The sequence below is a fragment of the Denticeps clupeoides genome, chromosome 16, assembly GCF_900700375.1.
Source record: "Denticeps clupeoides chromosome 16, fDenClu1.1, whole genome shotgun sequence".
Lineage (NCBI taxonomy): Eukaryota > Metazoa > Chordata > Actinopteri > Clupeiformes > Denticipitidae > Denticeps > Denticeps clupeoides.
Genome location: NC_041722.1, coordinates 8767430 through 8839518, shown reverse-complemented (window position 1 = coordinate 8839518; position 72089 = coordinate 8767430). Strand labels below are relative to the sequence as shown.

The window sequence follows — 72089 nt, the reverse complement described above, 5'->3', positions numbered from 1 at the left end:
TAAAAAAAAGGAAGAACAAGCAAGACAGACAGAGAAATCAATCTGGAGTACGATAACAAGTTTGCCAAATATATGTGTGATTCATAAATTTTGCTTAATGCAGGGGTCACGCATGAGAAGATGGGATATAACTAATAAAACTAACCTGAATAATTGCTACGGCTGTCAAAATGAACAGTTTAATTGCTTTGCGAAATAAATTACGCTGTGGGCAAGGTTTGTCCTTTGACACGGACGCAAAATTTATCCATCCTGAGACAATCCCAACAGAAAGATGGAGACAGACGGCCAATTCAGACATGTTTTGAGAGAGAGCCTTTATCAGGCATTATCACATTAAATTAAAAACATTTAAAAAATAATAACTGAACTACTGAGAAAATCTGAGTAATTAGCAGAAAATTTCCATTTTATTTACAAGCAGCGTGTTTTACTTAACAACAAGAAAAAAGACCAGGTCATATCCCTGTCACTCCCTCTCTGAGGCTCTCTTCCACACTGTTCATAAAATTTGCATTAAGTGTTAAGAATCATTCACAATTATTTCATGGTAAAATGTGTGATTAATTAGTTATTTAAATTGACTGACGTCCCTAGCAACTCTGGCAGATCCACAGGACATTGTTGTCACACCACGTTGAGCTGCTAGTAGTTTTGATTGCACGGGGCCTGCTCATTGGCGAGTCGCTCTCAGTACAAATGCACGGGAAGGAAACTAATTAGCCGCCCTGTCAGGAGAGGGCAGGGGGAACGTGATGGGAACTTGCCGGACAGCCGACAGGTAGCTCAGGCCAGAGCAATATCGCACCCGTCTGCGTTCTGCCCGAGTAAAGCTGCAGGTATAATTTCCAGCAGTCCCTGCCTATTGGATTAGCGTACCGATTGGGAGGGGGTGGCTGAATGCGGTCCGAGAGGCATGCAGCTGAAATGGAAAATGCCACTGGAGTGAGACCGGGAGCGGGAATGCATCTGTAACACGCGGGGAGGATGGCTGCTGCCGTTCTGTCATCGATTCGCTCCAAATTATTTCTGCTCCAGGGAAACTGCACCGGTCCGTGGGGTATCATGAGAGACAGCTGTAGGTGATGAAGGGATGTGCACCGCTGCCACAGTGCTGAATGCATAATACCGATGCATGCCCTCAAACTCACAAAAGGCAGGGCTTTTATTTTCTTAAACAAGCTGCTGCTGTGTCTCGGCACTGTTGGGAATCTCTACCTTGTTTGCCGCTCTTCGTTAATATTCCACATCATGTTTATTACAGAGACAGGCAAACTGCCTTTGTAATACTATACAACTGAATGGCATCCAATCAGTTCAGTGAGTCACTGCACGGAATTGATTTGGGTTGTTTCATCTAAACTAAAGGACATATTTTCCTATGTCTCTTCAATGTATGTTGGTAGGGTGCAAGGAGGTTTAATGGTTTAAATTGTGAGGATTTGCCTGTTGTTTCTGTTGAATTATGACACAAAATGAACTGTTAAAGCAGAGCATTGAAGCCTAATGAATATGAAACCAATGGATTTAGAGGTTTCGTCCACATGGTAAGTATTGGTATTGAAGCAGGGCATGAGGACTGGCACATCTGTGCACTCTCCCATCGTCCCTGTGGGCCATCAACACTTTAGAAAGACAATCTGCAGGAGGCACAACCCTGTGAGGTCCCAAGGCACACCAGCTCGTCCGTGTCCATCTGATTCCCCTCACAGCCATCTTGCCTCCTCCAGAGACGCCTAGGGCTCCCATAACATTCCCTCCATGTGAGCTCCAGCCATCTGTGCTACACTGAGGGCCCAGCGAGAAAGCTCTTCTGCAAGCCAATCTCCTCATCCAGACCCGTGTGATTCCCCTGACAGACCAAGGCATGGCTCACCATTCCAAGAGACTCCAGAGACCTAAGGCTCAGTCTGCAGGGATTTGAAGACGCTTGATTGGTACTGTCTTCAGCCCTCTCGGCTATGGAAGGACATCTGAAGGGGGGAAGGATAGGGATGAATAGGATTGGTTTGTAATTGGGGGAGCACAAAATAAGCCTTCACACTCTTGAGTGCAGCTGCCTTTCTCTTGCCTCTGATCTTCCTGCTCAGGAAAACAAGTTGATTTTTCCCACTCTCATTCAAAGGGAAATATTCATTAGCCGTTCCTTGATAGTGGGCGTGCAGATGGAAGATGTAGGCCATCCTGTACATTGCATGTCTTGCCCTACTTTTCATCATATGGGGAAGGAGTCCAGCATTAAGTGGAAATTATGAAAGGGGAGAGAGAGATTTATGAACAAATAGCCTGTGAATGTGGAGATTTATATTGGGCAATACGTCATGCTTGTCTTAAGTGCATTTTTTTCTAAAGGATGAATGTGAACTTGTTGCAACTATGATCATCAATATGTTATTCTGATGGGAAAATTCTTCTATTTGCTTTTGTCTTTGCAGGAATGTTGTGTAATTATTGGTCCTCCTATATTCAATTACCCCTATAAATCTTGCCATACTAAGATTCAAACCTAATTTGAATTTGAGTACGGCAATAGATTTGTCATTTGTATATAAACTGGGGAACGTGATGAACCATTACTGCCTACGATTCTAGGTCATTAGAAGGTCTGTGTTTCATCATGTTCTCCTTTATTCCAACACAGTGTATAGCTTGAAAAAATCTTACATTGTATTATATCCCTCTGTGCTCAGGCCAGGCTGTACTGTTAAATGAACTGGAAATCACCTGAGTCTTGTTACTGAGCATAATGTCCACATATCAATTCACAGCTTTTTTTTTCCTTAAGAGTTGCAGTCAAGTGAGAAATGATTCATGACAGTGTTTCATACCACTGGCCATAGAACGGTTCTTCTGCCATGTCCATCAATAATATGAATGTCTGGTGATACATGCACAGTGTATTTTTATTGGGAGGGTTGCATCAGGAAGGGCATCAGGCAGAAAACTTTTGCCAGGTCAATTGTACAGACAACCAGACCAGCTAATCAGCTGTGGCAGACGAGGGAAGAAGAAGATGATGCATGCATGTGTTTGTAGGTTGTATTATTACATTATTGCACAATAGAAGGTAAAATGAGGTAAAATTGCTTTGTGCCCATGATCACAGCACGCTAGTATGTCTTATGTTTTATAAGTAAAGCCTTCATGGTACATACTCAATGCAACTAGTTTTATCAAATATCATGCAGCTTCATTAAAATCCACTGCATTCTCAGTCTTAACATGCAAATTGCATAATCTCTATAAATATGACATCATGCTGTACATCATACAAAGTGCTTTGCTGTATGAAATCGCTGTTCAACTTACAGCTTTGTACAGTTTAAAAGAAGATGTGGTCTTGAGCTGGAGAACCTGTCCTCCAAGTAGACATTATAAACAAAAACCACTAGGTCTTTCAAGCTCACAGGCATGAAGTAGCTTTTTGTAATTTGCTTAGTAATTCAACTCATGTCCAACCCTAATTGGAAAGTGATACATCGTTCCTGGGAAGCTTTTAGAGGGCCACATAGCAGAAATTACTAAAGGATACTGGCTTCAATAATCAAGAAGCAGCTCGCCCTTCTGACAGGCCAGACTACTTTCCAACATCCCAAGAGGCTCGTGGTAAAGACAGGTCACCTCCAGGAAATGCGCCCCTTTGTCTCCCATCGATGCGCTCTCAGCGACGGCCATCACTCGTGCCTAGGACTGCACAGCAATTTCAGAATCGTCACCACTGCCACCCCCCACCACCACCTCCATTCCTTTCCATTCCACCCTTCAATCTTCATCCCTCTATTGATTTTCTATTTTGCTTTCCCCCCCCTCCCATCCTCCTCTCCCTCTGTCTATGTAGTAGATTTCTTCAAGGGGCAAGTGGCCAGGTTCTTTTTTCCCTGACAAGGTCGAAGCCTCAACAGTGCATGTCGGCCTTTAAACTGCACAAATGTAGATGTAATTTGATTGCGAGAGGGGTAATAGAATCTATGAAGAGAAGCCCTGATCTTGTTAGGAGTGCTGCTCTGGACAGAGTCCAACTGTAGATGGAAAATCACGGGGGTGGCTTTGGGTGACTGAAGGTAGGAGGCTTCGTTTAGTCCATCTCTCGCTCTCTTCGATGAATTGTATTCTCTCAGTCCACACATCCTCGATTGCCCACTCTGTCTTTTACTCATCTCTCTCTTATTCTGTACATTTCTTTCAACTTCTGAATGAAGTGGAATCGGATCTTGGCCTTCTTTGAAAATATCATTCACATTCGCTTTTTCTCTCCGGCTCTCTAACTGAATTATGTGGCCAATGCAGTGAGAGAAATGAGAAGAATCTCCGTCTGTTGGGCTCTCTTTGAAAAACAAAGATAACATACACTGAGAGTCCAAAACTGAAGACTCAGCAACAGGTCCCCTAAACAGTATTATGCTTCTAGGAAGTTATCATTAATTCCTTTTTTCACAATTTGCAACAGTTGAAACATGCAAAAATTAATGGAGATTCAAGAACAGTGACCCTCATAAATAAGCAAGACAACCAAGGTGAGGACAACCTACTCACAACTAGCGTAGATCTATGTTATATCTTGTTGATTACACACAACAGACTAAGGCACAGATATTATCACCGTGGCCACACATACGGTCATGGGTTCAACTCTGGGCTTACATGCTCTTCCAGTGTTGGTGTGGGTTACCTCTGGGTTCTCTGGTTTCCATTGAAGGTAATGCTCATTTGGATCTTTTACACTCTGGTATTTGTGCGTGACATCTAACATATGTCAAACAATGCCAGATATTCAATTTTTATTTTTACTTCCTGGAAGAAGCAGTAGAAAAACTAGAAGAGAATTAAAAATGCTAAAAAGTTGCTGACCTCTTCAGCGGTACTCTTACACATGCAGGTGTTTGGCGGTGAAGCACTTGTAGGATATGTAGCATGTCATTAGCTGAAAACATTACGCATTAACCAGGTTCAGAAAGGCCATGTCCAAACGCTATCCATCTCACCCCCTTTCTGCTACAAGCATGATTAGGGTTCTGTGGGCCCTCCAAGGCTGTCCCAACAGAGGATGGATCACCTCCAGGGTCTATCGGTGTTCTCGTCGCTGACCTTCACTGGGCTCTGCGCCCTGAAATCCCAAATACACCTTGCGTTTCGCGCCTTGCATGGCAAGGGCGTCGTCGCACCCAATCTATCAACCAAACAAACGGCAGCTTCCTCCGAAAGCGACGCCTGTATACATCAAACAGGAGCAGGGCAATGCGCTCTTATATTTACAGTCCCGGTTCTCATCCGGTTTTATTCGCCTGAACAGGCGCGCACACACACACAGATGCACAACACCCCCACTTCCTTCGGCGTGGCCCCTTACACCCGGTGCTTTTGATAAACTTCCCCCGACACCACGGATGATTAATGATAGTTAACAGAATTGAATCAAGGTTAAGAAAGACAGGGCCAAGCAGAAAGGCAGGTCGGTCAGAGGGGGGCTGAGCTCTACGCGCGGTAAATAACTTCTTTACAGAAATATACGACAGGCCCTCCCCTCCGCCATGCCCAGTAATTACTCGCCTAGGCCCTCTGTAATAATTCCTATTACAAGCAGAACGGAAAAGTCGGTAACTCACAGCGCCGGGACAAGGTGAAGGCAAGGCCACGGAGCAGCAGATCAATATTTCATTTACTCACCCCAGCTTCTACGCCCGGGTCTGTATCAAATTCTTTGCAGCAAGCCACGGACCCAAAGTGGGAGAGAAGAAATAAGCCTCAAAAAAAACAAAAAAAACAACACAGGCTTCTAATTTCCTTGGGGTGTTGGTAGGGGCTGTGAAGGAATCAAGAATCAAGGTGCATGTGTGTTTGTGTGTGTTTGTGTTTTCAAGGTCATTCATTATGGACCACTGTCACGAAAAAAGCCCCATTAGAACTCACCAAAGACACATCAATCAAACAGGTCTGCAACAAAAAATGCCCCAGCAGGGAAACAATCAGTTCCATGTCAACTCCTTCAGAACCTACCTAGAACCCGGACCCCAGTTTAATGTGGTTTAACTTTCGACTAACTAAAACGTCCCTGTTAATCTAGCTCGGCATGTTCTTCATTTTGGTGGCAAACCTTGTTTGATCGTGCTTGCTTCTGAAATCACAGAAGACATGCGGTGTGGGCACATGAAGGTCCCCCATCAGCTTGCTGTGTGTCTCACCATGCAACCCAAGAAACAAACTTTTTGTCATGTTTTGAAAGGTAAAATAACCACAAATAAAACCATTAAATGAAATAATTCACAAAACACAGAACGTCCAGATGAGAGAAAGGCTAAACTGTGAGTCCCTTTGTGCGGGATCAGTCCCAGTGCTATTCAGTCAGCACTTAACAGACCATTAAATTCAATATCGTGAATGGGCAGGGTCACAGCAGTAGAATGTAACACACTCACCCTCTAGCCTGCATCATCAACGATTTGCCCAACGGTGCTCAAGATGCCTTACTTTGATGCTCTAAAAGACATAAATCTCTAGTTGTGAAGGCTCAGTGGCAGAAGCTCCACAAGTGGGAAGTTGTCTGATTGTGAACCTGAAAGTAAGCTGTCAAGTGGGTGAGGTGTCATTGTATTCAGGGCCTAAAAGCTTTATATTGCTCCTAAAGCTATAATTGCAGACATTAGAAATGGTTCATTTGAATAATAAAAACAGTGCCTCAAACATGTAGCCAGAAAACATCAGCCAGTTAATCACGTTTAATTTTTAAGACAATTAAGAATTAGATCATTCTTCATTCGAAACACTGTAAATTGCATCACATGGTACTTAAACATTTTCATTTGGTCGCACCTGTTTTCCACTCTGGACACAGAAGCATCATGGACACTCAACAAGTGCTCCCCTGTTTTAGCCAAGCATCTCCAATTGAAAATAATGTGAATCTTCACCGCATGAGCTGGATCGGTCCAAAGTCCTTCATTTTGCATAGATTGTCTCTACAATAGGACAGACCCCACACAGGAAGTAAACAAAATGCAGTGGGATAAATTGCATGAATTTATTTTAACACCTTAAATATTTATTAATTAATCGCAGTGATTAACACAGTAGTTTTGACAGCCGTCAAAATCACTATTTCATCTCTACTGAGTAATAGACATAGACAGATTACAGGCTGATGGATGTATTTGATACCCTAGGCAAGCTTCTCCCCTGTTTGTAGTCTCTGTTGTCAATCAAATAAATACCAGCCCTGCCACAAAACAGCATAGCCTGCTGAAATGTATAATGCCAGGTATGATATGAAGTTGAGTGTAATATGTTTTTTTTTTTGTTTTTTTTTAGATATAATTAAATCCACTCATACTCACTATAATTTTTTTTGTAATGACAAATTTTAACATTCAGCAAGCAACCTGGTTCATTAACAGTCTGTTTCATATTCATAAAGGTGCCATGTGTCGCTATTTTATAATAGCTTCAAACTTGGCACTGACACTTTACAAAGATAAATCATGGAAACCTCAGTACATCAGGTACTGTACTGACCTCTCTTGTTAGGCGGTCAAGATCAGCGTGGTCAACACAGCACAGTATTGCTGATTCTTTCAGAGAATCGCAGCGAACGGTGAGAGGATTGATGTCTCCTGTATGAGACACGTGCTTCACCGCTCTGTAATATATCCAAGCCTGTCACCTACCGACACGATTTCCACGATGTAAGCATTTTTCACTTTAGAACCGTGAATTTCCCAGTATTTGTTTGGCTGTGTGGCTACACACCCGTATTAATGATATAGTAAGAAATGGTAGTTGTATATTATAATGAATTAAAACTGTAGTTTTGGGGCTGTGAAAATTATCACAGTGTGTGTGTCAATTTTTATATGAAACTATAAGACTATAAGTTATTTTGGTCATCTTATGTTTTGAACCTAACACATTTTTATATATTTGAAAGGTGTCATACGTAAATTGCTCTCTGTGTTAATTGTGATGGGGGAACAACAGTGTGGCCAGCATCATAAATGGGTGACAGGCTGATGCGTTTGAAAGATGTGGCAGTGCCCTGATTTAATGTGGATAAATCATTCATCCAAGAAGCGAGAGAGAAGTGATTGATAGGAATTTTAAAAAGAATGTGGGGAAATGCTATAACACACTGGTAACATTTCATTGTCCTATTTTCTGCCATGTCTTTGATGACTCTTGAGGTCTGTATAAAGTATCAGTCTACAACTCAATGCTCCATTTTTGCGTCATAACTCAATCACCGGTAAATTTACTGTGGTGAAAAATCGGCCAAAATGAGCGTCATAATTCTTTTCCCAGCTCTGTCAGGGCAATGATTTGGGTTCCCGCTCATAATCCATCCCACACAGGCCATGGGTGATTACCTAAAAACAACCGGCCCCCACCCACTGCACTTTCTCAGCAAGACACACCGATGCACTGCTTTAAAACAAACGTCGTCTTCAAGAATCCTTTCAGAGTAATAAGCAATTAGTATCAGGATTTTTGGTCCAGCCTTTTAATCACTGCCCCCTGGGTTCCTCCATGGCCTTTTCTTCATTGACCCAGACCTGCCTTCAACAGCGGATGGAAAAGTGGCAGAATTCCCTCGCCTGGTTGAACAATAGGGTTAGGTGTCCTCTCCAAAAAAAAAAAAGACGGATTGCCTTGAGTGGAGGTTGCACAGAATTCACTCGGTGTATTGGACAACAGAAAGGTGAAGCAGGGAGGTTGGACACGATTTAATAAATAACAAATTCTCTGCAGCTCGGGGGGAACTTTGCTTTGTGTTTAATTGCACCGTATTGATTTTTCCCCCCACTTTTTTTTTTTTTTATATATACGACTTTCAAGTCCCATTTTCAGTACAATCACTCTGTGGAACTTGGTACTTCATGGCCTTCTTCTTTCTTTTCTTTTTTCTCTCTTCTGCACCCTTTTCCTGTCTTTAAAGTAAAAGGAGATATTTCAAAGCATGTTGGTTGAATTCCTATTAAAACTTCTCTGCAGAAAGTTAAAACCACTTGACTTTGACCTCTTAAATCCCTCCTTTAACTGAGTAGAACCTTACAAAGACTTCAGAAACACATACATTAGGGGCTGCATGCAGCATGACTCTTTTTGATTTATTAACATTCACAATTTTTCATGTGAAATCCTCGAATAAGTGAATGTATTGTTAACGTGGAAAAAGGATCCAAGGTTACAGATAGATGTAAATGCAGAAAAAAAGAGCAGATCGAGTGCGCTTCAAACAAGCTATCCAGTCAATGTGCGATTGTAGACAATTGTACACAAAATGTTCCTGGCCCAGTTGACCTCTACAAAAAAACCTCAGAAACACAAAGATATTCATGTTCAAAAACCATTTAAATAGCCAAATAAAGGACAAGGTTGACATCTTGGCAAGCACTGGCTTCCTATGAGAGACCTGGAATACAGAAGCAAATGTTCATTCACAGGAGAAAATCTAAAATTTTATCACGCCTCCCACTGATCCCAAGAATTTGCATTCATCTACAATCCAAATATAGCAAGTCAGGCAAAAAGTCAGCAGCAATAGCCTTATTTCTACAGGCATTTGTTTTTAAATACTGTTAAAACAAGAAGTAAATGTAAGTTTCCAGAAAAGTTGGACGTGGCATCACTTTTGGCTTCTGTGCAGAACTTTGTGGTAGACATTTAACTGGAGCCGTGTCAGCAACCTTTAAATTGAGGCGGCTGAGGAAATGATGTGCTTTGATTTGACCTCCTGTACCACAGAGCCGGTAAAATGCTATGGAGACACCTGGAAAGGTCCCGCAAATCGTGGCGGCGCGTCCCCGTGGCACTCAGACGGAGGAACGCAAGCACATATTTTCATTTGAAAGGCGAGCCTGTATGCAGACGGAGGCTTGACATTTCTCATCATTACTGACACACTGCACTCCATTTGAGAATGAAGACCAATTACATACAATGAAAAATGTCAGGAGAATTATGCCTCGCCGGCCTCTCATGCTCAAAGTCATGCAAGCCACTTCTTCCTCCCATTCTTTCCTCATTCCATTTCCATTCCTCTCCTCCCATGCTAATCTACTTCCTACTAGGACAGAGGCCAATGTCAGAGCCTCTGAGCACAGAAACTGTACAATAACCCAAGACTTCAGAAGAACAACAATTTCTTAAAAGGAAAAAAAGGCAAGTTTAGGGAGAATAGGCCTAGATTTACAGCCGTGTCTTTTCATCTCACGCTCCCCCTTGTCCACCATTCCATTCACTTTCTGGCCTTTCTGTCTGGAATGCATTGAGACGCCACTTGAGCCGGCAGATTGCATCTGTGTGAAGAGGTTCCACTTTTGGTTTTGGCCCTAGTGACATTGTTTGGTTAAGTTTTTTTCTTATAAGCCCATTTAAGCCAAATACTTGACAGGGTCTCTGACATACTTGCCATCTTATAAGTTTTAAGATTTTTCTACTAAGAATCCAATTAATTTAACTGTTCATTAGAAATTTATATGTTTGTCAAGTGAGCAGAATTAAATATAAAAACATTGCTAAAAAAAAACACTTAATTACCACATGGTAACTCCAAGTCAATCAAACTTCTGTGAAATCAAACTGTCCATTTAGGAAGCACCACTGATTGACAAATTTCACATGCTGTTCAACAGGTTGAAATTATAAGCAATTTGCAAGATGTCCCCAATAAAGGCGTGGTTCTAGAGGTGGTGACCACAGACCACTTCAGTTCCTATGCTTTCTGGCTGATATTTTGGTCACTTTTGAATGCTGGCGGAGCTTTTACTCTAGTGGTAGCAGGAGACTGAGTCTACAACCCACACAAGTGGCTTGGGCAGTGCAGCTCATCCAGGATGACACATCAATGCGAGCTGTGGCAAAAAGGTTTGTCCTGTCTGTCAGCACAATTTCCAGAGTATTGGAGGCACTACCAGGAGACAGACCAGTACATCAGGAGAAGAGGAAAAGGATCTTCACAGATGAAAGCAGGTTCATACTGAGCACATGTGACAGATGTGACTGAGTCTGAAGACGGTGTGGAGAACGTTCTGCTGCCTGCAACATCCTCCAGCATGACTGGTTTGGAAGTGGGTCAGTAATGTGGGGTGGAATTTCTCTGTGTGCTCACCAGAGGTAGCCTAACTGCCATTAGCTACCAAGATGAGATCCTCAGACCCCTTGTGAGACCATATGCTGGTGTGGTTGGCCCAGGGTTCCTCCTAATGCAAGACAATGCTAGACCTCATGTGGCTGGAGTGTGTCAGCAGTTCCTGCAAGACGAAGGTATTGATGCTATGGACTGACCCCCCGTTCCCCAGACCTGAATCCAATTGAGAACATCTGGGACATCATGTCTCACTCCATCCACCTCTGCAACACCACATACTGTCCAGGAATTGGCAGATTCTCTAGTCCGGATCTGGTATGTGCTTCCTCAGGAGACCATCTGCCACCTCTTTAGGAGCATACCAGGTATTGTAGGGAGGCCATACAGTCACACAGAGGCCACACACACTACTGGGCCTCATTTTGACTTGTTTGAAGGACACTACATCAAAGTTGGATCAGCCTGTAGTAGTTTTTTTTTTGTGTGTGATTTCCATAGGTTGATATTTTATTTACATCGATAATATTTGTGTGATTTTGTTGTCAGCATATTCAACTAACAAAGTTTTAAGTATTTAATAAGAATATTTAATTCATTCAAATATAGGATGTCTTATTTTTATCTACCCTTTATTGTTTTGAGCAGTATTTATCCTCACTACTAGTTAAAATCATGGACACACCTCCTCGTTTTTTTCCATATTATTTCTTCATTGTAAAAAAAAAATAAGACTCAGAACTATGAAATGGCAAATGTGAGGTTATGAGATCATTTCACACTCTTGGCTTCTGTCAGTTTTTCGCATGTTGAGAACTTCCTTTTTCTTTCAATCATGATAATTACCATCTCTTGAAGCTGCTTATGATGCTGACAACAGTGTGTAGGGCCGTTATGAAGGTAAAGAGAGGCAACAGAAGAATATGATTCATGAATCATACTTTGCTTCCTTTGTTTCTTTAGATTTTTCTCCAAAACTGCCATTGAATAGGTATGTGCAAAGTTTATACTTGTGGTATACTGAATTAGATTTAGAGTCAAATTGAGCAGAATGTACTAAAATAAAAAATAATGAGAAGAGCCAACAAACTCATACTGTGGCTGTCACTGATATTTCAAATTAGAAACACAGTGGCAAACCTCAACGCCTTGCCATTGTCAGACCAAATTGCTTTTAAATGAACAAAACGTGCAACAAATTAAGATGCAGCACGTTCTATGGGAATTTAAGAGGAAATGGGTTTGTTTCATTCAATTAAGATTTTTTTCCCTATAGAAACAGTTACCATGCAAGACAAGATGTCATGCAGATTCCACCTTCAGGGAGTCAATTATTTCTCCCCTGAAACCTTCAACAATTTATTTGTTTTTATCTCTGTCTGTTAACTGACCTTCATTGTAAGTAAAGATGAATTTTCCAAGACGCTCTTTCTGTTAAAGTTCTGAGTTATTTAAAAATTGTTTTAAATATTTGTGAAATTTTACAAAACAATGAAATTAATAATTGTTTTAATGACAATTGTGTTGTCAAAGGATCCTTCATTTTTCAGCCAGTACAGTTTGGCAGACCTTGTGCATCTATATAAAATTTTGTTGATGTCATTCTAATAATTAATAACTAATTAACATTTTAAAGCAACAGACTTGAATTAGTGAACTCAGCTTTCAATTGCAAGATAAGATTTGCTGATAATGTGATTCTATACATATATACAGTCATGGTCAGCTACCATGGTAATTTACTGCATTAACAATGTCTATTTGGGATCTTTGATCAAGTTGATGTCATTTTAATAAACAAAACAATTAGTTTATATCAAAAACATATTCATTAAGAATGTTACATGTCTAAATTGACACGTCTTCAGATTAATTCACAAGAAAAAGTCTCTAAATCAGAGCCCATATTTCTCAGATCACGCATGCCAGATTGTTTAAAAGCTACCAAAAGCTTGACCTTATGCAGGACTTGCATCTCAAAATTTACTGCCCACAGCTTACCTCATGGCTATTTGCCAGTGACTGCATGGCTATTACACGTAACCACATTTCTTTAAGAATCAAAGCTGACAAACACATTATCAATGCAGCCGGTCAGAGGTTAATCCTCAGGTCAGAAAGGTTAAGGAGGTTGCAAGACAGAAACGCTATGACATGTTTTATCACTCACTAAGCTGAAGTGATTACCAAAGTCATTTCAACTATTGGCAGTAGTTTCTCCTTCCACTCGGGTGTCTTAAAAGAAGAACTAGCACTGCTCACTTACTCTAATGCTTTCAGTTTGATTAAAATAATGGCAAACGTTGTACTGTATCTAGTCTGGCAAACCACCAATATTTACTGGTCAGTCTCCTGTTAGGATAACTTCATTCGGACTGGAAGAGTCTATCAAGCCACATTTTTTCACCCATCCTGAAATAAAAAAAACAGCATATCCCATGTTTATGGAAGGAGTCACTGTGGCAGTGCTGGAGCGTTAACCCGAGCCATTTCTTCCCTGCCAGGTAACTAGCCAAATTACGTGTTTAGAGCCCTAGATCTGTAGGCCACTTAAGCCTGAATATTTTTTTTTTTTTTCTCTATCACGGTTAGCTTCTGTCTGCTGCATTTCGTGTCATTCCCAAAACAGCCCAAGTACAGTTTAATGATACTTGATTAATAAATCCATTTGCTTTGCCTAAAATTGGATTCAGGAAGCTTTCTCTCTCAAAATTCCCATTGTTGTTAACTTTGCTGAACACATATTCTGTGTGCCATTCTACACTGCACATACACTGCCATATAATTCTTTGCACATGAATTTGAATGAACAGCAACGTTTCCAGCAATACACTGAAATGTTAAAAGATCACAAGCTTTTTTCCTATAGGACATCCTGATTCCACTGGTGAGAAAAACAAACACACCTACCTATCTATATTATCTAAAAGAAAAAACACGATTCTTCAGAACAAGCAAACGTCTTCATTATCTGGTTCCTCTGCTCAAGTGCACATTGGAGGAACGTTTGATTTAGGAGCTGTATTTCAGCAATTTCCGTTATAATAGCTACTCTATTGGATCAGGCAACTACATCAGTGAGCATTTGTGGCCCATGACCCTGTTGCTGGTTCACCACTTTCCCTTCCTTGAACCATTTTTGGCAGGTCCTGACCACTGCAGACCAGAAACATCCAACAAAAGCTGGGTTTCTTGAGATCCTATGGATGGGAAATACCTGGTCTAGAAGATCAAAACCTCTATAGTTCATAGCTCCCCCAAAGAGGTCCACTACTCTTCTGCACTGTCAGGCAGACCCTATTTGCATGTTCTCTTCAGACACCATCCTTCAGGCAACAGTTAACCTCGTCCTCTCACACTAAATTTAGCTCATGTTATCTCTGTGATGATGTGGTCTAGTGAACTAGTGAAACAATTATAATAGTAATATTTTTTTGTCTCTCTCTTTATTGGTACAACATAGATGAATAAAGTTCCTGAAAGACATTGGCTTGTCACAACTTCTCCAGATCAGACTACCAGACTACCCCCCTGTTCTGCCCCCATGGCTCATCTTCGTCCAATTACAAAGCTGTTCCTGTACCTTCCTCTCCTGGATTCTTTGAAACACAGATGCACATGTTACCATACTCATGCAGAAACTGGAACAAAAGGGATCAAGACCTTGCAAGAGTGAGGATTTTATTTGTATTAATGTCTCAGCTTTGTTTCTAACAGGTCAGATAAGGAGTGCCCAATTCAGGCCAGAGTCATCGACCTGTCACAACTCGCCCATTAGTAGCCCCGGAGTCCTGATAGCATGGTAGAATAATATCTATTAAATATCTTCAGAAAAGCAGATTTTACAGTCTCTTAAGCCAAGCCTTTATGCATTTGGGCAATAGATTCTTTGTACTGTGGGGGAAGTGATCTTAACAGCAATATTTTAAAATAATATTTAAAAAATCAAAGCACAATTAGTGGAGTTAAGTGTTTGTAGAATTTCTACTGTTGTCAATATAAAGAGGGAATCAATACATAATCAATACAGCCAAATGAGAAACAGAAGTGGTCACAATATCTCTGGAGATTGTAGGGTTTGGTGTGTAACATAGGGACACCTCCCTCACATTGTTCCCGTTTCAGGAATTTCATTGTTTGCCCTGTTAGCAGAACCTAAAAAAAGCCATGCACTTCCCACATCCCAACAGGAGTCCAATAAACTCTCATGATCCAAACACCAGAAAGCACATCAGAGCTCAACAAATGCTTATTGATTGCGCATTTCTGGCCAACTGAGCCCTGTTATCAGCACTAATTTAAAAAAGGGACATTAAACACTAAGAATGGACTGACCCAATGCAGCTGTACACTCAGATTACATTTATCCTTTTACTCACGGTTAAATTTTCCAACAAATTAAGTATGGTTGGGCAATATTCTGCCAAGATAATGTTACATCTAATGCCATATCATTATCAATGTCATGCTTTGTCCAAAAGGTGGTTTTTTTCAGTAACAGTAAATTCAATATTTTACTGCAGTTACAAATATATACAGTAAGATCAGTGATGGAACAATTCATCATAACTATTAATCATCACATTTAAAATTATGCCATATACAGTTCATGTTTGACTCTCACAAAGAAGAATAGTCTTATTTAGTGGAATTCAAAATAAATGTAGTGTTCAGGACCATTTCATCAAATATGCCCTAATACAAACTGGATTGACTAGATTTACAGGTATGGCTCAGCAGGTTGTAAAATGAAATTTACTTCAGCAAAGCAATATGTCCTTGTGAAAGACACACACATTGGCACACAAACATCAAGAACAAAGCACTTAATCATATATGGAGAAAGAATATACACATCAGTTGTATCTGCATGGGATCAATGATGCCTTACATTTACCCCCTAGCGCTTATCAAATCAGAACATAGTCAGAGAACCAGCCTCAACAGCCAATCAGCTGTCGAGTGCCAGGAGTGACCTTGCTCAGCAGCAGCTGATTGGTGGTGTCAGATCTGTCAATTATTCCACGAGAAATCTGACAGTGTGGACAGACTGAGGAAACTGAGAGATGGAAGGGCAGAGAAATATAGAAATATTCACACACACATATTGTGTGTCTGAGAGAGAGAGCGAGAGAGAGAGAGAGAGAGAGAGATTTATTTCAAGTTATTGACTGCAATACAATTGTGAAGGCACTTTTCAGCTAGAGTGCTCTGGCAATCGGTTTCTGAGTTCAGTACAGAAGCCTCTCCCACCAGGGTCAAGGAACATGTTTCCGTTTAGACCCACACTAACCTTCTATGCTGCTCCTTGCTCTTTACTTACCTTGACCATATTGTTACTCTATACGCAGGGCATATGGGAATTGCATCTTAATGAGAGCCAGAGTAAAGATGCTATCCCAGGCCTTGGGGAGATTTGTGTGGGGGCCACGGCCTGAGTGTTTCGCCAGTTTTGTCTGTAAACCTGCCACCCCCCCATTTACCCTCTTGTGCTTATCGTTGGTCTTAGAGGAATCAGAGGAATTGGGTTTCAGTTCCCTGGACTGGCCTCAAAGGAGAAAGCTTTTTTTGGAGTAGTCCAATTAAAAATCTGCCAACAATTATTCATTTATTTCTAGATTATAATGGAATAGAATAGAACACAACAAATAGAACACAACATATTTAATGCTACAAATTCAAATGTAGAAATTTTCAAAGATATTAGTATTTTGAAAAGAAATTGCTATGCCCCTTTCAAACCCCCACCCGCTTCCCCCTTGACCCTTACCCCTGCCCTCCTGCTTGATTCTGCCAGGTCTGGTGCTCTGGAAGCACTGTGCAATGTGGGTGCCACCATGGGCCCGTGCCTCTGATTATATAGAACATGAACTCATATCTAATAATTATGGCTGTAACAAACTGTTTTTTTGTCAATTTAAAAAAGTGCACACAGATATGGTATGAAATACCACAAACCTCAAGGGGTCAAATATGTTTTGACATTAGTGCAAAATATTGGGCAGGGGGTTGTGGCTGATTGGGCCATTTGTTATAAAGCAAGCCTCGATGCACGTGTGTGCCCACAGCACCTTAATTTTTTAGATTGCTAGAATATTCATTAGTGGGAAAAGGTTGGCTGTGAGATCATGGCAAGCTATTTTTAGGCTAAAGTAGATGAGGTTTTCTCCCTCCTCAAGGAGGTACGCTTGGGTCTAAAGGGTGAGTCATGCGAACATGAGGTCACCACCACTCCAAAAAACGAGCCCTTCGAACTTACTTTTTACGAACAGCACTCGCTTACCATTAATGATGTAATAGGCGTCTTGTGGGCCTGACCTGTGTGTCAGATGTTTAGATTAACCTTTGACCTCACCACACTCTGCATGCCCTGCGTGACCTCAGATGACCTTGCAGTGAAACACAGACATTCAGTTCTCATTGCTACAGTTTTCCTATTTCTTTAGGATGAGACTAAATTAAAGCACTCTTTCCAAATTGCTTATTTGATAAATCGGCATGCTTTCTTCTCCACAGCCTTGAGCTTGGAACATTTGAAGGTTTTGTGGAGAATGCATGGATTGATCCAGTTGGGCTTTTTTTTTTCTCCTTTAAGCACTCGAAGGGTAAACAGACACTTCACCACTCCACCAAGGTAAGCAATCAAACACATTAAAACTCAGTCCCACTTCCGACTGAAAAAAAAGCTTGCCAGCCTGTGTACTTAACCTCACAAACTCCATGAAAAGTTCTCATAAATTACAGGCTGCTGGCAGAATAATCAAGGTAATTTCCTTTTGTGCCTTTTTTCCTGGCATATCCCACTGCACCCCTGAACATCTTGTGACCGATTCCATGAAAAGAACATTGAGGATGAAAAAAACCCAAGAAGTAGAAATTGAAAGAAAACTCCTTCTTGAGCGCTATTATTAAGGATTTGAAGGCAATGTGTCATGTCCTGTACAATTTTGGTCTTTTCTGCTCAGTTCAAAGAAACAGGTCTGGACTTCAGTAGAACTTTTTTAATAAGCATTTTAGCTATTCAAAAAGTCAGCGTTTAACTCTGTTTCTGTAAGACCATGGGTTAGCTAATTCACCCAAGTGAATGCTGGCTTTTATTTAGCTGGTCATTGAAATCACATTTACATAACTGCAGGTTAGGCAGCATGGCAGTACCCAAGTCGTTCTTCAGGCTTGGCCAAAAGTAACCAAAATGTTTAGGTTAGACATTTCATCTTTGCCCTGCAAGGAGATGTGCTGCAGTCATGTCGGTGCGGCGAAACAAGGCAGGTTGACTGGACAAGGACGAGAAACAACAGGCAACCATTTATAACAACAGCACGGGTGCAAACAATTGGGAATCTTGGGATGATGTCATCGACACTCGGACTCAGGGCACCCCTTCGAGTCAGGCCATGACTATAGCTCCAGCCAATGGCCCACATTCCTTAGAAAAACTGTCTCTTGCGGGATCAATACAGTCAATGGGCGTTCGTGGGTGAAGTCAGGACAGTCACATCCTAGGCGTGACTCCTAGCATGCCTCGAAGAGCCTAGTGCTGTCCGTGGGTGAGCGACGATAGATCTGCGAGGGTCGATCATCCCGTGGTTCTCGGCCGACCGCCATCGGCATCATGGGCATTAAATCGGTCCTAGTCCATCCAGCTGCTCCGGTCTTCAGCCAGGAATCCCCAGCCTACCTCACACACCGCCATACTGGGGCACCGTGGAGCAGGCATCCATCAAACATGCACACTGGAACCAACACATTCTCACTCGTGGTGTCAAAAATAATGATGTGGTCGGGGCCCTACGGCGTTGTTTATTGTCAATTGTCGATTGATTCCAATGCAGCCCATTCCGCGTTGCTACCAGACGCTCCGGGATCGCGCTCTGGCTGCTCACTTTGCTGCCGTTTTGACCTGACCCGACCCGGCAGTGTTTCCGGCATCCATACACGAAGAGGATCAAAACACAGACAGAATCGGCGGCGACGACCTTCACCGCAACTTGGTCGACACAGTATGCTAACAGGGTGGTAGTAGCCTAGTGGGTAACACACTCGCCTATGAACCAGAAGACCCAGGTTCAAACCCCACATACTACCATTGTGTCCCTGAGCAAGACACTTAACCCTAAGTTGCTCCAGGGAGACTGTCCCTGTAACTACTGATTGTAAGTCGCTCTGGATAAGGGCGTCTGATAAATGCTGTAAATGTAAATGTAAACTGAAACTGATTGGACAGTCCAAGCTGACTTAAACGTTCAAGCTGCAGGGAAATTAGTTTGTGCCAGCATTTAACAATTCTGCAATATTGACTATATTGATGTGAAAACATGCGAATGTGCATGCAAATGGGGCAGCCAAGGGAACGATGCTCGATGCGTCTCTGAGCGCCGCGGTTGGGTTAATACTGAAGTGAAGTGGGCGGCTGGAGCACGATCTCGGAGAGTCTAATGGGAGAGAGGCCTTGTGCGTCAATAAACGACGCCAAAGGGCCCTGACCAAGGTGGACAGGGGGCAGGCGGTGTCTTCAGGTGAGCCGCGGAGCCACAATGAATGTTGTCCACGAGCTTCAGTCGGCTGCGTCCATATAATGGTCGAGTCGTTCTGTCATTGTGACACTTTACTGTACTTGGACCAGAGTTTCGTGTTTATGTTAATATGTTTTCTGATTGTTCTGAACCTGTGTCTGTCTGTATAAGGCTGCGCTGTTCACCATCGGATCGTTGTTGAATGATGTTTTATCGCCTGTCGTGTTTTTTTATATAATGAATGCCATGTCTTGTGATGTCACGTGTATGCATCCTCCTTCCTCGCCATGTCCGACCGCTGTGACATTAAACCTTAACCAGAGCAATGACAGGTCTATATATATATAAAATACTGCATGTTATAGGTCTTCATAGATGCTGTTTTTCTTTTTGCTTTTGCACACCTGCATTTCTTCTAAAAATGGCTTTTTTCTTCTACTCACTGTTGAGAAGCATGTGGCGCCACTGCTGTGAGGAATAAGGGGCTGACCTGGTTTTGGCAAACAGAGCCTCTCTCACTGTGAGCTGGGGTTTATTTGGGTCTGCCCCCCTTTCTCCTTTACTTCCAGCCCTCTGTGTCTTCATCCTCCTTCTGTGCCCCTCTATCCTTCTTTAATTCCTTTTCTTAAACTCTTCTTGCAGCCTCTACTTTCTCCATCCTATTGCAGATCTTCCTGGGAAGGTGGGATCTGTACAGTACAATGCTCCTGAAAGGAGAAGGGGAGAGGGCCGGGGACGGCGGGTAAAGTAGGGGGTGGCAGGGAAGAAGGAGGCAGGAGAGACAATGCACCTGCCCATGTGCTGTCGGAACAAGGGGACGGAGGGGAGGGAGGGACTAATAGCCAATTAGTCATCAGCAGGAGAAAAGGCAATTTCACAGAACACTGTTCTGAACAAAATTCACTTTTCTTTCTCACCGCACCATCACAAACTAACATGAATGGCAACCAACTAGAACTGACGGTACTTTGGGTTTAAGTGCTTCTATTTCTTTGGAGACCTGCTGGCTTCTTTTGGTTTGTCTTGGGTTTGTCTTGTGCCAAGATGAAAATCATGCTTGTACTTGCATTTTCTATTCCTGAGCACTGCCCATGAATGCAATAATGCCAAGATATAATCATGAAATGCATCAGCAGTAAACAGTGATACTAAACCTGTCTTAGGACATTTGGGTATGGTTTATAAAAAGAAATACAGGCACAGAAACCGGAACTTCAACTTTTGGGTCTAGTTCAGAAAACAATGTCCTTGTTCTGCAAGGTTCTAGAACATTTACATAATGCTATGTGATGTCCAGTCACTTCTGTCTGCCTCGGTTCTGAAGAATCATCAGCAGGTTTCCCGGTTGTATGGCTGTTCTATTTACTATAGACATTTCAAAAGCCCCAAAGACCAAATACAAAAATGGAATTCATGCTGCAGGAATGTGTGCTATTGGTGGTAGAAAATATAAATGAATAAATAAATGAAGCAACATAGGGATACAAATAAATAAATAAACAAGGGAAAAAACACATTAAACTGGATTCTTGGAAGGAACACAAATTGAAAATCATTGTAGAGAAAATGAAAGAGGTCCCTCCTTTGATCTTTTTCCTGACTCAGACACACACACACACCAGACACACACCAGACCACACCACACAAACACACACACATGCACACACACCACCACAGAGCTACTGACTATATCAGTGACAGGGAAAGAGCCTATCAAAGGCATGACAGACCGAGTGAAGGCTGTGTTTGTGGGGAGTGGTGACATCAGCTGTCATTCAGGTGGAGCCATCGTCTTAAGCGCAACGCTTCCCAATTCCGGACACACACACACATACACCTCGTTATTTTCTTCTATTGATCTGTCCCCACCCCCAATGCAGTGGAGGCTACGCTGCAGTCATGTGACACACACCCTTGCACACATATGCAGCACAGGAAAGGTGTTTAGTCCGTACTGCCTGCAAAACAAATTTGTGCCATTAGTGCCTGGAAATAATGGCTCCATTTTTCTCACTTGTACACGGGGCATTCTGTACATCCCATGAATAGTGCATTGAGCTGGCCATCCCTGCCTCCATCCTGGAGGGTTCGCAGCTAAAAGAAAGACATATAAAGCCAACTCTGAAAGATTTCCCTTTTATTCCTGATAAAATGTCTACTGCCAACCTAAAAAAACCCTCAGATAAGTTAAATAAATAAATAAATAAATAAATTCGAATGAACAAATGTACAAGAATCTGCAGTTACGTAAGTGCCTATAAGTGATGGCAGCCATGTTACTTACAAAGACCAGACAATGCAAACTTGCAAATGTGCCCCTAACTTACCAAAGATCATATAAAATGCCACTTATATCTTCATGGCTGAGAGCCATGGTTGGCAATTCAAAAATGTGCACAAACTTTTTATTTCATAAATACAAAAGCAGCCCATTCAAAGGGACTGTGTCTTCATTATCAGTGCAGACAATAACAGTCAGCATGCTAGGCATTCCAGATTTATGAAAACATTTTATTTTGGTGAATAAAGTGTATAAATGAATGAATTGTATTGGAATTTTAGGGACGGTGTAAGAAAATAATAGTAATATACTCTGAGAATTAACCTGGAACATTACGAGAATGAAGTCACAAATGTGCGGGATTGTGAAAATACTGTTAAATACATGAACAAGATGTGAATATAGTAAAAAAAAGTATCTAAAACTCCTTAATCATTAATACAAACTTTAAACTTGAAATAGCATGTCATGATTCTTAAAACCATTGTGATATAGTCATACCTTTGAATTTGAACCTGACATGATAAATTTGCTGTTGATGTGTGATGTCAGATTTGAAACCATTTGTCTCTACAATACTGCTTTGAACCCTGACCTTGTTGCTGAGGAAAAGGCAAGTGACCCTATCAGAGGCTGAACCCTGTGAAGCACCACCGCTGTTAGGCGCCATGACGACAACGACCCGGTTTACTCATAATTGGTTTTGACTGTATCCCCTGGTCACGCCTCTCAGACTCCATCCAACCGAGCGGCGTCAGGAATGCCACCGCGCCGTCCACTCAGTGTGAAGATTAGAATGCTGCTTGGTTCGCGGGCCTGGCTTCATCGGCGGCAGTGACTGACAGATAATCTCTCAGTGGTCTGACTGGCGGACCAGCACGGAGGCGAGCCTGTGGTTTCAAACGTATCAGTATGCAGAGGCCCCGTGGAGAAGCTGATCCTTACATCGGTGCCATGGCTTAAAGAATTGGGGGCGATGTAACACTTGAGTCTTCGCAGCTCGATTACCCTGCAAATGACGGTGTGATGTTGCCGTGGCGCTGGCTGTTAAGTGACAGGGTGAAGCCACGAATCACACCACCGTTCTTCATGCCACGCTCCTTCACTGTAGTGTCTCCCATCCCTCTTTTTCCTCTCCCTGAGCATCTTCCCATTCTGGTTTTAACATCGCTTCTCAAGCTCTGAGAAGGAAGAAAGAGCTCTTTGCCGTTCAGCTTGATATAAATCATTTACAGGCTTTGCATAAATTTGAGTAATCTCCTTCTGGAGGCAAGGCCGCCAATCTGATTGGTCTAAACCTGAGCCTGAAGCATCAAGGGACAAGACTAAGAAGAGCCCCCTGTATTCCAAATTAGACCTGCTGTCCAGCCCATGGTCTAACAGAAGGGGTTTAGGGCAAAGGGGGTAAACAGAGAGACAGAGAGAAAGCATTTTTTTTTTTTTTTACTGTAAATCATTGATACAGGACGGTGGCAGCGGGCAGGGACTGAAAGCCCACTGACAGGATATAAAACACGGCGCAGCGAGACGCACTATATGCACTCCACTAACTCCACTCAGTGAGCCAGCACACTCAACCCTGCTGTTGTTCCAGTGGTTAGCATAATGAAAAGTCCATATACCATTTTCCCAGAAGATGGGCTGGAATGCAAAAGTGGATTGCAAAAGAGAATGTTAGGGGGGTAGAGGAGGGGGTGGGGGGGTAAAGGATGGCTTGAGAGGCACAAATGTGCAGCGAGGAGGAGAGGGTGAGGGAAGGAATAAAGTGTTCATTTGAATAATGTTGAATAATGAGAGGAAATGCAATGGGAGAGGGTAATTTGCCAGCCCGTCGCATGAGCCCTTCATGAAGAGTGTACTGTTTAAGTTCACTTCATTAAACATCATGAAATCTGTACAGACTGAGGGAAAAAGATGATTGCTGACACATATATGCTTCGGTTTTATTTTTCTAAAACAAAAAGCACATTTCATAAACATACATATTCATTTTTGGAGTTGTTTTTTTTTTTTATTATTCTATAATTACTGTATAATTAGTATATAATTGTACAAATGTCCAAATGACCACTGCTCTGGTCAGTTTTTCAGTGATTGAAGGAGGAATAGTGGACATGAAACATCTACAGCTAGAATCAGATCTATCTCAGGCATATATACACACACACACACTCACACTCTGACAGCCACACAATCTCTGTTACTTTTTTTGCTTAGACACAAACACACACACAGACACACTCACACATGCGGCAGAACATAAATTATAGTACACACGTCTCCGCTCCGCACCGTCTCAGTGGGAAACACCATCAACTCTCACAGCGGGACAGAAAGTAATGAAATCCATATATATCTCCAACCATCATCACAAATACAAATACAAGCACGCACACACACCATATAAAAAACAAGAAGAGAACACACACACACACAGACCGCACACACACACAGCCTGCCTTTCTGCTCATAATGATCAGGCAGCAGACGGCGGCTCCACACCAGGAGGGGACGTGGAGTCGGCGCAACGGAATGGAGCCGAACCCGCTGTACATAAAAGACAGCGTGTCAGACCGGAAGGGTCCGTCGTGAACGTTTTGTGGCCGTGTTATTCTGCGGTCGTATGCTGCCCCCTTCCCTTCGCACGTCTCGCTTGTCTCGCTGCGTTCAAGGCGCACAATCAAGCGACGGTGCTCAGAGCCGGTGGCTGCTTTCGCATTAAATATGTTGGAAAATTACACATTCAGTGCTCAGTGTCCCGGGTTTGCCAAACTTCTGTTTCTTTTGTGCCGTCTTAATCCTCACATTGATTTCTTTGACTGCCTTTCATTTTTGCCTCTCTGTTGTCTCAGTCGGTCTTGTTTCCCCTCGCAGTGCAATTCAAAGCGAAGCGAAGAAACGAGAGGCACGAAAAAGAAATAAAGAAACCTGGGCTCACACACGCAGGCAAGTTTTCAGCCAAGCCATGCGGTGGGAGCATAAATGGTAGTCGACGCGATAAAGCAAGGCGCAGCTCTCCGGAGCCGCAGGGGTGGAGGTGGAGGTGGAGTTCTTTTTTTTTTTTCCCGGGATTGATCCGTCTCTCACACTCTGCATTACAGGAGGTTAAGGACAAGAGACAAGGCTGGGGCATCTCGGTCTCCGCGGAGAATCCCCTCATCTGAACTCCACAGCCTTGAGCTGAGAGAGGGCTAAGACCGGAATATCAGGCCCCGCTGAAAGGGCGCCCCCCCCCCCTTCAATTCCCAAGCACTGCTGCTCTTTTTCTATCCGTTTCTGTGGGCTACTTAAGTGTGATAAGGTCCCTCAGGAGTTCCTATACGGTGCCTTAGATTGGGAGCGAGAGTGGAAGCAAGATTCTTCCAGAATTATAACCTGCAAGATGCTCGGTGCAGACGTACCGGACGCCCCCCCGAAACCCAGCCCCACTCGCATCTGTTGACGTTCGAGTGCAGGAGTGATGAGGAGAACATGTACGACACCGCAACACCGTGTCTGGTGTTTAATAACTATTATATGAGCATAAAATAGTAAGTTGCAGCAGACAGCTCACCATGATTTATTTAATGAGTGAAGGCTCGCAGACCGCCGGCAATCAATAATACCCGTCGCTAGCATGTTCACGTTCCTGCAGCTCTCGTCTCCAGAAATGTCTGATTTAAAGGAAGAGTGAAGATTTCCCCACCATGGCCACTCATCTGCATTACTGTAATAAAGACTATGGACGCAGTGGCTGTTCTGCTCACCTTTGTCATTACAGGGACCTGAAACACGTATTCGGCCTGTGCTTCCTGCACCCTGGTCGTCCGAGAAACCCCCCCGTCCTCTAGATATTCCACCCTCAAGGAAACATGGCTGAAGGTTCCGACCGCATTAGTTCCAGGTTAAATGAATATCACTCAGGGACAGAGAGCAGCTCTGCTATCCCAGTTAATGCGGGTTTTATTTCCTCCCCTGTTTTCACGGAAAGTCATTTTACCCGCTTTTATAGAAGGTCATAAAATATATAGTGGATTTTTAGCGCTCTGCATAACATTTACATTTTCTATTGTATAGATGTGATCTGAGAGGGGACTGAATAAAACATTGGTGGCAGAAGCCATTTCTTCTGTGACATTTGGACCCGTATCTATCATCAGGATTTTTATGCAGCCAGAGGAACAAATGGTGGTCAAATGTTTAAACGTGGCCCTTCCGAATAAAATTTCAACTCTGCTTTCACATTAACGCCCCCCGGCTAGTCGATGGAAATGCATTTTTCTGGAGATAAGAGAAAAGTCAAATGGAAATGACTCGGGAGCGATGTGGCGGGGGTGACTGCGATGATGATGGTCCGCGGAAATTGAAGCATGTCAGTAAAATTAGAAAATCCACCTTGGCCTGGCAACTGGCAGAAATGTAAATGCTCGGCACAGGGGTTAGTCACACCGAGACGGACACAATGGAACACTTTCTGATTTCCTACTGCCATTATATGCAGACAATGACAATTTTATGGGAATATTAAGACGTGCAAAAATCCGAGGAGATTAATGAGAGACTAGAACCACGCAGCAGTAACATTAACAAGCAATTATTCTATATACTGCATGCAGAATTCTATATTATATACAACTACTGTAGAATACAAATTGATTACATTCTGTCACGTTTCTATGTCATGAACAAAATGAATTACAGGGGTGATTAACCTCCAAAAGCTAAAGCTTATACTCATTTAGTAAGGTCACTCTGGGACTAACAGATGCTTGCATGAGAGCTGAGTGGTGGAGACTGGGTCCCCTGGTTTTGCAAAGACATTTTGCACATGAGACATCCAAAAGGAACACGCATATTTTCCACCTGTATCTGTCTGAGCAGCTGAAACATACGGACGCAGTCGGCGAGAATTTACAGATCTCCAGGAGCGGTTGCATCACCGTGCAGGAAAACATGGAGCATGAAGCCATGCCTCGGATGATGTCAGCAAAAACGTTAATTGTCACGCTTACACACATCACGTGACTGGCCATGCAGTCCACAAGTCAAGAACTAAAACTGTCTCAATACTGTAAAAATCTTAAAAACATTACACATGCATCATGCGTACACAAACACACATACACAAATTATTATATAATAAATATATGCATATGATGAATGTTAAAATGTCACATATATTGTTTTTTAATTCTAGATTTTCTCAGATGTTTCAAAAATGCGTACACTAATAAAAAAAAAAAGAAAAACAGGAAAGTTCCTGTTATAAATAGCTATTTTTTAATATATATACCTCCTCATTCAATGTGTTTTCTATATTTTCATGACCATTTACATTGATAGATTCTCACTGAAGGCATCAAAACTATGAATGAACACATGTGGAGTTATGTACTTAACAAAAAGTGGAGACCTGGTCTCCACAGTCACCGGACCTGAACCCAGTAGTGATGGTTTGGGGTGAGCTGGACCGCAGAGTGAAGGCAAAGGGGCCAACAAGTGCTAAACACCTCTGGGAACTCCTTCAAGACTGTTGGAAAACCATTTCAGGTGATGACCTCTTGAAGCTCATCGAGAGAATGCCAAGAGTGTACAAAGCAGTAATCAGAGCGAAGAAACTAGAATATAAAACATGTTTTCAGGTATTTCACCTTTTTTGTTAAGTACATAACTCCCCATGTGTTCATTCATAGTTTTATGCCTTCAGTGAGAATCTACCAATGTAAATGGTCATGAAAATAAAGAAAAGACATTGAATCAGAAGGTGTGTCCAAACTTTTGGCCTCGACTGTATATAATGTTACGGATTTACTTTCATTGTAAAGGCCCGTTTTGACAAAACATGAATTTATTTTATCCGCTTCGGCTGTTTCTGAATTTTATAAAATTATTATCTCTACGTGAAGACTGGCGCGCTAAAGCGGGGATAAAAAAAAAAAAGCAGCGACAGGAGGAGAAACGTCGCAACGTCAACAGAAGAGGAAGGCGGACGAAGATCTCCCCACGTGGCCGCGATCCGCCGCCGCCGCCGCCGCCGCACGCATCATGGCTGCTCGGCGCGTACAGTGAACCGACCCAGACCTCCGCAGCCGCCATGCCTCCGCGGGGCTGTGCTCTCTGACCCCAGTGGCAGTCCCTTCACACTACACTGCGGTCGAGGCTCCCCCCCTTCTCTCCGTCAGATCGAGGCTCTCTCTCTCTCTCCCTCTCTCTCTCTCTCCACCTCCCTCCCTCTCTCTCTCTCTCTCTCCCCGTCTCTGTCTGTCTCGCCTCCCCCCGATCCAGCCCCAGAGGTCCCTCTGGGTCGAAGGTTCTGCCCCGCCGCGCTCCGCGCTCCGGAACCGCAGCGACACCGCATGCGGACCCGCCGCGCCGGCGAGAAGGGAGAAGCGCGACCCCGGGAGCCCGTCGGCCGCCGCAAGGTACTCACCTCCGGCTCCGAATTTCACACCGAAGCGGGGGTTGGGGGGGAGCTGGAAAAAAAAGGCACAAAGCCCCGGGTTAGAGGTGCCATGTCATGTACGAGGGAGAGCAGGCGGGGTGACGCGCGGGGACACAACTTCCTGCTCGCACGGCCATTGTCTTGTTTTCAGATGGAAATGTCGCTCGGAGCCGAACGCTGGGTGTCAGGGGTTCCAGTCCGGGTCTCCTTGTGTGTTTTTTTTTTTTTTTTTTTTACCATTTTTTTCTATCCCAAGTCAGTGGCTGGAAGAACACGCGCACACACACACACATTCACACACTCATTCACACACACGCACGCTGGCGCCGTGGCGCGTTATTGCGCCGCGAGTTTTGAAGCGGTGCATTAAAACGCACCGGCGGCCCCCCCGCCTCTGATTGGCAGCAGCGGGCTAAGCTAACGAGAGTCGCGCCGCTAGCGGGGCTGCTGAGGTGAGCGGAGTCATGCGCAAAGTGTGCGGGGCGCCGCGCATTGTTCAGCCCGCACTTCTGCCGCGTTCGGCGGGACACCTCCGTGGACCCGCCGGCCGAAGTTAATTCGTACGAGCGTGCTGGCATTATCGTCCCTTCTTCTTTTATTTTCTTTATTTAAACAAGGAAGAGGTAAAATGTGTGTGTGTGTGTGTGTATTTTTATCTCCCAGGCCCGAGTTGCGGGGAGGGAGAGCCGGCGGCGGGTGGCGCACGGCGGGCTCCGCGGTACGTTGTCTCGGTAAACGCCGGGTAAAGTAGCGCGGGATGGAGCTCTTCGTGCGGCTCTTCGTGCGGTCGGCGGGGTCTGACGGGGTCCGGGGGGGGATGGGTCGGGCCGGGCCGGGCTGGGCGGTGGAGATGTCAGCGCCGTGCTGGTGACTGACGGCAGTCGTCCGGAGGAGTTGAGGCGGAGAGTCCCGGGGTGAGAGCGGCTCTGAAACGCACGTAAATGCTATTTTATTTCGGTTTCGTGCTCTACTACGTATTAAAAAAAAAAAAACAATAAGACCAACAAAGCAACCCTTTGTCCTTCGTAAATGATTGAAAATGTATATTTAATACGCTCGGGCTGCGTCGTGCGTCAGGGTTTGTTTCTATACCGCGGTGTGTGATATATTATTTATAAGCGTATTATTTATAAGCGGATTTAACACGCTGAAGTGTTGTTTGAGTAGTTTGCATGTTTGTGTGGTTTCTTTTTTTAATCGAGTGTTTCTGAACTCCACCGGAAAATATCACGTTATTGCGTATATGTAACATGTTTATGTACTAATGAACTTGTATTACCTTGTTATTTCCTTTTTTTCAATATGAAACTACATAAAGCACTTCTACAAACGTGTTTAAATCCGAATTTCTTATACACAATTAATTTTATTATTGACTTTTAGATGACTTGTTTAAATGAATACACATACATACCAGGCAATTTTCCTGTTTGTTCATTTATTAATATATTCTTGTTCTGTTTTTTCTTCTTCTTTTCTCTATCGTGCAGTGTATTAGTTTGGTGTTACTGCTGCACTGGTCCCTTCTCTCTCGGTTCTGGGCGGCGGTTCTGAAGGATGCCGGCTCTGCGGCTCGGCCCCGGATCCTGGTGAAACATCTGATGTCACATTGCGAGAAGGATGGCTCATGGAATGCCGTCTCAGGGCAAAGTGACCATCTCGGTGGATGAGTACAGCTCCAACCCCACGCAGGCCTTCACCCACTACAACATCAACCAGAGCCGCTTCCAGCCCCCACACGTCCACATGTGAGTGTGGCGCCCGCTCCTCTCCTGCAAAAACCCGTTTACGTCCGTTCCAAAACTTCCGCTTTTCTAGTTGATAACAGTCCGGCCTCTGTTAACAAAGAAAAATTATTCTGCTTTTATTTTGGAAATTGCAGATTGATGCACCCATAACATATTGCGGCAGCTGGTCATATTAATTATTCTATTTCTCAATCATAAATGACATACTATGAATGTATTTTGTATTCACAGTAGATAAAGGAAAACATTAAATCAGGAAACCCGTTACACTGTGACGGGAAAACTACAGTTAGTTATGCTTGTTTGCTGTGTTTTTAAAAAAGGCTTTATTATAATGTGTTTAGCCCTGGCCTCCACGTGCGACTCCACTTCGGTGAGATCCCCCGAGGTTTTGCTTGCTTTAGCAGGAATTATGGGGCCGCTGGCATTCACCCCGAGTCACCTCGCTCCTAATCGCAGACCTGCTTATAGAATACAGGCTCTGTTCTGGGAAAGTTGCTCTTGTTTAGATTGGTGAGATAATGATCCGATTTGCCCTGGGCGAGCGCTCCGTCTGCATTCAGATTATTTAGACATAAATAAAATCTGTGTTCTTCTGAGGCCCATGAAGGAAGAAAAATGATGGGGGGGGGGGATACCTTTGAAACTCTATACATGCTAATGTGCTTCCCCCATCACCCTGCGCTGAAGAAGTTTTCTCTTTTTCCGCTGCCCATGAAAGCGTGTTGCGCCTTCTGAACTTGCACAGTGGCATCTTTTGTGCAGCAACAGTACAAACGCCGCCGCTCCCTGACCCATATACGAGCACACACAGCAGTAGCAATTACCCCGGCTAATGTGTCTGAACGTGACCCCGCGGACCGAGATTATATCCAGAGGTTATATGGGACTCCCTCATCTCCCTCATCACTATGCATGCACAGCCAATCTTGGTTTTTGTTGGTTTTTTTTTAATGTTTTATTCCCCCCCTCCCTTCTGTCTTTCTTTTTCTCGTCCCCCCCCCTGCTTTAATGGCCTCTTAAAGTAAATGCCGGGCAACAGAAAACATATGCCGGCAGTTGGCATGGTAATCGCATCGCGTCCGATTTCAGCAGGATGTAGGGAAAGGCCAGCGCAGATGGGAGAGGAGATGGTGAAGCAGCGATTTGCTTGTTTAGTCATCCTCCCCTGGCATATTTTCCCTACCTTATGTCCGTTTTTGATTTTAGTCCAAAATCTCTAATGCACAATCGCATTAATAGTAACCGTATACGTTTAGTTGCATCCTCTATTCTGTTTTTAGCATTATTTTTTCTCCCCATCTTTCCTCCATCGTCGTCTAACTTGATTTCGGGAGGGTAGCCCAGTGAGGCACGTCGGTCACGGTGTCTTTATTATCTCCCCCTCATAGTGTCGAGTGGAAATGGTCTCCTGCTTTCTCCTTCCGTGTGTTCAAATCCTACTGTCGGAGCAGGAAGGAAAAGTTAGTTCGCGTTAGAGATAAGCGAGTTGCCCGGTGGGTATAATTGTTGTAGTAAAGACAAGCCGCCCGTGTCGTACTTCTCATTTCCTCCGAGTGCCACACAAAGGCTCAGAGTTTTTTTTTTGTTTTTTTTTTTTTCCTCATTGTTGATTTTGCTGTCATTCAAATCCAGATGCCGTCTGTAGTCCTGTTAATTATTCCCGGCAAATGAATAATTAAAAAGCTCATAAAAGTGTGAATCATTTAACAGGTTCAACTGTGCGCAGTGTTCGCCTCTGGAAGCTGGCTTGTGCTCAGCTTTCACTCTGAAACATGGAACACGTTCTTCTGTCTCATACGAAACTTTTTCCATATTCCAAAAGAATTTTGATTAGTGTATACATTTTTTACTGTTTAATCTACCGAACCCCAAATGTCCAATAATTTTGTTATTTCCAATTATTTTCTGCCATTTAGTCTATTATAAACCATCTGCTACATCTTTATAGAGACTTTCACAGAGCTTGAACTGAATTGAGACTGTTATAGTTGTCCATTGTCCCCAACAGTGTGTTGTGGAATTAAACCCGGGTCTCTCTGTTTCTCATGAAGAAGACTTGAACCCGGCTCTCAGAGCTCCCCATTTTAGCCTTTTGTCTCTGTCACACGGGGGCTTCCCTCAATCCGAATGGAGTGCCTTTGAAATGGGAGACCCCTTGATTACGCCCGTCGTCCCCTCGTCTGCTAGCACCGCCCAGGGTAGCATGGGTCAAGTGACAGTTGACATTGGGCAGGTCTCCTCAAACCTTTTTTTTTTTTTTGATGTCTGTGTGGAGGTGGCTCCTCTGCTGGCCAGACATCCTGCTCCAAAACCAGCATCTCAGGCTGATGTCACCCTCGATTTCCACAGACGTAAAAGCCAGCGTGTGGTTTGCATCACAGCCTTGTTTCAGTCAGGAATGACTTTTAAGAGGAAATTTCATGTCAGTGATGATTTTGGTGCATTTTCATAAACCTGCATCATAACCTGTGTTATGAATGTGTTACTGAGTACTGTTGCTTAGTGTAGTATCCACTGCGACAGCTTTATTACCTGCGCTTAGTACTTTTTGCACAGTCGCCCAACAAATCGTTTAATATATAATGAATATTTCTTCTGGTCCACTGTACAGTCAGAAAATAAAGCAAAAGTAAGTCAAATGAATAACTGCATATCCATTCAACCTGGCCCTGAGAAGAAAAAAAATCAATGAATTTTCTTATTACAATTGTTTTTAAAAATATAAATGGAATGTAAAAAAAAAACCAAACATATTTTTTAACAAATATTTTGATATTTTTTCAGCATCAAAAATGTTGATTGATACCCAGCTTTAGCCTAAGGCTTTCTTATTTTTAGTTTCTTATCCATTCTTTTTTCATTCAGAAATTCCAGTTTGGTGCCCCTGGGAGACCTTTGGTTACATCTTTTAAAAGTTGCATTTGAACCTTTGACACTTGGCTGCTATAAGCTTTGTGCTCCATTAGCTTTATTTAAAATCTCAGAATGAAGAAGGAAGGCTCAGGGATCCAGGAATGTTGAGTCTGTACAGCTTCCATCCGCAGGACGTCACTCAAGACGTGAAGTAGCGGATGATTAATCCCTTTTCTGTTTTCCTGCTGGGGGGGGGGTTCCGGAAAGTTCTCTCTGCGCTGATATTGTGCAGTTAACGAAGGACTGGTTTTGGTCGCGGAGCAGAATATTTTCCGGTGTCATTCGAGGGTCCCTCTGTCAGGCAAACATTTTCGCTTGGAACCTTTTAGTCTTCAGCTCACCTACGTGTCCATGTCATTGTTTCCTTTCCGCAGCATTTTGTTTTCTCTCTCCGTCTCTGACATTTTTGTGCTCAATTTGTTCCTCTGAAGTATATTGAATTAGTGCGGACAGCTGTAAAGCCGAAGATAAGATAGACGCTGCCTCTCTCGGTGAGATTGCGTTGCTGTGTGTGTGTGTGTGTGTGTGTGTGTGTGTGTGTGGATGTAGACAAGAAGAGCAAAATGTTTTTCTGATGTTTCACCTCCAAGAGCAATAAAGGGCTGAACACGAGGAGTGGAGGAGCTGGTAAATATTTGTTGCTCCTTGATGATTATCATTTTAATTTTTCTACCCCCACCCCACCTCTGGTTTCAGCCCATGCTTGTTGAGCATACTAACACACACACACACACACACACACATCACTGAGAGAGGGCGATAAGGAGAAAGTCCATTTCCCTCTGCAGATCAGTGCAGTGGTGATGCTATCCCCATCAAAGGCTTGGCTGCAGGGCACTCTTTTCAGAGCGCCGTGCGCCGCGTCTCCTAAACACGCTCCTCTGAAATATTAATACTCGCCGGGGTTTGGGTCCCTTTGCCATTGCTGATGGAACCTCTGCTCCCGGTTGCACTTAAATAAGGAGCTTGGACTTTGAATGGTATGAAATAATAGAAAGGACTGTTGTTGCTCAGAGCTGAAGGCAGCAAACGGTGTTTTTTGTGTTTTATTTATTTTCTTTTTAACCTGGCATGTGAATGAATCAGGAATGTTACTTCATTTAATTGCATAGATTGTCTATGAATTGCAGTAATTGGATGTTCTTGCCAATTAAAAAAAGGCAAAAAATGTGAGACAGTGATAGAAGGATGCAAACAAGAGCAACAGGAAGAAAGGCTGTGGTCCTGCCTGTACCAGTGTAAAGAACGAGACAGACTTGATGAGCAGCTCTGCTGTTGCTCTGCGGTCTCAAGGTCACCACTCTAGATGTGAATTAGTGGACTATTGAGTGACGAATCATGAAGACATGACTGGGGACAAGGATGAGGCCTGGTTCTCACATCTGATTGGTTGGCAGGTGTACCTCCAACGATTTTGCTGTGTGATTGACAGCTGCTGGCGGTTGGATGGACGGGGTGGGCGGGACTTGGGTGGGTGTTCCGATAAGGTGGAGTTTCTTTTATATTTAGGCCCATTTTCTCACTGTCAGAAGTGCAGAATCGCACATGGAATCATGTTCATTACTGGGATTCAACAGACACAATCACTGAGCCTCAGTCCTGACTATTTTCTATTGTCCTTGCAACATTCAATACGAAGTACAATGACCAATGGAGTCCCCCTCCAGAATTAAATAAATGTTCAAACTAAAAGAAAATGTGTAATTCTTTTTATGTGAGTGAATAATGAAGCACAGAAAGTTGGAGTCAGTAAACTCTGACCCAGTTCAGTCGTCTGTTTTTCCGAAAGGCCAAAGAGCCAAGTGAGAGCCGTCAAATAAAATCTATCACGTGCATATCCGAGTGGCTTCCTCTTCCCTTGCCGTGACACATGCATCCAATAAAGCCCGAATCTCCCCCTTTTCTCTCACTCCAGCCCCTTTTAACTCCCAACATTTCAGTGCTGTGCGTATATAGATTTATGTTTCCCTTTTGTGTCTTCTTTAGAATAATAATTGGCGTTGACAATGCTGCAGGTACTCTGCTTCGTTTCATGTTTCAGGAGTCCATGCGAGCCTCTGCGTTCTCGCCAGCTCCCTGTCATTGGACAGATTTGCTTTAACCTGAGTTTACTGAGGAGGGGTAAATCCCTCTGTTGCCCGACTGATTAATATTTAAGGTCAGGGGCTCTTTGCTCTCCCTGCGACTGGACAGCAGTGTGTTGGGCTGAGATTTTTTTTTCCTATTGACATGAAAACATAACAGCTTTAGTAAATTGAACATGAAGGTGTACGATGGTGGAGTCGACCTGGGAATGGTGCCCCCCCCCCCCCCCTCATTATTTAATTAATTTGAGATTGTTTCTTTCATTGAGCGCCAGAGAGATGTGAACTTGCTCTTATTTTATTTATTTCCTCTCTCCAGCTTTTCGTACATGTGATCTGAGCTGTGTGTGTGTGTGTGTATGGGAAGTTAAGAAAGGTGTGTGTGGCCTGAGCTCTTTGACAGGGCCTTGTTACCCTCTGCTCGAACAGTTGCTCTCTCTGTGTGTGTGTGTGTGTGTGTGTGTGTGTGTGTGTGTGTGTGAGTGTGTGTAAGGAGGCAGGCCACAGGGCTCTGCACCCTTGCCGCCTCTATAACTAGAACTGTCGAGTCCTCTAAAGCTCCACGGCCTCTCCAGCCACTGAGGACGAAATCTAATCAGTGTGTGTGAGAGCTCTGTGTGTGTGTGTGTGTGTGTGTGTCCGCTTCAACAGAGCACACATTGACTTTCATTTGCTGCATTCAATCAATAAGGAATACCGCTTTATGTTCCCTTTTTCTGTTTTCCTCTCTGTAAGTCTGTATTTACTGAGCTGTAATGTACAGTGCAGGTGGTCCATTTCAGATACGTCCCTTCCCTTCGCTTCCCTTTCCTACCAGCAGCCGCTGTTGGGATGATTTGAGAACCAATTTCTTATATTCCTCCACCGTTCGCCTCTTTGCTTGGCTGAGCTCTGTCCAAAGCACTAATTCATTTCTTTTTCTTTCAACCACAGCAGCAGCAAAGGGAAAGAAAAAAGACTTTCATAAATAAAAAGAAAAAAGAACCTCCTGATCATTTCTCTCCCTGTTTCACACGTCCGACTAATGTCCCTATTTTCCTTGCAATCTTGGTATTTGCAATCATGTGTATTTTATTTATTTATTTATTTTGTGTGTTTTTCCTTTTGTACGTCCAACTGCTTATCTCCCTCTCCCCTCCTCCCATGTCTCCATCCATCGCCTAATGGTGTTGACATGTGTTGGGCTGCAGAGGTGCTTTATGGGGGTTTTTATTTTTTGACAGGAGACGTAAGTGTTAATTAGAGCACAGAGGCCTTCTATGGACTGACGTTCCCTTTAGTAATGAAATAATGGCGGAGATGGAAAGTGCAGCTTATTGCACATTGCTGACTTCAATTACAGCCAAGACTATTTTTCACCCACTCATTTCCAGTGACGGAAGTTTCCTTTTCTGTCTTTCTTTCTTTCCCCTCCCATCCCCCCCTCCACATCCTTTGGAAAAGTGAATAAAAGAATGTCCAGACAAGATGAGCACGATTTTCTCAAATGGAGCTAAAATATACCTTTCCTCTTCAATTCTGCATCTCTGCACTAAGCTCTAGTTACGGGGGAGAAAGGGAGAGAGAGAAAGAATGGCCCACCAGTTTGATTGGGTTTTTATGTTTGAAATGGCTTTTAATGCAAATACTATGGCTGGACAGCCTTGCTTTTTCAAATGTTTCATAAAAGCCATTCATTGCCTTTTGTTGCAAATGGCATACTAAATTCAGCCTGAAAGATGAAATCATCCGGAAGGTTAGGAGTCGCCCGGGCTAATGTTACTTTAAACACAACGTATGCAAATACGTACCGTCTAAGGCTCACGCGGTTCAGTAGCGTTTATCAAACAAAATTCCTATGCGCATGGCTACACGATTAATGGCTCAGCGCACGTCTCACTTTAGTATGAGTCAAGTCTGATACAACCAGTGCAAAATATAGTGTTGTGTTCCTGCGTGAATGAAAATACATACATTTACATAAACAATTTTAGAACAGAGCATTTTATGAATGTACATAATACACATGTATGTATTTGTGTTTCTTTTTATCGTTTTAATGGCTTGAACTGTTAAGAGAAATACCAATCTGTAGTTATGTACACATCAAATTTGTCCCTTTAGGAAATTGGGTAGAATTCTCTAGCCATCCCTTTTTAGTAACATATATGCATATCTGCTGACTTTCCATTTTAGGGTCGACCCGATTCCCTACGACACTCCCAAACCTGGGGGCCACACACGCTTTGTGTGTGTGTCGGACACGCACTCACGGACAGATGGCATCCAGATGCCATACGGGGACGTGTTGCTGCACATGGGCGACTTCACTGAGCTCGGCCTCCCCTCCGAGGTCAAGAAGTTTAACGACTGGTTAGGTAAAGCACCCATTTAACCCCGCACACCGCCTCCACTTAACCCGCCGTAGACCCTGCCCTGGCTGCCGGCCCAGGTGGCTCGGTGAAGCTGTCCGAGCCTCAGCAGGCTGCCGTCACTCAGGCCTGTTGCTGATGGCTGCTCCATGCAGAAGTCACCGGTTTGATGAGTTTCTCCACATGCTCCACTGTTCCTTAGATACCGCAGGCTTCCATCAATGCTGGAGCCCTATTTAGGTATACAAGAGATTCCTCTTGACCCATTTTTTTTATTTGAGTATTTCATTTTTATATGTTGTTTATAATCTAATTAGAACTAATTTACTATAATTTTAAGAACTTTATTGATCAGAATTTCAGTAATAACAGGCTTAAGATGACTGCCTTGTGGTGATTTGATCCTGACTCTGGCTCTCGTATTTCATAAACATACTACAGAGTATATTTTACTTTTTTACTTTTTACTGCAGAGATAAAGTAGGAAATTAAATAATGCAGGTCCAGCTATTAGAGTATACCTTTGGAAATATCTCTGTGAAGTAATGCAGTTGATTCTGAAATCAATTCTGATTGATCATTTTATTGCAGGTGTAGTAATTCTTCTTTTACTTAAATGTCTTTTAGAATTTGTTTATTTGGGCTTTTACTTGAGTTTCTTCCCATTATGCAACATGTATATATTGTTATATGTTTAGCATGTATTTAAAGGGTCTGTGATGTTGTGGCCGGGGGTTACTGGGGGTTCTAGGATTTAAGAGGGCAATAAGTTAGTTGCAGAGATATTCACCCCTTCTGGTTCCATTTGTTAGATGAAGGTGCCCTGATGGGCTCAGTATATTCCCATGGCGAGGTTAACAGTGTCTTAAAACAGCCTCTCATGCGCTTTTGTCTACACGGCTATTTTCTGTCATTGCCTTTATGTTGGACGCTGCTTTACACACAAATGTGCCCAAGAGACCACCCCCCCCCCCCCCCCCCCCCCCCACACACACACACACACACACACACACACACACACACACACACACACACACACACACACACTCTGCAGTCACCACTTTCCCTTGTTTTTTTGGTGCTTCTGCCAGCTCTCCACTATTCCTTGTATCATCACTTTCAGTCTTTTTTTTTTTTTTCTCCCCCTTCCCCGTTTCCTCTGAATCCCACCATCTCTATTCTTTTCATTTTTTGCACCTCAGTAAAGCTTTTTTTATGGATGGGGGGGCTGTCAGGAAGACTTAGGGCCTCGTCTTTAATGGTTTACACCATCTCCCTCAGATTAACACATCAGTCCTGCCCTGCGCTGTTCCATGCTGATTTATCTGTTTAGCAGGACCCGGGGCATGACGCGCAGTCATTAACGCTGGCGCTAGAGTAAACATCACATCGTCCGCCCGCTCACTACGCCTTCCACCCACCCTCACGAGTCTACGACTGACTTTCATTCACATTCAGCTGTTTCCTCCCGACTATTCAAATTCTGTGAATTATTCAGTTATTCTAGAATATTCTGCGTTGAAACACGAGAACACAGGGTTCTAAAAAATGTTTATTATTAGAAATTAGCATTTGATATAGCAATATGTCAGGCTTTTCTGAACCTGTATATCCAAGGCTGGCTTAATTTTTTTTTTTGTAATTACATTCATGTCTCTGTTTTTAGGTTCACGTGTCCATACGCATGCACATCTCATGTGCCTACACGTGGTGTGTGTTCTGAGTAGGGTGCGGTGGTGCCAGGGGGTCCTGTTTGGGCTTAGGACACTGGCACCTGGCAGGACAACAAAGGGACGTCTGGCCCGGTGGCGCCACTGCACCCTCTGACCTTCAGTGCACTCAGTCGGGCTGGTTGGGGAGAGTGTGCGGATATAGTGTATGTGGTGGCACTTTTTGTCTGGGTGAAAGCGAAGGCGTGTGTTTTTAGTGCCTGTGTGTGCAGGCATGTCACTCACCCCTGACACACTTACTGTCACGTGGAATTGAAATATAGTATCACTTCAGGACAGAGACACAAGTCAGCGAATTCCTCCCCCCATCGCTAGCCATCCATCAGGCATCAGGAAGCTCAGCGTTGCCCTTTTTCAGGGTTTCTGCGGATCCTTGGATTTCCAAAATTAAAAGTACTGCAGACCCAGTAAGTCAAATGAAACAAGCCTTCAATCTGTCAGTAATTCAAGGTCACTGCGCACTTCCGGGTTTTCTAAGCGCAGCACGCGCGTGGGATTGACGTAGCCTGTTGGGTGCCCTGTGTGAGACACTCACCACCCCACCCACCCCCACAATTTCTAGCACTGATTTGAGTCGGGGTCAGGTCGAGTTCACACGGTAAATGAGCTTAAAGAAGAAGAAAATATTGTACACACGCAATTTCCAGCGACAGAAAGCTTTATTGTTCGATCTAGCTACAGGCTTTAACCACCCAGTGAAACTGGGCTCTTTCTGCCATTCATTTCTGTAAGTCTGATGGCGATGTTGCATAACTGCAATATTATATTATCAGAGTATTATATATATAAGGCTGTTTAAATATCTGGGCCCAGGGGCCAACAAGTTAAAGGTGTGTTGCTGTTCATATCCCGAGCATGGAAAAGTTCATCCCTGAAAAAATGCAGATGAAACAGTGTTGCCCTAGCAAATGTCACCCATATAAAAAACCACCAAAATCACCAAAAAATATTGCAGTCGTCTCCGAGTGGCTTGCAGCAGTACAGGTAATATGACAACATTTGGCCAAAGTTAAAAATGAACTGAAAATGAATATACCAAGTAATAATATATTAATATATATTAGTAATATTTAAAATATTTTTGTATTTAATGAGATAATTTGTCTGCTGAGACAACTTTGGCCCGTGGACAAATAAAGTTGATGACCCCGATACAAGGTCTTAAAAAGTCTTAAATTTGGCTTCCTTAAAAAAACCTGCAGAAAGCCTGCTTATAGTGCATCTCGAGACTTTCTGATTCACGCCCACCAAGCTGTCCATGTTCCGTAAGCTCTGCTCTGAGCTAAAACTGTTCATTACAGCTGAGCATGTTTACATCCTCTTGTGCAGCCAATTCAGTCCCGTCTATTGTTCAGGTGTCACAGCACGGTGGCGGTAATAGTTAATCAATGGAAGCCTGAGTGGAAAATTATCCTTCCGTTTTTACTGAGACACTCCGCCATCACCAATATGGAACACCCAATAATGATATTTATCAGAGGAATGTAACACTGGGTTCTAATGTGGGGATAGTAATAAAGTGAACAAATGTATGAAGAAAGTACTGGGGATAATTTTATAAAAAAAAAAAAAAAAAAACAAGAAATATTTACACATTCATATATTCAATATTTACTTATGTGCACAGGTTACACAAATTAGAAATGGTCAGTTAGAACATTCAGTACCACCCCCTCCCCTCCAATCCTGCCATTATTGTATTAGATATGTAGTTCCTGATCAATAAAATCCAGACACATCAAATAACATTCATGGAGAACTTTGTTTAGTTAATGGAGCTAGACTTGAAATGATAGACTTGAAATGAACAGTTCAACTTTCACACAGAATTAGACACAATTCTTAATAGTCCTTTTTCTGTCCTAGACTTAAATTGGATGAACATTTAGACTAGGACTATGCTTAATCCATATTTGGGATATTGATTGTTAGAGACAGGTCCAAAAGTGGCTTCAGTAGCATCATTCCTGACAACAGAAGGGTCCAGTCCTGTACTGGCTGCAGTTACGAATCTGGATTTGCTGCATTTATGAAGGCTGTCACACATTCTTTGTTTAAATAAATATCACTTTGTTGAAAGATGAAATCTTGAATCAACTGACCAGACGAGTCCCGTTTTTTTGGGGTTTTTTTTTTTTTCTTTCATAAAGCCGCCCCTGGCCAACCTTTAGGATAACTTGAGTCACCGGGTGCGCAGTGAAAGGGCCGCAGCCAAAGCGCTCGGGTGATCAGGTTTTTTCTGGAGAGTTCGGTAACATAAACAGCTGCATGTCTTCTCAAGGCCACCCTTTGTTCCCGCTGCCTGCCAGCTCAGGCTAAATGATGCAGAGGGAAACACAGGAGATCGCTCTGAATTAAACAGGGGGAGGAAATGCACTTCAGAACTCGGCGCAGTTCTCTGTTCATGCTTCGTTCTTACCGTTATTTTATTTCTTTACTCTCTTCCCTCTATCTCTAATCTGTACGTGAAAAGTGGTCCATCTCCATAATCTCTGTGATTGATTGATTGTCGTGGTTGTGGTCAAGGGGGCTGATGGGAGATGGTTGGCACTCGAACCCTTGCGTGTCGACCCTCTGTGGATTTCTGCCCAGTGATCCATGTTTGTTCAGCGAGTGACTCCCTGTACCATATTGCTTCCAAGGGAAACTTTTACTCCTTTTGTTCCTGAGGGTTTATTTAAAACCCGTGCTGCTCTTTAAAACAAAAAAGCCTTGAACTTGTAACTAATTAACATGAAGTATTGTAGGATTGTGCTGAATTATTTTTGCAAACATTGACACTGTAAATGCAAGGTAGGGTCAAGGAGCCTAAATGTCTCCCATGATGAGTGAAAAGCGCAAAGATTCGCCAGACACCTATTTATTTATTTAACAAAATTATATGTAGCCCTCAACGCTCACAAAGGCTTTCCTGCAGTTAACGTTGATTTCTTCATTTAAAGGGAAATCACTAGAGCTCAGCTTTGGTTGAGGTTAATAGTTTTTCCTCTTGTGAACTCTGTGAAGCAGAAGCACAATCACAAAAAAGCCATTAACTGAACGTTTGTGCTAATAATAATAAAAAAAAGAAGCCATATATAGTATATACGTGTGTGTGTGGGTGACAGCTTTGGGTTCCCTTTCTCACTCAGTCGCTTATGGAAGCAATAAGCTGGCCTGGAATCAGCAGCCGTTTTCAAAATACATTTTGATGGCAATAAAATGTTGTGAAAATTCCCGCCGGATCGCGCGGCTGCTGGCCGCCGGCAGTAATTGTGTTGCGGGCGCTCCGTAGGCGGGGTGGGGAGAGGCGGGCTGACGCGGCTGCGGCCCTGCAGAGGGCCGTGATCCAGTTTAGCGCAGTGCAAGAGCCCGGTGTAAATGGACGTGTGATGCGGTTAGGGGGGCGGCGCGGGACTCTGAAATTGAGAGATGGTCTCTCTTTATTGTATTAGACGGGGATTTATGATCTGCTGCTCGTGCCATACGCTAATTTAGAGGAGGTGAGGTGCTGGAGAGGCTCTGCTGTGTGCTGCTGGATCGTAACTGCTGTCCGCCGTAATTTTTTATTTCAATTCTGTTCTCTCAGCATTTTTTTTTTTATTCTCCACCACCCCACCCTCCTTCATTTTGATATTTAAATCTAAGCCTAGTGAATTTCTATATATAGATTTACACTATAATAAAACCATATTATTTTGTGTATTACCAATTTATTGTTAATATTATCTGTCTGTTCAGTATATGAATTATATATGGGAATTAATTCAGTCGGTATGATATATTTTATTCTCTGTAAAATTGCCTTTTTTAGATAATTTTAGATAATTTCTGTGATTAAATCATCTGAATCATGCTGAAAGTAAGTGTGTGTGTGTGTTTGTGTGTGTACACGTTTTGACCTCTGATGTCAGTAGCGTCCTGCCTTCTATAGACCACTAAATTCAAATCATACATTTATTCCGCCATAATAAATGTTTTTAGAAGTGTGTGTGTGTGTGTGTGTGTGTGTGTGTGTGTGTGTGTGTGTGTATTGTTGGTACACCAGCACTGAAGAGACGCAGGCGTCTGGGGTTGAGTGCTCAATCTGCGGGACGTGGAGAGCAGCCATTGCCCTCTGCCATTGTACGGCAGCAACACAAAAGGACCCCACACAGAGGGAAAGGTCAAAATGGAGAAATTGAAAAATGCCACCAGCCTGTCTTTAATGTTCTTCTGTGTGTGACTCTCTCATTGACTCGAGGAGGTGAGAGGAGGCAACGGCAGCCTGCTTGGGTCAAAGAGAACATTCACCTCTGACTCGAATTCCCTTTCATCGCCTTTCATGTTCAGGTGTTTGGTCCCATCTCTCCTCCTCCACTTGCTGAAATGTGTGAAGTAGTGTGTGAAGAGCAGATCACACACACACATAAATGTATAGTTGTAGGGATTTAAAAATACACGTCATTTTATGGGAGGCATCTTATTGGTCTTATTCTGAGTTGACCGTAATTTGTTGGTTTTGTTTGCTTCATCCAGGGAGTCTCCCGTACGAGTTCAAGGTGGTGATTGCGGGGAACCATGAGCTGACCTTCGATAAGGACTTCATGGCGGAGCTGGTCAAGCAGGATTACTATCGTTTTCCCTCAGTGTCCAAGTTGAAACTGGAGGACTTTGACAATGTTCAGTCACTCCTCACGAACTGTGTTTACCTGCAAGACTCGGACGTCACCATCAAGGGCTTTCGAATATACGGGACTCCATGGTAAGTCCCTCTAATCTCGATGAAGGCTGACAGAACACCACAATATATACCACGACACAACAATAAATGATTACCGTGCCCTTGTATGTATGAGTTGTGATATCATCAGTTGGGAAATCTTCCTTTCACTCCACTCATCCACTCATCCTTTGGCTTAGAGATGTAGGTTTTTTTTTTTCCTCTCGGAAGGCTACCGTGGGAATCCAAGTGCTGCCGCTTCCGTAGAGGACATCATAATTCTGCATGCATGGCCTTACTTTGTGTCCACGGGCCACTTCCTGTTTGCTCTTCGTCCAGGTTTCAGTTTTTTTTGTTTTTTTTTTGTAAATAGTCTATAAATAGATCGATCTGGAAGGATCTTGACATGCACATGTCTGCAGCTTCCTTTCTTGGCCTCAGTTGTTATTTACCTTAGGATTGCATTTGTCTTAAAATAAGTATTTGGGTCAGAGTGTCGTCCTGTTTGGGACTATATTTAGCCCGTGAGGTAGCGCAGCCGCACTCGGCCAGTCTTGGATGACATGCCACAAATGGATGAACAGACGGAGGGGAAATAGGAAACTGTGGTAGAATCGGAGAGGAAGGAAACCCCCAGTGAGCCTTTAGCGTAAAAACTGCTAAATGTCTGTTGTGACAGTCAGCGCTCCTGGGGGAGTCTGAGGAGCCCGTCTGCTCTGCGGCCCCTGGCCTGGTCCTCCTGTTCAGCCAACGGGACCCTCACTTACCTGCCTGGGTGGCCCAGTGCATGGGGCGTGTTGTGGGTGTGTGGTACATGTGTACTTTATTTTTTGCATTCGTGTAATCACACTGACTTTGGTTTGTCTCTTCTTTTTTTTTTTGGTCATGATTATTGACAGAACTTTACAGAACTTGCACTCTCCTGACCCCAGGAAGGAGGGTAGACACCTCATGACCATACCACATACTCAGCAATGGTATAACCAGTTCGGCCTGGGTTAGTAGGGCAGCCTTCAGCAGTCTGGTTGTTACTGGAATGAATCTTCTCTCCAGGATCTGTTTCAGGGGTGAGTCCCCACCATGCACCCAGTGTCCCGGGATGAGCTCCAGCGGCCGCGACCCTGAGTAACAGGACTAAGCGGTTAAGGACTTGAGGGAGTCTCTTCTTACAGACAGTTTGAAATTACGTCCACATGAATCTTTGGAAGCGTGGTAGAATTTCAGGTTTGTGTGCGATGCGGAGTTGTACTGGCACGACCTGTGAGCGTTAAAGCCATGTGTGCGCCGGTGATGTAGGTGAGACGGTGTTAATCCCCCTTCCCCCTCGCCTGGCTCCATCCGCCCCCCCGCCGAGTGCCGGTTCTTTGGATATGTGCAGAATCCCAGCTTTCTTCCTCCCACTGATAAGCACTGCTGACAGATTCTCCACAGAGGCACTGATTCAAATGTGCAGATAGAGACGGTGTCAGTGACCAAGTTCAGTCTGTGTTAAAAACTGCAACGGGTGGAAAAGAAGAATGTTCTGGAAGCTCAATGCATCCCGCATGAGGTGATAAAATGTGACCAATTTAATGCTCTGTTTAGTTGATGGTTAATGTGGATCTCTACACATTACCCGGTGGTCTCCACTGGTATCGTGGGGGACAGTGAGTGCCCTCATCACCAAGCCCATGGGTTCACAGGCTTGATTTCTACAGCAAGATCTTAAGAGAAAAATGTATTATTAAATATATATTTTTTGTATAGATCTGTCACGATGAATAATTGTGTGACACGTAATCTGTATAGTCGATCGTTGTTTTTAAAAAGCTGCATGATTGTTTGGCCGTGAACACAGATGCAGTGTGTAACTACACTGTTAGCAGGATAAAGCTGTACCCAACCAGTTCTATTGAGTGTATTAGACTGGTTCCGCGAGAACAAGTTTGCCGGTTCGAATCCCGATCCGCCAAGGTGCCACTGAGGTGCCACTGAACCCAGGCGTCTGTCAAAGCAGAGGACACATTTTGTTGTCACCGTCTGCCGTGCTGCAGTGTTTTACAATGACAATCACCTCAATTCAATATTCTAATCACAACCCACAGGGGCTTTTAGAAATTAAAACCTTGGAATGAATTCTGTTAATTCCCATGTTGTAGTCACTTGTTCCTCATGTGAGCCATGCGGTTCAGCCTGATGTTAAATTTAGTTGCAGTTGAATAAAAAGTCGCTTTCATTCATACGTCCTCTAACAACAAGCAGCACAGTGAGTGTGACACCAGGAGGAATGTGTGTGTGGTCATATAGGTCCTTTCATTTAATTTGATGATCACCATTTTTAAAAAACAAGCTTTTTAAAAGCCCATCAGCATATTGGTACAGTATACTGGTGAATGGGTGTGTAAAATGTTTAGTAGTTTGCTGGCATTAGCAACACCGCAATTTTATTGAGCAGTTTTTTTGTGGGGTTTTTTTTTGTCTTAATAATGCAAAATCTCTGCAATTCCTTCTCGAAATTTTTACACGATATGTCAAGGAGCAGTGCTGCTTACACTCTGCTGCTCGGCTTTATAACATTTTGCTCATATTTTGCTCCCCATAACGACGCCACACAGTGACCACATAACAAGCATGAGGCAGGATCTGAGTCTGTAATAGGTCACCCTAAATCAGCTGAAATGTGGAGTTAGCAGAGGTGTGTGCTCCCCGATGAGGGACCTGTCCTAATGCTGATTCTGTCATTTAAGCGTTTTCTATGTATTTATTCACTCAGGAAAGGTCACATACAGCTGCAGAATTCCGTAAACAATTGGTAGTAGTTAGAAGTGTGTGTGTGTCCGTGTGCGTATCCTGAATGCATTTCCAACCACGTTGTGGTACAGGGCAATGAAATCAGTAAACCAGTTCATTTTATTAAGAACAAAGCCATTAGGCGACATTAATAATTGATCTGAACACAAAGTGGTTTTGCTCAATGTTGCTTCAGTGCTGAGGCGAGATTCATTATAATTATTATTTTTTTTGTCTTCTCAGCACAGCACCAGGTCTTTCAGACATACTCCACTCTTTCAGGAAATAGCCTTTTGTTCCTGAACATCCTGCCACTTTTGTCGGCGGGGTGAGGGTCAGACCAAGGCTTAACCTCCCAGTGCCTCTCTAGAGGGTTGATAACTAACACACACAGAACGCCGTTCCCAGAGAATGTCAAGCATCTAGCCGCTAGAATGCATTTTTGCGTCTGGATGATGAGCCCGACTGGTGGATCGCTTTGCTCCCAGAACCCTTTTCTGACCAGTGTGCGTGAGGGAGGAGCTGGAGAACACTCTTTCTGTTTCGGTTATTGCTCTTTCCACAGCTTTTATCTCTCCTCTCGCTCCATCAATGATGTGTCTGGGATGAAGGGGGTGGTGATGGTCTGGCTTTGGAAAGCAGCATGCTAGGAATGCCTGTTAAACCCATGTATTGCTCTGTAACTGATATTTGTGAAGATGACAAGCATTTTTTTTTTTTATAGTAAGGTCAATAGCAGCTGTCGTGTTTCATTATCATCTTTGTATTAATTTCATATCACAGTGGATATTGTTATCATTTCACTAGTTCAGAATTTTTTGAAGTGGCTCCGCACTCACTTTTGCATGAATGACCATGATTGGTTCCTTGTGCGTTGTTTAGATCTCGGCTGATTGGTTAGAGCCGCTCAGCCGGTTGTGATTTGAAGGGGGCGACGTTCGGATGAAGCGATTGGCCGAGGTGCTGTGCTGTTCCTGTAACTTGGAATAACATTTCCCCCTCTGTCTAATGGGGCTCCTGTTGCAGGCGCCAGCCTCTCCTGCCGTTTGTCTTGGCCCCCTGCCCCTCGGCTCTTTCCATGTCTCTGCCTGGTGAAAATCCCCAAACTCCATGCAGGGGGCAGAGCTCCACACCGGCTGTGGGGAGAAATGTGGGTCCCACTAAATCTGGGTTTAGGGTTTTTGGTTGATTAATGCTTGGGCAAGGCCACCATGAAGAGTGTCCCAAGTTTGGCCACCGCTGGCAGCAGCTCAGTGAGGCTTTAGGCTGTGCCGCTCATACTCAGGCTATTGATATGCAGGGATTTGTCCGGCCAGGGTGTACACAGACTTCATGGAGCCTGTAGGTTGAAGGGGAGTGGCCTGGGTGGATCGGGGGCTGCCTGTGCTGGAATGCGTTTCCCAGGCTGCCTCGTTCATTTGAGCGAGTGTGTTTTAAATGACTGATTTGTCATCGGCTCCACTGCAGACAGCGTGATGGGACTCAGACCTTCCAAACTCTTAAGCCTCCGCCCCCCCCGAAGGCCATCAACCACCTACTGTCCTCCTCTTCATCCTCTCCTGCAGTCTCCAGGGTCACTTCTCTCCTCAATCACATTCTCTCCATCCGTCACAGGCACAGGCTACCATTTAAGCCCTCTCCGCAGTTATCATACACACACACACACACACACACACACACACACACAGCTGCCATAGTCTATATTAAAAAGGATGGCAAACACTGGAGGCGAGATCGGCTGATCCCAGATCATAGTCACATGCTGGATTGGTAGAACCTTCACTGTGTGCTGATTGTTTTGCCCATGCTCATTTTGCTGGATTATTGAGGATTTCGTTTAATCGGTCTTCTGTTCCAAAATGTCTCTTTCTGCGATGAAATTAGTTTGAGCTGGAAGCTTTAGTGTCGTAGTCATGTATTGGGAAGTCTGATTTAGTTTCTTAGGGTCTGACAGTAGCCAATACTACCTTTACTTGAAAGTGCCTTTAAATTGTTTGATGTCTAGTGTATAGTGACCATTTACTGCTGCTGCTACTGTTTTCTGGTTTGGGAGACACGTCTGGAAGTAAAAATGTGGACCGCTTTTCCCAGAGTGTTGATATTCTTTTGTTCTTGTAAAAAGTACAGAATGATTCGGCTGATTTTTTTTGGAGTAAAACCAGAACATTTTCATACTGACTATGTTTTATTCACTTCAAATGATGTAATACAAAAATCAGTTTTAAGGCACTACGGTAGACATGAAGGCTTTCAGACAGGATCACAACATCGGGCTGTTCCTGCAGTAAAATGCTTCGGAGGTTGCATAGCTGTTTGCCTCAACAACCATGGAGCTGCATGTCTAATGAGAAACTGTGAATAGGGATGCGTGTCAGCACAGGTCAGAGGTCATGCTGTGCACACATCCTCAGCTGACACTGACCCTGACCTCGGCTAATACGGTCAGCCGGCGGGGAGATGACCTCTATTAGCACTTGACATGGGTGTGTTTTTTTTTTTATCTTTTTCTAAACCTTCTAGGCATTTACCTAGAGCGCTACCAGCAACAGGGTTAGTACAGAAGGAGATCTTTCCAATAACTATTGGTATCACCAGACCAAACATTTGCATATACTGTGCAAGTCTCACTTAGAATAGACATCAGACAGAAGGCCGGCATTGCACTGAATTTAGAGTGTGAATAGGGATGTACCGACCAGCAGTGCCATATTTGTGTCAGGGAGGACACGCTGCATGATTATTGAAGGGCTCCTTTGCTCGGTTGAATAATTCACTTCTTCTTGTGCTTTGATTGGCCTGTGTCTATGATTGAAAGACACGTGCAGGACTGGAAGAGCCAGACCAAGAACTCCACACTGAAGTGTAATCCTGGTCCTTTTATTTGAAATTGTGGTTTGCAAATCTTGTCTTGCAGGAGAGAGGGTGAGGGGAGTGGAGTGAAGGTTAATACGCTGTGCTCCACTGTTTGTGGTAAAACAGTAAAATAAAAGATCCAAGCCCTCAAGGGCACAATATAGGAAATGGATGAAACTGGAAGTTAAAAGAAGTGTCGAGGTAACATTTTAACATCGTCTCCAGGGTTTCAACATCTTGTTTGTGAGTTCAGTTAGTTTAATGAATTAACTGTGTGCTGTTTTTTTTACTGTGGTGCATCCAGTTAGGCCTAAAAGAAATTGTGTGATTTTTAGATCTTTTGTGGTGCCACCAAAGAATATATCCTACCATTTATGCTTGTTGAGTGGATTTTAAGCTTTTCATTTCAACTTGAAAGCGCAGAGTATGAAATAATATCTTAACATTGTAAGGCAGTTCACAGTATAAAGTTTAAAGTTATAATTTGCCCAATCTGCAACAGCTCATCTATATAGTGTGTGTGTGTGTGTGTGTATAAAATGATGGCTGATGAAGGAGGACCGTGTTGACGATTGTTAGTGAACACACGCACCAGTGGACTTGCCACTGGCCACCAGTGTAGCCTGACGGGAGAGAGAATGCACTGTGCACTGTGGGATGTTGGCTGATTTGTGTGTGGTTAACCTGCACTCTGATGTCGGTGCTCCTCGCATTAGCGGTGCTTGAGCCTCGGATCGCATTCGCGGCCCCGCACTCTATTAATTCACACGATAGCGCTCTGCCCTTTCAGCTGCCTCCATTTAAAAAAAAAAAAAAAAAAATGCTCAAACCTGCCAATGTTTCTCTCAAACAATTCAGGGGGAGGGAAAAGAAGAAAAAAAACTGTGACCTTTGACGCTTAATTTTACCAAGTCTTGTAATGACTGGTTGATGCGTTTTTAAGAACAATACAACTATTAAAAGGCCAAGCGTGGCACAAACTCATAAAAACTGGTTAATTTTTTATTTTATTTGGGATTTAAAGTCATTTCTGTATTTCACCTTTAACCACAGTAATAGAATTTATTGTCATTTATTTTTCTCTTTCCTTTATTTGCCAGAGGGATGGAAGGGTGAATAGAAGAAATAGAAGAATAGTTTATCCTCTGTTTGCTGAGACGGAGGCGGGGGTGGAAGGGATGGAAGCGTTGGGATGGGGGTCGGCGGTCCGCCTTGCGTCTCTGGTCCTCCCCCTCCCGCAGACGCTACCTGCTCCTGTCAGTGATTGCGGGGTCACCTTTGACCCCCGCAGAGCGCTGCCACGTCAACATTAATTAGCGGCCAGCGTCTGTGGACATACTCCAGGGTCTCCGCCCAGGCCATCGCTCACACACTCACACTGACACACACACACACACACACACACACACACCACGCAGTGGCGAGCGGGAGGCTGGGGCCGGCCAGACTGAGCATAGGGGTGCAGGGGCGGGGCGAGGGGGTTTATCGGTCCTCAGAATTCCGTTATTAAAAACACAAGTCCGCTTTTGGAGGCCCCGGGGAGGTGCATCTTTTTGCCTTTCGCTTGCGTCCACTCCTTGTGTATTAAACATTATTTTAATTATGCTTTTCAGCTAGGCTGTACGTTTTGGGGTAATTTCCCTGTGGAACATGTAATAGCTTCTTGGCCCTGCACGTGGGGGGGACGAGCAGTGCAGTAGTGATGGGCTGAAACAGTGCACACAGTGTATGTTTACCCCACGGCGCATATGTTAAATGCCAGCCCTCCCCGCCCTTCGCCCAATCCGTCCATTAAATCCTCCCTCCCGGCCCGTCCATTAATTCCTCTCCCGGGGGAAGCCTCATCTCTTCCAAGTCACGTGGCTCGTCGCGGCCGGTCAGGAGGTTTTGTCAGGGCCCCGGCGGGTGGCGTGCCGCTGCGAGGCTGGCCCAGATCGTGACGGGAAGCGGTGGGCTGCTTGTTTTGGCGTCGGCCAGCTTATTAGATGAGAGGGGAGCGGCTTCAGCAGCGAGAGGGGGACGGCCCCGGCGCGTTGTAATGAGCATTAGGACTGCCACGTTAACATAATGACCTGTGAAACAAGCAGCATCACCCAGCTCATGGCCAGTGAATGTTAAGTGGGTTTATTATGCGGACTGGCGGTTCTACATTTGCAGTGTAAATATAAGACCCTCACAACCCCACCCTCCCTCCCTCCTTAAAGTTGGCTGTAGTTCATGCCCTCTACTTCATGACTAATGCTGTGCCTAATGGCCACTGTAAGATGTAATATGACCCCGTGTGTGCGTGTGTTTCAGGCCACTGTAGATTAGATCACTTAACATGTTGCTTAAGACCAGCTTGTAAATGTCCGGGAGGGATTAGAGTTCAGTTAATGGTGCTGAAGGTTTCCCGCGAGGAATGTGGATGGTCAGGTAGGCGCTTTTGCATGGTTACGGCGTTCAGAATACTGCTGACCACGTGGAGGATCCACCAGAAGGACTGCCAGAGTCCTCTGATACCGTTGGCACTAGTTAAATCCACCATCTTATTAAAAATAAATGAAACCCGTGCTGCGGGGGGCAGCGGCGAGACATGAGGTCCCCCGAGCGAGACAGCTGACCGTGACTTCAGAGGCCAGCCAGGTAGGGGGTATACAAACAGGAGGGGGGGTTTTTGCTGGGCTACAAAATAGCCCCAGCCTGGCCCAGATCCAACAACTCTTAAATCTCAACAGGGTGCCCAGGCCAGGATTCCCAGACAGACAGGCTGTGGGGGGATCTATACATTTCCATGTACAACACAGGGGTTGGCTTCCAATAATGAGTGAAGAACTACAAGGAAATTGTGTGTTGATCTGATCTTAATAAATAAAAAAAACATAAATATCAAGAAACATGGTGGCACCCATTCACTAAAGATTTACATTCCAGATTCCATTTTGATGTTGAAAATGTTGATATTTGCCAGTTTGCTGAGCAGTATTTTTATGGTAATTAAATTACTATTGTCTAATGGTACTGTACTGTACTGTAAATCTGAACTTTCTGCAATGAACCACCTCAGATAATATTTGATTCTCCATGTACCACCATTATGACCAACATTAAAATACAGTAGCATAGGCCTATTTGAATAGTTCATTCATAATGTGAATGTTATTTGTGGTTGATGGTCACGCGCTGTCCGTATAGCAGTGGGGATTCCAGTGTTGTCCTGGGGGCTCTGGCACCAAGAATTTAGCAGCAGATGCTTTAAATCCTGTTAATTGTGAGGTGGGGCTTCCATGGATCAGATTTGTCTTTCCAGCGCATCTAGATCAGATTGTTATCTGCAGAATTAGGTGGATAAATCGGCACCATGAAAATCATATTCCACACATTTCTAGAACTTTCTGCCAGCCTACTAATTGGGGCAGCATAGCACTGTGTGTGACGTGTGCATAAATCGAAGTGATCTAAGCTTCAGGACCAGAATTCATAGCCCAAGGGCAGCTAGTCAGACCCTCATGGTGGACTAATTAGGCGTTGCACCAGTGATTTAAGATTAGTCTAACTACAATCACTGGCTTTTGTGTGCCGTAAAATGAGACTCACCGCTCCGTCTGCTCAGCCAGATATGCAGTGATGTCTTCCACTCCCTAACAGAGGGCAGGGCAGAGCAGACGGTGAGCTCTGAGTGGTTCCCTTAGATTAAGTGAATCTCCTCTCTGCCATTATTCTCTGTGGAGGTTTGCAGTAAAAGGTCATGCCTAGGCGTAAGTGCTGGTCCAGCCGAAAACAAACCATAAATAAATAGATAAATAAATGCATCCATCTGGACACGGTGACCCAGAAGCATCCTGCTGGAGCTGTGCTGAGTGCTGCTCTCTTGTCAAATTTCTTTTTATTTTTTATAAAAACCGGGCTGAATGATGAATAGACTGCTGCTGAAATGTTGCATGAGGCAACTATTACAACTTTCTCCACTGATCTACATCAGTTGTGCTTGTTTGTTATTTTTGGGCAAAGTTTTTATTTATTTATTTGTTTATTTATTTATTTAAGAAATTGACCATGGTCATATTACTATTGCTTGATAATTTCTTTAAGTCCGAGGCCGACCAGTAAAACCCAGACATAATGTGATGTCAGTTGTGGGTCAAAAAGGGATGGCACAAGCTGTGAAACTGTCCCTGCTAACTCTGATTACCCGCTGGGGACCACGTGAAGGTCGAGGCGAGTGCAATTACTTCTGAATCTCCTGAAGTTGATGTACAATACAAAGTTTTTTTTTTATTACTATTGCCACTGGAAACCTTGGATGGCTTTTGTGAACACTGTTGGCACTGCGTGTGTCTGTGTGTGTCTGTGTGTGTGTGTACTTTTGGTGAGAGACTGTCGCCCCCATCATCCAGAACACATTGTGCCCAAGGAAGGACTCCATCAAGAACGTCTGCCTGTGCTTTTGTGTTGACTACTATGTTTAGTTTTGCTTGTCCTCTGTTCATACAGAAGCTCAAAGAAAACACTTTCTGTTTGTAAAGCTTCCCTTTTCTCATTGTTGCCACTTGTTAAGCATGCACTTGCTATGCACTTGCGCTCATAAGGTTAAGACAATACTCAAATTCCTTCAGGGGATGGAAAACCCACCTCTAACCCACCCTCTGTCTCTTTTTCCCTTCAACCCTGGCTCCCCTTATCCCTGGAGCCAAGTGCTCTGTGCTTTCCTGTTAACCAGAGTACCCTTTGACCTCTGAGCTTCCGGTCATAATTGTTAGGGGGCGTTAGAGTGCATCAACTGCAGGCTTAACTGTATTTAAATGAAGACCATCTGAATCAGGAATGGCAGTGATGTCTTACGCAGCGTTGTCCCATCTTATTTACTTGGACCAGGGCCACAAATGTATGACCACAGTCATGTGACCACGCTGCATGTGGTGGCCAACCACCCTTTGCTAGATAAAGTTAGAAATTCTGCGTTCTATGGGAATATTCATTACTCTGCAAAAGTGTTACTCTTTATTTACAGTATTTTTATTTGTTGGAGGGGAAAAATATATATGAGTTATTTTTTTAATCAAGAAATGTGCTGCACATATTCGAATGAAGCCATATTTAGTTGTTCAAATTCACTGCAGCATCACTTCTAAACAGAGATATAACCGTCTGCTGCTAGACAAAAGATCAGAAATTAAATTCGATTATTTTACTTTCACCATTGTTCAGGTGCCTTTTATGAAATTTTTTCATGGTCTCCGAATGTTGTGTTCTCTGGAAGTGTAAGTCAGTACAGAAGACTTCATGTATGCTGTGAAGTGGTTGCCATGACACTAATTGATACAGTCTGTGAACCCCCCCCCATCGTTTTTATTTCCCCCCACACGTTCCTTTTGATCTCTGATGCCATGCAGAAGCGAAGAGAGAGAAACAGGCTTCTGTCAGTGTTTCTCTGTCTCCTCCACAATGCCTTTTCAATTATAACCACAGCCTAGGAATCTGGAGCATTAAATTTTTACAACAGAGCCGCTGTAGAGGAGAAGCAGGAGCAGTGTGTTTGCTTTAATGTTATTCTGACGCTCCAGTTCATCCTCTCCCCTTTGGGGAACGAGCTAAATCCAACGTGCATCAAAGAAGACTTCTGATTTTCCACTGTATCCTGGTGTTCCCATCCGTTTCGGCATGTGGAGCTGGAACAGAGGGGCACTGGTTTAATTACGGCCCCTCTCCACCCCCCTCTCAGGTTTGCAGAGTTGAGCTGTAAAACGTCAGTCTCCGAGCTTCATCATTTCCCAGAGAAATTACCCTGTCAGTGCCTTTGTCACCCACCCTGCCATGCCTCCCAGCCCCCCTCGCCCCGTTCATTGTTCCTGAGGATCAAGTTCAGGGTACTGGGGGAGGGAATGGGCCCTTTTCGGTTGGCCAGGTAACCCAACCGCGCCCTGGTTTCCGTGGCAGATGAATAGGCCGAGGCCGGGTCCCTGGCCGGGTGAATAGGGTCGGCTGTGTGAATGGGCTGGGGTGTGCGAACAGGCCCCGTCGTGTGAATAGGCCAGCCAGTGTTCTGCCCTCTGTGTGAAGGAGCTCAGGTTCCACCTGCCCGCTCTGACAGATCCATATTTCAAAGTCCCGCCGTCTGTTGATGATGTGCGAATAAACAAGTCCTGTCCTCTTCCCAGGAACCCTCTCAGGCCAACTCGGCGCAATAAAATCCACGATGAAACTCAGAACCCGTAATATTACACGGTGTGGAAAATTTACAATGTTCTTGATAAATTGATGCAGAGACAGCAGAATTTCCTCAAGGCTCATATTCAAATTTCAAAGTTTAAAACCACCCCATCCTGTCTCCTCCTTTCCTCCTACATTGCCCTTCGTATTATCTGTTCAAAATACCACACGGTGATTTCAACAGACATTTCAGGCATGACATCGAGTAGAAACATCTCAGGATCACGTCTACTTACAGACCAAACATTCAGACTTTTTTTTTTTTTTTAATAATATCCAAGAACATCTTGTGTAGTGCAATGTGCTTGGCATGATATACATGATGACAAAAAACACCCTCACCTTTAATTACTCTGTTTAAGAAGAAGAAGAAGAAAAAAGGCCATAACGCAGTTGTAACTCTACGTAGTGTGAAGATCCATTTCTGTGTGGGGGTGTGTGGTTTTGCTTCCTCTCAGTAGACCTTCCCTGCCTGATCCAGTGAATCAAGGCTATGTTGGGAAGGCTTAATATTTAATGTGGCTCTCTCCCACCTTTAGGATGGAGGTTAAGGTGGAGAATCCCTCAGCTTTGTGCTCACGCTCCATCGTGTGACCCACATGCGCTGCGCCTGCTCTTTACTCGCCGCGAGCACTGAATATTTTACTCACACAGGATGCCCTTTGATGCCCGCTTTAATCCTCCACGGTTTTCTGCAGCTGGAGTTCTCTGGGGGACTGTGTGTGTGTGTGTGTGTGTGTGTGTGTGTGTGTGTGTGTGTGTGTGTGTGTGTGTGTGTGTGTGTGTGTGAGAGAGAGTGAGTGAGTGAGTGAGTGAGTAAGTCAGAGACGGGGTGTTTTGGTGGTTTTAATGATTCTTTTTTTCCACTCTTCCCTCTCCCACCAAACTTGTATTTCTCGTGTATCTTGCTTGCTTCTCTTCTTCTCCTCTCCATGAATGTTTGTGAGTAATATGAGTGTATAGTGGTGAATTGGCACTGCGGTGAATGTCTGATGCAAATTCATTGAGAAGCCATCACCTGGTTGAGAGGCCATCACCTGAACCGCCTCCCAACCCTGAAGCCCAGTTGCATTAGAGTAGTGCGGGTTTAGCGGAATGCCCAGTGAATCTGGCTCCTCTGTCTGGCCACAAGCGGTAGCTGTGGTAGCCTTGGGTTTGAGCCACCGTTTGTCAGGCCTGGGGCGGGGTCACCACTTGCCTCCCATTACTGCAGGGGTTAATAAAGTGGACAGTGCAGGTCTGTGCACTGCGTAATATAAATATACTGCTTCCTGTCAGGTGGCCTCTCCCCAGGGGGGAAGTAAAACTCCTATTAACATCCTCCTCCTCATTGGCTCTGACAGCTTGATCAATTAGACCCCTCTTTAGATGACCTCTGCGTTGCTGTGACAACGAGGTGAGGACTGAAATGAATCGCTCGGTCACTGTAGCGTGCCACTGGGGATTCGGCTGGGCTGCCTGCTTTTTTTTTTTTTTTTTTTTTTTGCCAGTCCCACACTTTTCTCACCAGGTTTTCTCACATACATATGTGTTATTATATGATTGTCTTAATACATTAGTAACCCATATTTTGTGTTAAATTAGAATTTTATTCACTAGTTGATAATTATGAGTTGATCCTTTTGGGCAGTGGTGGCCTTGTGTTAAGAGAAACGGACCCACAATCGGAAGGTTGCCTGTTCGAGCAAAGTACTGTTCCCACACACTGAGGACTCACAATGAAATGTGTCCTCTGCTTTTAACCCATCACCCTTGGGGAGCAGTGTGTGGGGATGGGACCTTGCTCAGTGGCACCTTGGCGGCTCGGGATTCAAACTGGTAACCTTCCGATTACGGGTCCGCTTCCACCACTTGCCCTGGGTGCGGAGGGTTGCTTTTGCCGGGTCAATTGTGCAGACAGCCAGAGAGGTTGATCTTCTGTTGTAAGCTCTAACAGGAGAAGCCAAAAGGAGACAACAATTGTTCAATTGTTTCACCACTCAGAGATGTTTGATCAAATCTCTCTGTTTTTAGCATGACTTAACACAAGGTATTTTTATATATTATTTTCTATGTCTGTGTGTGTGTCTGTGTGTGTGTGTGTGTGTATGTATGTATGTGAGAGAGAGATGCGGTCAGGTTCCTGAAACCATCCCGCATGCCTCGGTTTAAAATCTGATTATCCAGTTTTCATTACAAAAGGGCAGTGAGAGGGGGAGTGGTGGAAAAAATATGAGTTATATTTCCCGTTTATTAAGAATAATCCACAACCGAAGGCCCTTTTGGGACTTGAAGCATAAATGTTGTGGCAAAAGGTCGTAAGAGCCTGAGGTATTGGAGTTCAGCAGTCACTATTGACAAAACACTTCTGTGGTGTTTGGCTCCACCCCGCTGACAGCAGAAGGGTAAATACAGGTGTCAGATCTGGTTGGCAAGGGGTCAACTGCACATTATATCAAGACATGTAACTGTTTCAGAAATTCTCAGAACTCCCAACAAAAGAACTGTGTCTTAGAGAAGAGTAAATAAAAATCTTTACAACTCTCAAACATAAGGTAGCTATCTCTAATATCTCAGTAAAAGATGAAGCTTATAATTGCGAAATAGAACTCATTCCCTCCCATAAAAGTCAGAATAGGGCCATATTGCACTATTCATATTATCCATATCGCCCTGCTCTATATGTATTAATAATTATGTCACTATAATAATAATACATCCATTTTGTTTGGTAGCCATTTGTAGCCCCCACTGCATACTAGCTGATCAGGAGCGATCACCATTACAGCCTTTGTCCTCATTTCTGATGCCACGTGGCACCAGGCTGGGCTCATCTTTTTTTTTTTTCTTTTGCTGTGAGAACCAAGTGCAGGGCCCATGCTGTGCAGGGTATGTAGCCCCCCGCTGGGCGACAGCTGCAGAAAATCCCCCCGCTGAACCCTACCTGAGAACCTGTTACCCGGCACCCCAACTCCGTGTGTCTGATGGGGGAATCATCTTTGGTTGGGGAAGGGGGAGGGGGCTTCCCGATGTAAAATCTGTTTCAAGGCTTCACCTCACTGCCGCCTTCTAAACTTTCGCACAAAACTGACGAGCAAATGGCCCCATGTTGGATGAGCGATACCTTTTCAAAATAAGTAAATTTAGTAAATTTTGTTTGCTGCATTCGGCTGATGGTATCTGCGCGGTGCGCCCAGAAAGCCCGGCTCTCACTAATGCTACAGACTGTCTGGAATCATTAGAAGAACTGGATGGAGAAGCGATAAGTGGGGGGTGGGGTGCTGGGAATACAAAGAATATGTGCGGCTCTAATTGAATATTGACATTCGGGATATGAGGCTAAATGGGTTCTGTCAAACAAAAACTCCCGAGCACCGGCATCCGCTATCGGCGAGGCGCTAAGGTTTTAACTCCTTTTGTTCCCATTATTTATTCCGTTTCCATTTTTCCTTCCTAGAATTTCCTTTTTTTCCCATTTTTATTTTTATAAATCACAATAAATTTGCACCTCTGGTGATGTTGAGTGTGGCCCAGAAGACACATTAGATTTTAATGAGAGGCTCGTTAATGCAGCCCCAGTCTTATATTCCCGCTCCGTCTCTGGCCTCGTCTGTGACATTGTCCAGATGGCGGGAGAGAGCTACTCCGCTATCTAATGTAGTGCCGAGGCTGCGGGCTGGAGGCTAGCTCTAGCATCCTCCCACACTGCAGCGTGCCATAATAAGACCTGTGTGCGAGGGTCCGTGGAGGAAACAAACCTTCCTTTATGTGACCGGGATGTCATTAATCTTTATGGAAGTTAGCAAATGTACCCGCGTGGAAGGTATATTTCATATAGACACCCAACAATGGAGCCTTTATGCAAGATGGCTGCAATTCCCAGCTTGCTTGGCATAACCGCTGAATTCAGATTGCACTGCATATTCTGTGTAGGTACGTTTATATTTGAAAATGTTCTAATTGTATGGGTTTTACCTTCATGTGTTCTGTATTTTTTTTTTTTATCAGGTCATTAATTAGAGTTTCGTTCTGTTTCTTACTTTAAAATATATTAATGCTGTTTGCTTTCTGCTAGGCATATCAGTTCATACCACATATTTTTGTGTGTTTGAGGGGGGGGGGTGGGGAGTTTTTTCTTCTTTCTTTCTTTTCCAGATCGAAGGGCTGCAGGAACCATTTCATTTGTGTCTGAACTCACCTCCACTAGCCAGCGCTCGATACTCATTCATCGCTGTCGCTGTGGCAGTCCCTCACTGTAACAAACCCTATTGATGTTTCTGAGCCCTGCTTTTTTCCCCCCTCTTCCCCCGGTCTAACCCAATACACTGCACTGTGGCTAAGTGACTCAAAATAGCACCCACCGCCAGAGACCGCTTCACCAGCGGCGAGCAGAGGATGTGTGACAGGATGGGACCAGGTCCCCGTATCAGCTGTCAGCTGTCATTTTTAAGCAATTTTTGTCACGGTTTGTGTCTCACCTCAGGACTCCCTGGTTTAATGGCTGGGGGTTTAACCTACCCCGAGGACAGTCTCTGCTTGATAAATGGAACCTCATACCGGAGGGCATTGATATCCTCATGACCCATGGGCCTCCCCTCGGTAAGTCCAATCAGAATAAATAATGCTGTATGCCTTGATTATTCATTTTGGGGGCAAGGGGGGGTGTTTGTTTTTCTCCCCTCTTGTTACCTTCTGTAACTACAGTATATGTTTAATTTTTTAGATCTGCACTATGTCTTATTTATTTATTTGACCGTTTCCTCAACTTCCCACTATTGACTGATTTCCTTCCCCTCTGGAAGTCAATAAGCTGCCTTTGGTAGTAGCCTAGTGGTAGTAGCCTAGTGGGTAACACACTCGCCTATGAACCAGAAGACCCGGGTTTGAATCCCACTTACTACCATTGTGTCCCTGAGCAAGACACTTAACCCTAAATTGCTCCAGGGAGACTGTCCCTGTAACTACTGATTGTAAATCACTCTGGATAAGGGCGTCTGATAAATGCTGTAAATGTAAATGTTTTGATGCCATAGATTTATTTGACTGGTTCTGAAAAGTAATAAACTGTGTGTGTAGGTTTCCGGGACTGGGTACCAAAAGAGCTGCAGCGGGTTGGTTGTGTGGAGCTTCTGAATACGGTGCAGAGGAGAGTGCGACCCAAACTCCATGCCTTTGGGGGGATCCATGAAGGTGAGGTCTCATGATGTTTTTAGCAGCAAAGAGTGGAGCATCTTCACCAGGTGTACATGGGCAGAATATTTTAGACAAGGAACATGTGTTGTCTTGTCATCTCATGATCTCCAGGATTATGCCATGGGGTGGTTTTTGGTAAGTGGGCCATCTCATGGAGTGGAGCAGACATAGGGATTGGTCTGACCCCCCCCCCCCCACTGCCCTGCTGTGTGTTTGGAGCATAATTTGCCACTGGGCTCCACTCTGAAGCCACTCTATGTGCTCTGCTCACTAGATCTATGCATTAAATGTATACTTTTTCTTTTTAGAGGAATTGTGTCACAGGGAGCATGATTCATAAATTCAATTAAGTGTAATTTCAGCAATTCTTTAAAGAAAAAAGCAGGGAGGAAAATAAATGTCTGCTGTCAAAGTTCTCATTATCTCCTGTTAATAACAATACAATAACATTAAAAACTACACTACTTTTTCAAATGCTTTGTGGTACTTTACAGCTGTGCTGCCTTATACTGCCTAATACTCTGAGTGGTGGACTCTAATTAAGCTGCAGAAACATCTCAAGGATGATCAGGGGAAACAGGATGCATTTGAGCTTCATGGCAAAGGCTGTGAATACATGTGTACACGTGTTTTCTGTGTTTTTTTATTTTTAATACATTTTCAAAAACCTCAAGTAAACTTTTTTGTCATTAGGGGTTGTTGTGTGTAGAATTCTGAGGGAAAAAATATTTTGGGATAAGGCTGTAACAAAACAAAATGTGGAAAAAGTGATGCTCAGTAAATACTTTCCAGATGCACTGTATGTGGTGGAATCTCCTGATGTCAAATATGTGTTGGCCGCTGCATTTCTCACTCCATGCCATCTATGTTCTGCTCTCTAGGTTATGGCATCATGACAGATGGCTACACAACATTCATCAACGCTTCCACCTGTACAGTCAGCTTTCAACCCACCAATCCCCCAATCGTGTTCGACCTCCCCAATCCAACCAGCTCCTGAGAGACCTGGGGGGGGATGTTTTTTTCTAACAGTACTTCTAAAATAATTCTATTAAGTGTTTCTTTCCAAGATATTAGTCTTTTTATATACAGTCAGTGGAAAATAATATTTGTGAGGGGAGGCTGGGTGGGTTAATTTGGGGGTAGGGTTTCAGAATCTGGCTCAAATTTGAACCTGTAAAATATTGAAGCATTGTGATATTGTACATTTTTTGCCATTTGCTGGACTCGTGGGTATTGAATGCCATTTGTTTACTTTGTATGTTTTTGTTCCAGGACAATTTAAGCTTTCTTTTGGCTGACAGGGATACTGCCTTAAACTAGCTTTAAATTCCCCAGCTAGAGCCCTCTTTCTGCTAGCACAGAGAAAGCCTTGTATTTATTACCAGTGACCGATCCAAATTGAGTTGAACATTCACAGCACTCTCTTTTTTTTCTATAAGAGCAGGGAAGAAATTTACTCCTAAATATCAGAGAATTTCGTTCTGCAAATAAATTGGGAAAAATGTCTTAAGTATAAATAAATATATGTGTGTGTGCGCGTGTGTATGCTGTAAATTCTATACTAAAATATTTGTTGAACATCTTATTGATGATGATTTTTTGCTTGTAAGTGATTACATATTATGTGCAAAATGCACAGTTTTTTCAATTGTCATCTAATGTCAGTAAAACGTTACTTCATGAGTTTGTTATATATACCACATATAAGAATGAATCGGATGAAATATATGGTATATTTTACAATCTGAAAGGTTGTTAATTTTTCCCCCTCTGCAAGTCTGCCTATCCATGGGTTAATTGTCCTTCAGTATGTTAAATAGTCTTTTGTGTTTTTATTCTTATTTTTATTTTTTCTATTTTTGCACTGTGTGTAAATGCAATCTTGCTAGCACAAAAAATGTTGCCAATAGCTGTGTCAATTTTTACTGTAAATGCCTTTTGGCTTTCTCTGACTTAGTTTGTCTCAGTCATGGAGAAATTTAGAGATGCTCCCCCCCCCTTCCTTCCACTTCATTGTGTGACTTATTTAGCTGCCTTTATATGCAAATAAAATTGCAAGATTTTTACTTACTGGTTTTGATTGCTCTCATTTTAAGGAACCTTTTGTTTTTAATATAAGATTTTATTTTGATAAGAAGCGAAAACAATATATGTTAAAATAATTATGCAAATTAAAAAAGTATATAGTACAGGGCAAAAGTTTGGACACACCTTCTCATTCAATGTGTTTTGTTTATTTTCATGACCATTTACATTGGTAGATTCTCACTGAAGGCATCAAAACTATGTACTTAACAAAAAAAGGCCCCTTTGCCTTCACTCTGCGCTCCAGCTCACCCCAAACCATCTCAACTGGGTTCAGGTCCGGTGACTGCGGAGGCCAGGTCTCCACTTTTTGTTAAGTACATAACTCCACATGTGTTCATTCATAGTCATTCATATACCAATGTAAATGGTCATGAAAATAAAGAAACCACATTGAATGAGAAGGTCCAAACTTTTGGCCTGGACTGTATTTTAATTAATAGAAATTTTGTGTGTATGGTTAAACTGGATATTTATATATATTTTTTTACTTAACAGTGAAATTGACATTTCTGTGACTCAGAACAGAAAGTGCAATTTAGTAGATGAGTTTGGATATTCTGTCTTTCTCAGGGGAGTGCCAGGACACTCACAGGACACTCACAACCTTTGGGATGGGTGACACTGTGGGGATTGTCCTTCAGCTAATGTAAAATCTAACTCCACAATCCCCTTCTAGCAACACAGGAATACACACATGCAGCTTTGTGCAGAAACAACATCAAAGGCACAAAACCAATTAACTCTCCCCTAAGCGGCAACTCAGAACATGGCCTTGAACCTGGCATCTTCTCCATCCACATTACCATAATCCACCCTAATCATGTCAGCATAACCCCTCAAAATCTGTCTCATAACAACTGCTTCCTTGGAACAACTGTACACTCTGGAATGCATTATTGTTTGTAGAAAAAAAAATTATCAGTACTGAGAGTAGATTTGTTTACCTGATATCATATTTTGCCGTTGTGGGTGTTTAGAGTTCCTACAAACACGGATATTTCTGTGCCCGGTGACTTTAAAAACAACCAAGGCTGTATGCCGGCGTTCATTTGTCCCACATTCTCCCATGCTGACACCCAAATAGATCTCAACCCGTCCGCCCACCACAGCTCTCCGGGAACCTTCTGCCAAAAGTAAAATCATTTCCACTCGCACACATTCCCCCATCCATCCTGGCCCAGAATTTGTCCATTTATTACTAACAAGGCCATCAACTGCCTGCAAAGTAGAGTTTGTGACAAGGTTCTGCCTCCCTCTATTTTCTCTTTATCCCCCCCCCCACTCCACTCCCCCATCCTTTTCGATCTCTCTCTCTCTCTCTTTTTTTTTTATTCCTGATGCATGGCACGCTCGTTGAGGAGGGAGGGGAAGCTGTCTCTGTCAGCCGCTGCTCGGTGCATTGGCGTGCCAGGGCCTTTATTGGTGTTCCAGATTGCAAAGTCTATTAATTACCCCCTCCTCTGACACCAGCGGGCATTAATAGGTGCTCTTGACGGGGATGCCTATTACCCTCCACTGGCCTGACAGCTGCTATTGATATTGGAAATTTGTCAACTTAGCCTTCGCCTGCCTGTGATGGATGTCGCATGCCTCTCTCTGAAGGCTAATACCCGCCGACAGCATCGGGTGTGTCCGTGTCGCAGACTGTGTGTGTGTTTGTGTGTGTGAGGAGCAATATGAAGGTGGTGTGTTTGTAATACAAATGCCCTGTGCAGGGGAGCAGCCTTGCCACAGCTTCCTACAGCAGATGGGCGGGCGGATGCTTGCGTGTATGAGCCCATGCACAGGTCAATGTGTGTGCATGTTTGCTCTGTGTGTGTGTGTGTGTGTGTGTGCTAAGCCTTATTTAGGTGCCAGGAGCTCTGTGTGTGAGTGTTTACCCTGTCTTAATTACACCCAGGGCTGGTATTATTGTAATCTGGAGTTCATTTGGCTTTTAGTCGTGCCGCAGGAAATCGTGGCCCGAGTTTTGCAGTCTGTTCATTGAAGGCACGTTATTAATTATAGCTATTTATTTATTACCAGTATTATTCTATTGTTCAATTAAGAAAGGAGGATGAGCGACAGGTAAATGCTGCCATTATATATATATATATATATATGAATAAACGAAGAATTGGAAAGCATGATCATTGCTGTAATTCCAACTTGTCCTGCCTTCATGGTGTTTTGTAGCCGTTGTTTACGCGTCTCACTCCCACACTAGTCTTATGGTTTGTTTACAGCTTGTTTACTCATATGTTCTGTATTTGAAACGAAGAAATGAACCGCAAAGGCTACGCTGTTATTTTTAACACAGAGCTGCAACATTCCTTGTGAGTCAGGCAACATTCCCAGAATTCCTATTACAAATTCTTACATTTGTGTCCATGTTGAATTTAGTGAAGGACTCCAGACCCGTCTCACCTGCTCTGTGAGGCCGAGGACAAGGGGAAGTCTGAGCTCTGGCGCCCTTACAGGTCCCTGCGGGAAGGGAGCTGTGCACCACTGCTTTGTGTTGGCTTCACTGGAGAGAGAAGAAGATTGCGATGACAGCTCTTCGCTCTCCCGCTGTGGTTGTCTCATGGTCACGGCGAGGTCACGCCGGGGTCACCGAGGGGGTAATGGGTGCGTGTCTCCTGGCCTCCGGGTGACTCCCAGCATGTAGATTTAGGTTCGGAGACAAACAAATACTGCCCCCCTCCTGTCCCTGACCACAGCGGCGTCCACGAACGTGCACGTCCACTCTCTTTTCCTCTTCTGTCTCTCACGCCGCAGTAAAGGACGGAGCTGCCATCACCACCCATACAAAAGAAAAAGATCACACCCACTCTGGCTTTTCAAGATGAAGATGTTGTCGCACATTAACAATGCATAATTCTGACATCTGGATTTAACTCAAGATAATTTGTGATTATTCTCCGCCTTAATTTAGACATCTCACATGAGGAGACCACACGGCTTCACTCCAGTTTCAGTTCATTTGTTTTGCACTTTATTACTACCTTTTCACTTTTTAAAGAACCATTTCATGTATTGTGTATAATGCTTTATTACTTTTTTAGCAAAAATTGATTGATTAAGCATAATTAACTGTGTTTTTTTACTTTCCCATCTAGCTGAAATCATGCAGAGTGCAGATCTGGTGCTGCTTGATTGGCCATCAGAATACAACAATAGTGCAATCTGTGCACGTGGCATATGATTGAGAAATGACAAACCAAACCTCACACCGAATGATTAAGAATGAGAGCAAGGGATAATTATGGTGAAAACCCCAAGTTCAATTTGAATGAACATTTCTTTCCTCACTGCCTGCCGTTGCGACTGACATTTCAATCAAATTGAATCATGGCTCAGTTTAATCACTCAAAATGCTTAATCAAATTTCACAAAGATGTCCTCATGAAAACTGAGCATCTAGTTACATAAACATTTGTAATGAGTTGTAATTAAGAATGGTCAGTAATTAATTTTGAACATGGCTAGTCATTATGTCACTTTTGTTACATACAAGGTTACAAAACATTGTTAATACAATATTTTCGGTATACGGTATATGTATGGTACAGGGTCAATGACAGGTGGGTAAATATTACATCCTACGCCACTGTGGGAAATTCCTACATTTCACTCAGAATCGGCCATTTGACATTTGTTTTTGCAAAACTGACAACGAGTGAACTAATATATAATAATAATAATAATATACATTTATTTTGTGACCCCCATCCATTGTGTTATAAGCACAGTTATCATTTGTGAGCACCTATACTGTATGCTTTTATCATCGACTGCCAGCTAATTGTTGGAGTGTATGAACATCTGTTTTTTTTTTGCTTGCCAGAGTTACCAGTGGCCCATGTTCCAAATACCCCATCAAACACCCCATAAAAATGTGAAAAAATGATTTGTTGTCCAACTTGTGCTTTTTATCAAGAAGGTGACGGGTCCAAGTGCCTCTGCTCAGCCCATGCAGGTTTACAAATCACCACTGTCACCGGCTGGCGAAATATTCCAAGCAATTTGCCTAAATTTGCGCTGGGATGTGGAGATCCTCGCCTGAGGCTGGAGTTTCTTGAGGCACAACATTTGACTTGCATACATTTTAAAACATCAGGCCTTTTTTCAAGAGCTTTCAGCACTGTGCTGTTGCCCCTCTCCATCTCCATTCCCTCTCTCGCTCTCTCTCTCTCTCTCTCACATGTGAATGATAGCCCTGAGTGGCGCCGTGGCCCCTCCTCGCTTTCCGGGCTCAGCAGCTGCTGTCGTTGGCACCCGTTGCTGCAGAGGAAGGGCCGCGGCGGAGCAGCTCCGGAGGAGACACGGATAGATAAGGAGTCAACAGCCGCCCGCGGGTCGATGTGCTGGGTACGGCCGCTCGTCCTCGCGATAGTGCCGCTAATCTACTGTGATAACCTCGGCGTGAGGCCTTCGTGCTCACATGTGCAACATGGCCGTACCCTGGTCGCCAGTTTCTGGTTGGATATTTTCAAGGTGAACCCTGAGCCACAGATCCGACTCCTCACAGGCCACTTCTATTTGTTCTAAAACAGAGTATGTTACATTATCAGAAAAAAAACACATTATAATCGCTTAAAGAAACAGTCAGGTAAAAAAAATATATAAAGTCATGCTTACATATATGATTATATAGTGCAAATTATCAGAACTGCCAACATATGTTTTAAAATTATTGATAAGTAAATATTAAAGGGAAAAAAAATTAATAAGAAAACATTGTGTTTTGTGCATATTATGACGGGCTTTGTTCGGAACACTGCTCTGAACTTTTTTTTTTAGACATTAACTTTTCACAAATTTAATCACATTTTTGGGGGGTTATTCATACTGATCTGTTATTGAATTTGTCAAAAGCAGAAATCAGACAGCACAACAGAAAGATTCATAATTTGATTGCTTCTGCATTCCACGCATGACAGTCGTATCTGAGGAAGTTCAGTGGTGTCGGTGTGATGGGATTTTAATTACCTCGCATTCAGTCTCTCGCTGACCTTGTGCTTTCACCAGATTTCAGCCCAAAGCATGAAACCGCCACGTACCTGTAGTTTTCTATAAGCCACCCCCCGCACGCCGCCACCACCTCCACATGTCACCCCAAACCCTCCCTCCATCTCCACACCCACCTCTCAATGTGTTGAAGGTTGATTTGTTTAATTAGCTGTAATTTATTGTCACTCTTTAATTGAATGACCTTCCGTATAATTACAGTCATTGTCACCGTTCGGGACAAGATGGTGACTCTCTCTTCAGGATGGTGACTCTCTTTTTCCCCTCCCTTTCCCTTTTCCTCCTGTCGATTACGCGGAGCAGGATAGTGCCTGTTCCCCGGGACCGTCCTCTCCTCCGCCGCTCATGAATATATTCAGATAACTGCAGAAACGTGACGCGCCCCCTCCCCCTCCACGGTGCTACCGGTTGCAGGGTCTCCGGATCCCCTGTTTTCTGTCATTCTGTTGTGTTTTTTCGCCCTGTTAACATGGCAGCAGTTTAAGCCTGAGTATTAATGAGCATCTTTTTGGGTGCCATTGTATTGTAGTGTATTGTAGTTTGTTTTTGTGGCCACGCTTCAGATCTCCGTCGTCTTTCAGAAAGAGGGGGTGCAAGGGTGCAGAGGGGAGGAGTGATCGTAATCTCTCCACAGATGGATGTCACGTTCCTTTGTTCTCAGACAAATTAAATCATTGCTAATCACGGCGTGCCTGATGAAGTGAGGAAAGAGAGACAACGAGTGAATGAGCGAGACAGAGAGAGAGAGAGAGAGAGAGAGAGAGAGATCAAATGTTTTCCATTGTCGGCTCAGGTGAAATGATTAGTGTTTGACTCGGGCTTTTTCCTCCCATAATGCAGTGTTCCATTACCTAGAACAAAAGATTCTGGGGTTCCAAATCAATATTTCAGGCTAAGTAGGTTGGAGCAAGTCTCCAGCACCAGTTCGAGATCATTATAATACCAAACACTCATTTCTTTTGTTATGAAGGTCTTCGAAAAATGGGCTAGAGCGCCTTGAAGTGGTGATGGCAGCATGTCTATTTCGGTGGAGCGAATAAGGATGCGAGTGGGTGGGAATCTCTTAGAAGCTCCAGCGCTGTGCCTTAGCCCCCGTAATCCCGTTGGTCTTGGCTCTCACTCCAGCCCTGCGCCTTCGTGTAAGGAGCCTCAGGTCCCAGCCTCGATCATCCTGACACCCATCCTCCTCCCCGAGGCCCGCAGCTATTCCCCCACCCGTTCCACCAGATCACCATAATCAGAGCAAGACTCGGAGCGATGGCAGCATACATCTCCTGATCCGCGCGAGGGAGAAAGGGGTACTGAAAAACTTACATTTTGGGACAGCTTCAGAAATTCTCCAGCCATTATACGACAGGCCATGAAAAAGAAACGAAAGCGTGGGCAGACCTCGAAGACGTAATACCCAGTCTGCAGGCTGCGGCAGACAAAAGCTACAAGACACCAGCACGTCTCAGTCCTCAGCAAGACTCACGGGCGCGTGTATTATCACATACCTTGGGGTTGGAGCGCTGGATGGGACGATTTACGGGATGGAGGTGCCATCCCCACTTTGCACAGCCTGGTCCATAAAGAAGATGCTGAAAATCTCTTAAAATGCATTTCAAGTTTTAAGGAGCCTTGTTTTTGTCACGCTCTGTCAAGATTGGGCTTAAACTGCTATTGTGTCAAAACTAAGCTTCTTGTTTGATGATGAAATTTGGAATCCCCACAGCTAAAATGGAGCTCTTTTTTTTTTTTTTAACAAGACTGGCACAGGATTTAGCACAATGTGGCATGTCTGCTAACACACCATGAGCGGCAACATCTCTACACACGTTTACAGTGCGACCTCGGCAAAGGTGGCTCACAGTTCGCGTTTCTTCCTTTAACATTAACGTTTCATTGGTGAGCCACAGGTTGAGATCTGGACGGTACCATGACCTTGTGTCTGTGGGCAGTGAGGCACACAAATCTGACAAAAGTACCACAAAATCATTTTCCTTCGGTTCGCTTGTTGCCACGTATGCTGGGGGTGCTAGTGGTCTAGTGGGTTAGACGCCTGTGAACCAGAAGACCACAAAGCCACAGGTTCAAACCCCACTTATCTCCACTTACTACCATTGTGTACCACTTAACCCTGAATGTCTCCAAGGGGACTGTCCCTGTAGCTACTGACTGTGAGACGCTGTGGATAAGGTCATCAGCTAAATACGTAAATGTAAATGTGAATGATTTACTACAGTAGACATGGTGTTGTGTTTTAATCGTTTTTAAATTTTAATCACTTGTCTTTTTTCTTCCTTTTAAGTGTCATTCTACCTTCTTATGTGTTAGATTAAACAATTGAAACATTCAGAAATGCTGAAATTAAAACTAACCCACAAAGCAGAATTCAAACCTGACCAAGTCATCCAATCTGAAAAACATGAGTGATTGTGAGACAGGCAAAGACAACTCTGAACCAACCTCTGCACTGTTCTGAAAAGTAATATACAGGGCATGACATCGAGATTAAACAGCGTAATCTGCAGTGGTGCTGGTGCTCCACCCCATGTGAGTCTCTGCTCTGTGCCTGGTGTTATGGCCCGGTACTGGATTATGTGATTGAGTGAATTCATTACCATACAGTCATATCATTTAGTTTACAGCCCAAAAACTAAGTTTTGTAAATTGACAACTGCCAGGATCCTAATAATCCCTCAGATTACTAAAGCAAAAGTACACAATATAACATTCTTCATTTTTGAAAGTCCATGTTGTGCTGATGAGCTGTAAAATATTGTAAACAACTTTGCTTGTGCTGCAGGGGGAAAATGTCTCCCACTCCTGATGTGGAATTATTCATGGCCTTTGTCATCTTCGTTCATTTATTCCTCGCATTTTATTCCAAAATGATGATGTGGTGCTGGAGTCCCGGAGTCACCTGAAACCAAATTCTTAGCCCTTGAGAGCAGATGAAATGGCAGCTGACAGGCTTTTGAAGTTCAGTGGCTATCTTCATCTCTGCCTTGGCAGGAGGTGCAGCTTTACCCCCAGAGCTCATGTCCTGTGGGACCTTCAGGTTGAATGCTTGGGTTTCTGAGATGTCCTGTAAATGGCAGAGCCAGTGCTCACCACACACACACACAATAAACCAATACCATTAAGATGTTTTTTTTTTATTATTATTTCATGGTGTTATTAGCACAATTCATCTTCGGCTGCATGGCAACCTCTTTTGAAGAATGAACCCTGATTTGCTGACTGTCTCTGTTGCCAAGGGCTGCTGTCTCTCAGTGGTAGATGCGGACAAGGTTGAAAGAAGCCAGAAAAAGAAAAGCCCCCCCCCCCCAAAAAAAAAGCATAAAATTGCCTGGGTGAAGAAGCGGATTCATAAATGACCCTCCTCAGAATGCGGGTAGAGAACGCCTGAAAGAACCCGCCATCAGGCCTTCAGCACTCGTGCATTTGGGGTGCGCTGCCCATTGCCAAGAGCTACCGGGTTCTTGTAATGCATCCCGAGTATCGATCCGTCTCCCACCAGCATGGGAACGACATGCCTTTTTATTAAAGTAAGCAGCTGGTCAATAGCGCTAACCAGTAATGAGAATTGACTTTCGGCTAATTACCCAAACGCCGCCATTAATATGCCCTCTAATGGAAGATGAACACTTAAGCCCCGGCTTAATGTAAAACCCCCAATCAATTTTTTTTAAAAACGTGTTCTCTAAAGAGTGTAAAACATCAGAAAAAAAATGCACTTAAAAGAGATAAATGGCCATGACGAGCTCGAAGTTTTCTGTCGTTCTGAAAGACCGCGAGGCAGGTTGCCGCATCTCAAATGAAGATGCATGTGCGGGGAAGGCGCACCTGAGTGGCCCGCTCCCTCGGTGTGGACACAGCAGAGGGGAAATTGAGCATGAGGTCTTCAACATTCATTTGGCCTCCCTCCATAGTCATGTGTAAAATCGGCGTGAAGACTGCGGCAAAGGCTCTCTGTTATTTACCATTAAATCACAGCGCATATATGGATACATCGCTCCCTCCTCAAAACAGAAACGCATCAAGGCAGCGTGTGTCTGTGTGTTGAGACTGAATTGAATTGGGCCAATTCAAGAGCCTTACTTTCCCCTTGGCCATATATATATATATATATGGCCAAGGGGAAAGTAAGGCTCTTAGTGAGAATTTGCTTGGACAGCCACCCATTAGTCCTCTGATTGAGACGGTAGCTGGAGACGAGAG

At 43.8% G+C, this 72089-nt stretch overlaps 1 protein-coding gene across 6 annotated transcripts; it reads left to right on the top strand.

The window, feature by feature from the left end:
- Positions 1-27990: 27990 nt before the first annotated feature.
- mpped2a (metallophosphoesterase domain containing 2a) lies at positions 27991-62855 on the top strand. 6 transcript variants are annotated; one of them, XM_028956400.1, is made up of 8 exons: positions 27991-28269; positions 28953-29007; positions 29780-30037; positions 37213-37394; positions 43616-43841; positions 60073-60188; positions 60666-60779; positions 61664-62855. In XM_028956400.1, exons 3-8 carry the CDS (start codon positions 29910-29912, stop codon positions 61780-61782), a joined length of 885 nt encoding a protein of 294 aa, XP_028812233.1. In that variant the 5' UTR covers positions 27991-28269; positions 28953-29007; positions 29780-29909; the 3' UTR covers positions 61783-62855. The 6 variants fall into 6 exon arrangements, with proteins under 6 accessions (XP_028812233.1, XP_028812232.1, XP_028812236.1 ...); XM_028956402.1 differs by lacking the exon at positions 27991-28269 and adding an exon at positions 28704-28741; XM_028956399.1 differs by lacking the exon at positions 28953-29007.
- Positions 62856-72089: the final 9234 nt, after the last annotated feature.

What these genes read in the sequence shown, in the direction of transcription:
- mpped2a (XM_028956399.1), top strand. Translation starts at nt 29,910, where the DNA reads ATGGCTCATGGAATGCCGTCTCAGGGCAAAGTGACCATCTCGGTGGAT. An exon ending in CAGCCCCCACACGTCCACAT is followed by an intron (nt 30,038 to 37,212) that starts GTGAGTGTGGCG and finishes TTTCCATTTTAG; the next exon opens with GGTCGACCCGATTCCCTACG. An exon ending in CGAATATACGGGACTCCATG is followed by an intron (nt 43,842 to 60,072) that starts GTAAGTCCCTCT and finishes GTCTCACCTCAG; the next exon opens with GACTCCCTGGTTTAATGGCT.